The sequence below is a fragment of the Tenrec ecaudatus genome, chromosome 3 (genome assembly GCF_050624435.1).
Source record: "Tenrec ecaudatus isolate mTenEca1 chromosome 3, mTenEca1.hap1, whole genome shotgun sequence".
Classification (NCBI taxonomy): domain Eukaryota; kingdom Metazoa; phylum Chordata; class Mammalia; order Afrosoricida; family Tenrecidae; genus Tenrec; species Tenrec ecaudatus.
This window is the reverse complement of record NC_134532.1, coordinates 34,985,608-35,057,696: the sequence shown is the minus strand read 5'-3', so window position 1 is coordinate 35,057,696 and position 72,089 is coordinate 34,985,608. Positions and strand designations below refer to the sequence as shown.

At 42.1% G+C, this 72,089-nt stretch overlaps 1 protein-coding gene and 1 long non-coding RNA gene across 3 annotated transcripts; one reads left to right on the top strand and one right to left on the bottom strand.

The window, feature by feature from the left end:
* Positions 1-583: 583 nt before the first annotated feature.
* Positions 584-2,701, top strand: LOC142443217 (uncharacterized). Its single transcript, XM_075544726.1, is given in 1 exon segment — positions 584-2,701. A coding segment is annotated over 1 exon segment (2,118 nt).
* Positions 2,702-12,085: 9,384 nt separating this feature from the next.
* LOC142442567 (uncharacterized) lies at positions 12,086-51,097 on the bottom strand. Of its 2 annotated transcripts, XR_012783437.1 has the most exons (5): positions 51,035-51,097; positions 48,073-48,267; positions 44,433-44,559; positions 38,717-38,795; positions 12,086-12,302 (listed from the first exon to the last, which is right to left on the bottom strand). It is a non-coding gene; the product is annotated as an uncharacterized LOC142442567 (long non-coding RNA). The 2 variants fall into 2 exon arrangements; XR_012783436.1 differs by lacking the exon at positions 12,086-12,302 and having other exon boundaries at positions 38,355-38,795.
* Between the last annotated feature and the right edge of the window lie 20,992 nt (positions 51,098-72,089).

Below are 72,089 nucleotides of genomic sequence, written 5' to 3'. Positions count from 1 at the left end.
TTGTTGTATATTTTCATGTACTTCTTTAAGCAAATACCAAATCCGTGTTCATTCATCACTTTCATATCCTACCTGATTGCTACGATAACTTTTTATCATTTGGATTGTTTACACAATTGTATTTCTTCCAATGGACAATAAACATTAATAATACCGTTTTATTTATATTCATATAACAGGGAAGTCAGTTGTGCTCAGTGAAGATGAGATAACCTTTCTCCACATTGAACAAGAGCAGTTTTGTACTGAAATGAAATTCCCTGAGTGTGAACCACCCAGGCTCATGAAGTCACAATGCATTCAGTTTCAGGAGTCTGATGAAATTGAGAAACCACACACAGGCGATAAATGTGGAACAGCCTTCATCGAGGACTCTGTGCTCTATGAACACCAGATTATTGATGTACTAGATAAGACCTATGAATGCAGTCAGTGTGGGCAAAAATTCAAGAAAGTGTTCCAACTCAATGAACATTATCAAAAAAGTCATGAAGGACAAAAGCTAGGAAAATCCTTACAATGTGGGAAAACTTTTCACAGTGTATCATACCTCAAGGGACATCAGGAACCTCATGTGTCAGGAATGTCCTATATATTCAGTGAATGTGGGAAAGGCTTCACCAGGAGGAATGATCTCACGGTTCATCAGCAAACTCATACTGGAGAGAAACCCCATGTATGTGGTGAATGTGGAAAAGCTTTTATCAGGAAGAGTACACTTACTGTTCATCAGCGAACTCATACTGGAGAGAAACCCCATGTATGTGGTGAATGTGGAAAAGCCTTTATCACAAAGACTGCTCTCACTGTTCATCAGAAAACTCATACTGGAGAGAAACCCCATGTATGTGGTGAATGTGGAAAAGCCTTCATCACGAAGACTGTTCTCACTGTTCATCAGCGAACTCACACTGGAGAGAAACCCCATGTATGTGGTGAATGTGGCAAAGGCTTTATCACGAAGTCTTTTCTCACTGTTCACCAGCAAACTCATACTGGAGAGAAACCCCATGTATGTGGTGACTGTGGCAAAGGCTTTAGCCAGAAGAGTGCTCTCACTGTTCATCAGAAAACTCATACTGGAGATAAAGCACGTGTGTGCGGTCAATGTGGAAAAGCCTTTCTCAGAAAGGATGGTCTCACTGCTCATCAGAAAACTCATACTGGAGAGAAACCCCATGTATGTGGTGAATGTGGAAAAGCCTTTCTCAGGAAGGATGATCTCACTGTTCATCAGCGAACTCATACTGGAGAGAAACCCTATGTATGTGGTGAATGTAGAAAAGCCTTTCTCAGGAAGGATGGTCTCACTGTTCATCAGCGAACTCATACTGGAGAGAAACCCCATGTATGTGGTGAATGTGGAAAAGCCTTTCTCAGGAAGGATGATCTCACTGTTCATCAGCGAACTCATACTGGAGAGAAACCCTATGTATGTGGTGAATGTGGAAAAGCCTTTCTCAGGAAGGATGGTCTCACTGTTCATCAGCGAACTCATACTGGAGAGAAACCCCATGTATGTGGTGAATGTGGAAAAGCCTTTCTCAGGAAGGATGATCTCACTGTTCATCAGCGAACTCATACTGGAGAGAAACCCTATGTATGTGGTGAATGTGGAAAAGCCTTTCTCAGGAAGGATGGTCTCACTGTTCATCAGCGAACTCATACTGGAGAGAAACCCCATGTATGTGGTGAATGTGGAAAAGCCTTTCTCAGGAAGGATGATCTCACTGTTCATCAGTGCACTCATACTGGAGAGAAACCCCATGTATGTGGTGAATGTGGAAAAGCCTTTCTCAGAAAGGGTGCTCTCACTGTTCACCAGCGAACTCATACTGGAGAGAAACCCCATGTATGTGGTGACTGTGGCAAAAGCTTTAGCCAGAAGAGTGCTCTCACTGTTCATCAGCGAACTCATACTGGAGAGAAACCCCATGTATGTGGTGACTGTGGCAAAAGCTTTAGCCAGAAGAGTGCTCTCACTGTTCATCAGAAAATTCATACTGGAGATAAAGCACATGTGTGCGCTCAATGTGGAAAAGCCTTTCACAGAAAGGATGGTCTCACTGCTCATCAGAAAACTCATACTAGAGAGAAACCCCATGTATGTGGTGAATGTGGAAAAGCCTTTCTCAGGAAGGTTGATCTCACTGTTCATCAGCGAACTCATACTGGAGAGAAACCCCATGTATGTGGTGAATGTGGAAAAGCCTTTCTCAGGAAGGATGATCTCACTGTTCATCAGTGCACTCATACTGGAGAGAAACCCCATGTATGTGGTTAATGTGGAAAAGCCTTTCTCAGAAAGGGTGATCTCACTGTTCACCAGCGAACTCATACTGGAGAGAAACCCCATGTATGTGGTGACTGTGGCAAAGGCTTTATCACGATGTCTTTTCTCACTGATCATCAGCGAACTCATACTGGAGAGAAACCCCATGTATGTGGTGACTGTGGCAAAGGCTTTAGCCAGAAGTGTGCTCTCACTGCTTATCAGCGAACTCATAATGTAGAGAAACTCTATGTATGTCATCAATGTGGAAAAGCTTTTATGTGGATGACTTCTCTCACTGTTCATCAGCGAACTCATACTGCAGAGAAACCCCAAGTATGGAGTGAATGTGGCAAAAGCTTCATTCATAAAGGAAATCTCAAAACTCATCTACAAATTCACAGGAGAAAAACCCCATGTATGTGGTGAGTGTGTTAAAGCTTTCAGCCAGATGTGATGCCTTACACCACATCAGAGATTTCACAAAGGAAAAAAGTCCTTTGCATGAATTAAATGTGGAAAATCTTATATGTGAAAGTCAGAACTCGTTAAACGTGACGAAATTCCCAAAAAAGAAAAACTTTCACTGGAATTAGTGTGACAAAGCTTTCAAAACCGTGGAAGATGTGTTAGAGTTTGGCCTGGGCCAAGCATGGGAACAGACAATTGTGACAAATCTTATGAGGACCCATGTTCTGCATTGCTGTCCCTCTACTGACATGACCCACCAGTATAGGGAGAGGATCTTCCGCACTTCCACAGGGTACATGGGTACCTCATTGCTCTTCCAGCTTTCAGTGCCAAGAAAGCTGAACCTGGTGTTTCTGGATCACAGCTATACCAAGCAGTAGAGTGCCCACCCAGATTCCACTTGATCCTGCCTCACCTGCATGCTCCTTGATGTATGTGAAAAATTAATCCAGAAGATTAATAGACCACAACAAACCTCAGCCTCCACAACCCTGAAACCAGAACTAGATGGTGCTCAGCTTCCACTGCTTACTCTGAAAGGGATCACAAAAGAGGGTCCCTGAGTCAAGTGGGAGAAGAAAGTGGAACAAAACCAAAATCATAAAATAGATCCGGCTTACAGGTCTGAAGGAGACTTGGAATCTGCAGATTATGACCTTTAGTGGCCGTTCACTCTTGGACCTGTACTCACACCTCTGCTTCAGCTTTCAGCCAAACAATATATAGGCTTGGAGGGGAAGAATAACATCAACGAATAACATACACTCCCTGGAAGATGAACTGTACAAAATCAAAAGAACAGCAGTTGTTTATGGATTAAAACTGTGGAACAAGAAGGAACAGGAAAGAAGGATGAATAATATAAAAACTAAGGGAGGGCTGAAGTGGGAAGAAGGCCGATATATCTCGGGGAATACAGTCAATGTATGAATTGAATTGAAATCCAATTTACTCTGTAATGTTTTAAATCATTAAAAAAATGAAGAGCTCAAGCCTCATCAGTGATTTTATGTAGGACAGTTACCATATAGCTGTAATGTAACAAACTTTAACAAACTTTTACCTGTGTTTCTAAATTTTCTTGACATAAATACACAAAATTGACAAGCCTTAAATTAAGTCAAGATGGGAAACTCCACAGGAAGTCATGTGGCATCACATACCAGTGAACTCATGCAGAAGGAAAGCTCTGACAATATATTGACTTTGCAAATACCCTCTTTGGTTTCTCTCAGTGTGTCCGTAAACTACATTAGGATTTTAACCAATGTAGTTCAAGTTGGCTGGCCTTTAGCCCAAATGGAATCATGTGACAATAGAGGATTTGCACAACAGATAAATCATGAATACAGGGAATGTGGCAGTTTATAGGCATTCAGTGACTGGCACTGCCTCCAGTATCCAATTATATTTTCTTTTATGTTCCCCAAATTCCATTGGATAAACTGATGCACTAATTGGACAGAAAAGGACTGGACAAAATGTCTGTACTTTCATTGTATGACTGCAATGTATATCCTGCAGGAAATCATGAATACAGAAACTGGAAAAGCCTGATAGACTCATCATGTGTGCATATGTACATTGATATCAAGACCAATATCTGATTTTACATTTGATCTCTCTTTGACCCATGTTAACTAGGTTAACTGGAGAAATACTGTGACCATAGAGCAGGAATGTGAATAGCCTGTTCTCATGCAGAATTCTTTGGAAGGTGGATTATTGAAGATGCAGTTAAGTTAATATCTATCCCTTTATCCTTTGAGATCCTTTTTGACCATTTTAAATCTATTGTAGTTTTTAATATTCCTCTTTTGGATTGAGGTTTATCTCTGTTTAACTTTGTTGTTGCTTTTTAAAATATATTTATCTGTCTATGAATTCCATGATGCCTACTCGTGATATTACTGGATCATATGGGATTTCAAATTCTGTTTGTTTTTAAGTAGTGCCACATTGATTTCCTCAGTGGCCGTATGTGTTTAAAAGTCCACCAGCAGTATGTATGAAATCCAATCCCTCCAGATTCTCTCCAGCATTTGTTGTTTTGATTCTTTGGTTTGGGATGACATTATAGCAGTTATGTGCTAGCTCACTGTGGTTTGAATTTGCATCTTCCTGAAGGCTGGTGATCATGAGCATTTTTTATGTTTGTTAATCATTTATACTTCATTTTGGTGAACAATCTGTTCATATCTTCCCATTTTTATTGGGTCTTATTTTCTTATTGAGATGATATAGAGTTCTTTATATTCAGTGACTGTGTTTGTGGCCTAATTGTGTAATTTGAGTCAAAGAAGGACAGCAAACCAATTGTCAAAGTCATTCCCTCTGTCCTGGGATTCTGGCATTTTCTGGATATGAGTTTTCACTGTTTCTTACATAGTCACAGGTGGTAATGTCCTCAGACTGCAGTCTGATAATCTGAAGATGTCCTGTGCTGACTGAAATAAGCATGGAGAAGACCTTTCCTTCTGTAAAGTCCTCAAGGAGATGCATTGATACAGTGACTGCAATGCTAGCCTCAAACATAGCAGGTCTTGTTTTGATGATGCTGTGTAATAGCTAGGGGTCCTGTAGTCAGTTCTGATTCCCTGTAAACCCGCATACAATAGTCACAAACACTGCATGGACTTGGATTTGGTCAGTCATCCTCAAGGGGCACTAAACCTCCCAATATTCTGAAATGTGGAAATGATTGTAGAAAATATGATTCAAAGGAAAATACAATCCAATTGGCTGGAGTTGTGTTCTGTTAATTGGCAAACAAGAATAAAACTTTGTAGGTTAAAATTCCAAATACTTTGTTATTGTTTTGTTTTTCTGACTCTATGACTAAGAGATGGCATGGAGGAGGAGATCCCCTTCCAGATCTTATCTAGTGCCCGCTTGAAAAGCTCAACAGATGAATGGAGCCTTTCTTCAAAGATGGCTTTGCCTTAAGTCTGGCATGCTGTCCTGGCTGTAAGATAGGAATGCAGACAGGGTTGAGGGCCAGGGCCTTGACCTACAACATGGATCTCTCTTTTGGACTGAGATTCTGCACAACATGGTCCCTGGGAGTGTCTCCTGAAAGTCATGAGATAAAGAAAGTGAAAGCTATATAAAATTTTATTGATTTTCATTTAAATTAAAATTATGAAATAAAATTATTTAGGTTAATATGGTCTACAACAGTGGTTCTCAACTTGTGGGTCACAACCCATTTGGGGTTTGAATGACCCTTTCACAGGGTTCTCCTGATTCATAGCAGTAGCAAAATTACAGTTATGAAGTAGCAAGAAAGATGACATAAACTGTGTTAAAGGTTCACGGCATTAGGTAGGTTGAGAAACACTGCTCTAAGCGATCTATAATTACAATGCAATTCTGAACAAGATCCCTTCATCTTTCTTTAAGGACATGGAAATTTCTCATCAAATAGACCCAGGATAAACAATCAAAATAGACCCAGGATAAACAAGGTCAGAACATGCATTAAAGGACCCATGGGCCTTTGAATCTGCTGTGACCCACTGCATCTCCCTGCCACTGACCCGAAGGGAGACCCAGCACCATCAGGCGGAGGAAGAGAAAGGAGGCAGACATCTCTGTATCAAAGGCTCCCTGAGTCAGAAGGCTCTGGAATCCGAATTGCAGGGCGGTGATGGTGGTGGTCTCATTAAGTATGAAACCACAGCAGGCATTTGCCGAGGAGTGATCCTGGCTGATATAAGAGGTGGGGACTATGAACAGTGTGCTAATGCACAGGCACCACAGCTCCACAACAAAATCTCTCCAGAGCTGGTTGTTGAAACAAGTTGGATCACAGAGATGGATCACAGAGTGGATCAAGTTGGATCACAGTGACGTGACCCACAAGTATGCCTTGAATTAGTAAGCTCCACAAGAAGTGTCTCCAGAGCTGGTTGTTGAAACAAGTTGGATGACAGAGATGGGAGTGATGTGACCCACAGGCATGCCTTGAATTAGTAAGCTCCTTAGATTCCATTATTTGCAATTAGAAAATTATGAGTTCCAGTGCAGCATTATGGTTTGATTTGAACATATGCATCCACTAATTAATGCACTAATTTATTCTTTGTGGGATCTGAGAACTATGAACACACCAAACATTCTTCTGCACTGAGGGAAAACCAATAAAGCAAGCAGCCGAGCTAGGAAACGAACAAGCTCTTCCTCCAAAAACAAACCCACTGTGATTGCATCTCTTCTGAGTCATGGGAACCTTAGAAGACTAATTAGAACTGCTCATTAGTCTTTCTCTGACTGTAATTATTTACAGGAATAAACGTCATCTTACTCAGGGAACCGTTAGCTGGTATGAATCCCTGACCTTGTGGTGAGCAATCAAATCTTATCCCACAGCACCACCATAGCCCTTTATATCTCAGCACCAACAAGCCCATATTACAGGGTTTCCGAAAATGTCACTTATAGAAGCCAAGTCATACTTTTTAATATTATTATATGAATTTGAATAAGGAAAGCCATAAAATGATGAACTTTGACTTATGATTTTTAAAAATAATGATGAAAATACCGTGGGACAACCTTTCAATAAAAGAAATGTTTGAGTGAAATGCAGCCAGAGTTCCTTAGAATCAAGGATAGTGAGACTGTTTCATGCAACGTTATCATGATCCCAGTCCCTTGAGAAAGACATCCTCATGATAAAGTAGGGGATCAATGAAGAAGCTACATCATGAGATGGATTGGCACGGTGGTGTAACAATGGGCTCAGGAGGCATTATTTTGTTCTGTTGCACATTGAATCACTTAGAATTGGAATGGACTTTGGCATTAACAACATCAAAACAAATCAAAGCACACAAGATTCTTCTCAGGTTGAGTAACAATGCCAGGGGAAAGGGGAGATGTTTTATGTGGGAAACACACCTAACAAAGGGAAATTTGTAACAGAATACACTGTCTTGATCATTGACCATACGTTGGAGCTCACTGTGTCTTAACTAATTGGTGGTTGAAAATGTCTGGTCAACATTTATAGAACAACTTTAAGCGTCCAAGGTTGTTTGGGTTCAGGATGGTGGTTAGACGCTCCAAGGTTGTTTGGGTTCAGGATGGTGGTTAGACGCTCCATGAAAGAGAACTGGCTGAAAAGGATTTTCTTTTCCGTAATACTCATGGGAGAAAGTAATCATATCTTTAACAAACTGAATCAAATTGAATCAATTTTAAGAAATTGAACTGCCACCCTTTTGGCTAAAATTTGAGCATTTAATCATTGTGCCACATAATGTTGTGGTTCAGGTTCACTTAAGTATAACTTACATGCATTGACCTTTATTTCTGTCAATGAATGTTTATCTTCTTGTTGCCCCAAGTTTAGGCATTACATAGATTTCTTCCATGTCAGCACTATTGCTATTTTCTGCTCCTGAGTGTTTATTGCGTGGTGCTGCCTTACGCATTGTATGACTTTACAAGCACCCCGGACACTGTCTGTCGTGCCAGAAACAGCTGCCGCAGTTGTGAAAACTAGGAGCGACTCCCATAATGGCCCAAACCCTGTAAGAAATATCAAAGAAGAATTGATGCATCTGGGTTATGGTATTAGGGAATACCGTTAAATATATCATGGGCGGCCTGAAGGACAAGCAGGTCTGTTTTGAAATAAGCACATCTTGAATATTTTTTAAATCATTTCATTGGAGGCTCGTACACACATACATTGTCTGAAGCACATTTGTACATTTGTTGCCATCATCCTCAAAAGATTTGCTTTCTACTTGGGCCCTTGTTATAAGCTCCTCATTTTCTCCCTCCATCCCTCGCCGCCCCTCCATCATGAATCCTTGATAATTTATAAATTATTATTTTGTCATATCTTACACTGTCTGACATCTCCCTTCACCCACTTTTCCGTTGTCCAACATCTTGAATATTTCTTGGAAGCATTCGAGTAAGACTTCATTGCACTTATTTGGTCATGTCGTCATGAGGAACTAGTCCCCAGAGAATGGTCTTGTGCTTGGTAAAGTAAAATGTCAATGAAAGTGAGAGAGACTTTCAACTATCACGAAGGCTGCAATGATCAGTCCAAACAGAGGAATGATTGTTAGGATAGTGCACGTCCGGGCAGCATTTCATCCTGTTCTACATAGGATCTCTGAGTTGATGCCAACTCAAGCGTACCTAATAATATCAACACATGCAATATTATCCAGGTCACTGTAAGTTAAAATTATTATATAAATATACATGTGGAAGCATGTATGAATACATCTGATTGTCTAGAGAAAATCTGAGACAGAAATTTTTCCTGTATTAAGGTTTCTTTAAGGATCCCACTTGTGTAAAGTAGTTATGCTTTGGGCAGAGATCTGCACATAAACAGTTTAAAACAACCAGATGTCCCCTGGAAGAAAGGGCTTTTTACTCCTGTAAACAGTTATAGTCTCAGAAACTCACAATGGCATCACTGTGAGTTGGCATGGACTCTGTGGTGGTGTTTGGTGTTTTGGAATGTCTCTGGCTTTGACAACAAATAACTCTAGTTAGTACAGTCAATTGCAGACATATCTCATCAAGACATCTAAGTGTGAACTCTGTTATATACATGGTCAAAGATAGACAAAGCCCATCCCAATGAAAAGAAGACACTCACATACATGAAGATTCCCCAGAGGGTATACATGACAATCCCTAGAGATGTGCTGAAAATGTGGGGGAACCCACAGCTTCTGAGAGGAAAGCATCCCTTATTCCTCTCTCGTGCATATTCATGGCCCGTTGCAGGGAGGTTTGTGTCTGGGCTCAAACTGACTTCCCATTACTGTGTCTCTAGCACACTACATGGCTGTGTTCTCAGGATTCACAGACCTGTTTTAAATAACTTGGCTCTTGGAAATGCCCTTGGTGATGCTGACTCGTGACTGGAGAGATGGATTGTAGTATATTTTCCCATCATGTTATTACCTCAACTTACCCCAGGCCCTTTCCTGGAGCCTGGCAATCCAGTGCACGTAATAGCTAGTTAAAGAGAATCCAGAGACAGCACAGGTGAGATACAAGGTCTGTGAGGGCTTCACCACTCCTGGGCCTGACTCTTGTAGCTGCACCTGAGCCAGGACACCTGGCGAAGAAGAGAAACAGAGTCATGTGCTCAAATGCTGCATCCCCAGACTTCATGTAGGAATTCCTGAAGCACTCACCTCCCAGAGTTGCCACCAGAAAGGAAAACCCACACATGCTTCATGTTCATATGGATAAGATTTATGACACCCCAAAATGCTCTTCAGAATGATGAGGATTTTGAATTTAAATGTACATGTGCTGTAGCTTCATGTGGCTGCCAAAGAGGTATTTGCACGTTGGAGGTGCATTTGTACATCAAGGTGAACAGGATAAAGTGAGGCCCCTGAGTCTGCTCCTCCCACTCAAAGAATGCTGCTAGTAGTGCCTTTAGGGTAACCCAGATTTCTTCTGAAGTCTTCACTTTATCTGCTGCAGAGTTCTCTTAATCCACACAAGAGTGTAGTCTGTTCTGGGAGCTATATGCAGCCACAGATTGAGGACATTTTTATTCCCAGTGATAAGTAGACACAGATAACACACACACACAGAGAGAAACAAACATACAGACAGAAAGGAGGATAAAATGACTATGTAAACAGCTAATGAAAATATCCACCACACACCAGGGCCATATCTCTTCTGATTCATGACATCCTACGTTAGTCTATATTTAAACAATGAAATGTTGTGGGGTCGTCAGACAACATCCAAATCGCCAAAAATATTGTTAAATTGGGTAACCATGTCTTTACTGAAACTTACGCCATACGCCTTCATACCAAGTTTAACTCATGTGATGGTATTTTCAATTGCTTCATGTGCTTGTGAAAGTTGGGCATTGAATAAAGAAGAGTGAAGAATCATTGCATGTGAATTGTGGTGCTATTGAGGAATACTGGAATTACCATGGACTCTCAAAGGAACCAACCATGTGGATTGCAGAGTAAAGGTTAACTGATGAACCACCAGCAGCAGAAGCTCCTCTGGAGAAACACTGGACTTTCTATTCCTGTAAACCGTTACAGTCTTGGAAACCCGCAGGGCGGTTGCTATGAGTCAGCACTGACTTAATGCTAGTGGTTTGGCCAAAGGAACAAACAAATCTTTCATGATGTAGTATATCCAGAATATTCCTTAGAAACAAGGATGATGGTACTTCATCTCACATTTTTGAACATCATATCAAGAGAGCCCAGTCCTTGGAAAAGGGTATCATACTAGGCAAAGTAGAGGCAGTCAAATAGAGTAAGGCCCATGAGGAAACGGAATGACAATAGCTTCAATAATGGGCTCAGAGTTATGAACCATAATGAAGATGACTCAATATTGTACGTTGGTTTGTTCTTTTGCGTATAGGGTTGTTATGAGTTGGAAATGAATGAACTTACCTAACCCCCAAAACAAAAACAAGAAGCACATACTTAAGAGTGAAAGGGGTGGAGGTTAGCCTGTCAATCAGGTAGCAGCTTGATGACCTCTTTGGAGGCGCTAAGGAGACAAATAGCTCACTGGGGGTGGATGGTGCGACCCGCCGGGGTGGGACATTCCCCTCCCACCCCCGCTAGACATCTCTTTTGACAAGCCACATGGGGAAAGGCTGATGGAGCCAGAGCCCTGGGAATTGTAGGAGCCATGGGGAGACCCCTGCCAGCACTGAGGTGCTTCTGCCACTGGATTCACAAGACTTTCCACCCATTGGCCTGTGATCTTCCTGCATCCATCATTGTTTGCCTGTGTGAGTGTAACAAGGAATTTATGGACTAGTATTGCACATCTGGACTAATGTTGGGCGTATGGACTTGATCTGGACTGGGCTGGGATGTTTTCTTTTTATTCATTTATTTATTTTTTATTTTTTTGTGTGTTAGTGAGGAGAGAGTGAGTGAGGAGTGAGTGAGAAGAGTGAGTGAGTTAGTGAGGAGAGAGTGAGTGAGTGAGGAGAGAGTGAGTGAGTGAGTGAGGAGAGAGTGAGTGAGTTAGTGAGGAGTGAGTGAGGAGAGAGTGAGTTAGTGAGGAGAGAGAGAGTGAGTGGGGATGTTTTCTTAATACCCAATTGCTCTTGTATATAAAGTTTTTTTTCTTATACACATGAGTGTCTATGAATTTGTTTCTCTAGTCTACCCAGACTAACAAATATGCTGAAACCAACACCATTGATACTTATATCCTGGAAAACTTATGGTTACAAAAATTCATACAAAGTTCTCACACAGGATATTCATAAAAGGATTGCCTATGAATCAGACAAGTAAGAATTGAAGAGAGATTGAGAATATTGAAGCACATGATTTCCTCCCTTTCATGGTTCTGAATTTTACTAGTTTAACTGAACACAAACTCAATGTATATAATACCAGTATCATCACCTACTTGTGTTCTCCTAAAGGCAGGCTGGCAGTTATTCACAAGGCATTTGAAGGGGCTGATCTTGGAAATCATCCCAGATTTTTGGTCTCTGGATTAGTAGACTAAATAAAATGTGGTCTTCTGTGATGTCTTCAAAAGTGCCACCAAGCTGTATGTTAAGATGGATAAAAAACAACGAGCAGGTTAAGTGATATGTTCCTGAATGAAGAGATAGAAGGGAAGTTAGTGTTGTCCCTCTTAAAACAAATAATGATAATAATAATATCTTCAAAAAGACCTGTTGCAGAAGCAGGACATCCAGAATTCTCATTGGAAGTTAAGAGACAAGGCTTTTTTAAAAATCATTTTGTTGGGGGCTCGTACAATTCTTATCACAATCCCCCATACATCCATCCAGTGTGTGTCAAGCACATTTGTACATTAGTTGCCATTGTGATTCTCAAAACATTTGCTTTCTACTTGAGGCCCTGGTATCAGCTCATTTTTGCCCTCCCTCCCCACTCCCTCGTCCCTCATGAACCTTTCATAATTTATGTTACTTTGTCATATCTTACACTGTCCAACATCTCCCTTCACCAACTTTTCTGTTGTCAATTCCCCAAGGAGGAGGTTATATGTAGATTCTTGTAATTGGTTCCCCCTTTCTACCCTGCCTTCTCTCCACCCTCCAGGTATCACCACACTCACCACTGGTCCTGAAGGGTTCATCTGTTCTGGATTCCCTGTGTTCAGGTTCCTATCTGTACCTGTGGACATCTCTGGTCTAGCCAGATTTATAAGGTAGAATTGGTATCATGATAGAGGAGGGAGGAAGCATTTCAGAACTAGAAGAAAAGTTATAAGTTTCATCGTTGCTACCCTGCACCGTGACTGGCTCATCTCTCTGCAACCCTTCAATAAGGGAGTGTCCAGTTGCCTACAGATGGGCTTTGAGTCTCCACTTTGCATGCACCCTCATTTACAATTATATGATTTTTTGTTCTTTGATACCTGATCCCTTTGACGCCTCGTGGTCCCACAGGCTGATCTGCTACTTCCATGTCTAAGGTAAACTGATTTAGGGTGGCAGGTGCTCTTTCTACACTAGAATGGCTCTTGAGGAGACATAGCAGTGTAGTTGTCAAAGAAACGTTCTTCCTTTTTAGCGACTCACAAAAGCCATTCCTATTTACAGAAAACATTGGATTGGAACCACTTTTGGCTGAAATCAGTAAGATTGCTAGAGTTAGCTGATTTTCCAATTTTTGAATATCTAATAATGTTCCCATGATCTAATGCAGAAAATGTGTGTCTGACACATTTTAGATTCAGAGGGCTTAAGTGGAGAGCAAATGCTTTGAGAGTGGTTAGGTCAAAGAATGTACGGATGTGCTTTATACAATTGATGTATGTATATGTGTGGATTGTGATAAGAGTTGTATGAGCCCCTAATAAAATGTAAAAAAAGAAAATGATTAGGGAAAAGATGTACAGATGTGCTTTATACAATTGATGTATGTATAGATTGTGATAAGAGTTGTATGAGCCCCTAATTAAAAAAAAGAAAGTCATCCTCAATCCTAAGACCTGTCTACCTCCTCAACCATCTTCCACATCATTTTCTGTGGCCTGGAAAAACTGGACTTTGGTCTTGATGAATGGAGAAGTCATGGACAGGACTGTGTTCTCTGAGGAAAGTCAACATTCCCACCCCAGATGAACCCCTTTTTAACTTTATTACAAAGGTACCACTCACATGCAATCTCCACATAATCCATCAGATAGAGTCTCATAATGTATTTATTTAAATTTAGGTCTTACTCACTCTGGATAATACAACTGGGAATCATGGACCACATTCCTGAGAATATTTCACTTTCTTCCTCTTCTCGGGGGGAGCTCTCATAGGTGAATAGTTCGAAGACTGAAAGATGAAGCTTTTTTGAATGCTTTATCTCAGCACCTGCCTCACTGTCTCCAGGTGTAACTACAGGAGTTGGACCAGGATTTTTAAAACTCATAGACGTTATGCCTCACCTGTTCCGTCTGTAGATCCTTTTAATCAGCGATGAGTCCATATACTATGGAGTGGAGAGTACAGACTATGTTACTACTCTGATGTCTTGAGTACACAAGACCCCTTTAATAGTTAAATTTATTGAATGCTGAGCTCCATTGCTGCCCAGGCCATTGACATGCATCACTGTGAAAGGAGGCGGGGAGAAGGCAGTGTGACTCCAGAACTCCTGGTGAAGAAAGGGGTCTGAGCTGCACTCTGCTCCATTATATTTATGTCTGTGTATCCTTTGTTTTCCTTGAACATATTTTACATTATTGTCTAGAATTGTTCTTTATTTTGATATTATAATTGTCTCCAAAAAATAAATTCCTATTTTTTAAAATTAGGTCATCTTCTTTGTGTCCTTATCATACTATTTATAACACATGTAATGACATTTTCCTTATTTCCTTCTTATTCTACTTAGTTTGAGTTTCATATTTTACTTTATAGTGTCCATCTCTATGTCCAGTGGGAGTCTCACCTTGCTGTTTCATACATTATGACCCTTTTCTTCCTCTTTTGTGTGACTCATAACTTTTTGTGGATAGATGGACATGTTCAATATGACCATACATATCAGCATATTGTTTTATACACTGTGTTTTCCCTAGGGAATTGATAATGAGCTAACTCCTATAGACTGGTGGATTATTGTCAAGGTTTGTGAAAATATAGTCAGGCTCCCATATGCAGTTAACTATATGTAATGTCCATCACATTCCCTTGTTGTTCATTCCCTTCCTGCAAAAGGTTTTTATCAGTATTTTCAGCTACACATGTGTAAGGTCTTCCTCTTCAGATTGAAAACTTCACGCTTAAACAAAGCAAAGAGAAGTGGTTCTGGACGTGCTTTCACACTTGTTTGGCTGTTGCTAGTTAGGTGAAGAGTTTTATGAAGGTATTCCTAGCCTTTCAGTTATGTTGTTCTGTTTAGACTCAGGAGAGGGAGGTCTGGATGCTTTTGGGCAGTGCTACCATAGCCACCATCAAGGGAAGAGAAGAAAATTTATTTTGCTTATTATTTACATCTTAATGGAATGTGCTGCAATCAAACAAGTGTTATCTAAAGGTTGGGCTCATGGGAGAAACTATTCACTTTAACACAAGAAACTTCAAACTAAAAGTTTCAGGCTAACTTTTATACGGTTTAAACGTCATCCAAGACATCTGAAGATCAGACCTTGGTCGTCTTCTTTTTCTTCTTCTTTTTTTTCAACATTAGGGACTCATACAACTCTTATCACAATCCATACATATACACACATCAATTGTATAAAGCAATCTGTACATTCTTTGTCCTAATCATTTTCAAAGCATTTGCTTTCCACTTAAGCCCTTTGCTTCAAGTCTTCTTTTTTCCCCTCCCTTCCCGCTTCCCCCTCCCTCATAAGCCCTTTTCTTCTCAAGGGCAACTCTCTCTCTCTCAAACTATGATGGTTTTGTTATTTTTAATGTTACTAAGGTCACGTAATTTAGCATTCCATTTTTAATATAGTGTTGGAGAAAACCACTCAACTCTACTGAGTGCATAGGAAAACAATAGCAGACAGTAGAGGTGGGCATATCTAAATGCTAATAAAATGTTATTTACAAAGACAGGCATTGGGCCATGAGCCATAGCCTGTTAATCAAAACCCTAAACTGAAAGTCTGTGTGATAGATGACCTTCTGGTTCTTTTTAAAAAAGACGGTTTATTGTAATTTCATGCACATTAAAATACAATTCAACCATATCAAGAAAAATCATACACTATGTCATCATCACTATAGCTTCAAAAAATTTCTTCTTCCTTGTATTCATTGCTATTTATGTAATTAAAATTTTAATTTGGAAAAATATACACAATAAAAAATCCCCCAATTCAACAACCATTATATGTATAAATCAGTGTATTTGATTATATGCTTCATGTTTTAAAATCATTATTGATATCCTTTTCCAAGTTATCTCACCACCATTAATATAAATTAAATGTCCCATAAGGAACACCCCTTTAAAAAAAAAGGAACAACCCTTTCTTCTTCACCCATTGTAACCACTGGTCAACTTTGTTTCTTTTTTAAAGTAGTTTTCTTGATATAATATCTACATAGCATACACTTACTTAGTTAAATCACTTTTTAAAAGAATCGTATGTATATGAATACATACATATATATCAACATAATCAATCTATATGTTCTCTCCCATTTCCCACATTCATTGTTTGCTCCCCAAATCACTTCATCCTACCTACTACTCCATGCCCCATGCGCCTCATAAACCATTATATCAGTTACTGTCTCTATGCATCCAATCTTTCTGTGATTTACAAACTTGGAAACCCATTAGAATACTAGAAAACAAAAAAAACCCAGCAAGAATAAAATTAAAATAATATAAAATTAAAATAAAGGGTAAGAAAGAAAAGACCACCCTCCATACTTAAAAATTCGGACAAGAAATTTCTGTTGTGGAAAAAGTGAGAAATATTTGACCCTGGAGCAAATTTTGGTTGGATCAAGAGGTAAGTCAACTGGCCAAGTATCATATCATGCCGTGGTCCGATCCACCATGATCAAGTTTAGCTTTTGTCAGAAAGTAAGGCTTTTCAAGCCCCGCCTTATCTAGATAGACCTGCAGCACAGTATTTCTTAACGTCTATATTTTAGGTTCTCTGGTGCAAGATATTCTGCACCTGGGCGCTCTCAGACTTGACAAAATGGCATGAATTGTAGAAAATGAGTTTTCTTTGTTAGGTCTTCAAAAAAGTTTTTGTTTTCACTGTATTTTTTGGAGTGTAGATTAATGTAAATCATCCCTAATTTGGAAAAAGAGCCCAAGTAGAGGCTTTACATCTGCAGAATGTAGAGAACAAGTGCAGGAGACCTACAGCGAAACCATTCTCTACAGGAGACCTACAGCGAAACCAAATAGCCCACCGGTCTTTTGTGGGACCATATTTTTGTTTATATCTTTCTTCAGTGGGACAAGTGCAATTGTCCCTCCAAGTGTAATTGTCTAGGCCTTGTCCCTGATGGAGGTCTAAAGGATCGTCGGTAAATTGTTGCACTGATCAAAGGTCAGGACTTTTTGCACGTATATTTATAAAAGTTTATACAAGACTTATACAAGAATGATGTATATTGCCAAACCAATAAAATATACATCATTAGCAAAGTGGAAATTCTTTGATACTATGAGCCACTGTCAAAGCACGTGGAAGTTCTGAGCTGTCTTTGATCTCATCAATGAGCAAACTGGCTTTATGCCACTCTTCTGTCACTTCGATGGTAACTTGCAGTTTGTCTTCTGGAACAATGATTAACAGCTTGTTAAAGCTTGGTTCTTGCTTGCTTACCTGGTAACTGAAATCAGTACTTGTAGGGTTCTAGGAGACTTCTTTGGACCGTTTCTTTCTTTTTTTTTTATTTTTTTATTTTAACAATTTATTGGGGCTGATACAATTCTTTTCACAGTTCATACATATACATACATCAATTGTATAAAGCACATCTGTACAGTCTTTGCCCTAATCATTTTTTTCTCTTTTCTTCTTTTACATTTTATTAGGGACTCAAACAACTCTTACCACAATCCATACATATACATACATCAATTGTATAAAGCACATCCATACATTCCCTGCCCCAATCATTCTCAAGGCATTTGCTCTCCACTTAAGCCCCTTGCATCAGGTCCTCTTTCCCCCCCCCCTCCCTCCCCGTTTACCCCTCCCTCATATGCCCTTGGTAATTTATACATCGTTATTTTGTCATATCTTGCCCTATCTGGAGTCTCCCTTCCCCCCTTCTCTGCTGTCCCTCTCCCAGGGAAGAGGTCACATGTGGATCCTTGTAATCAGTTCCCCCTTTCCAACCCACTCACCCTCCACTCTCCCAGCATCGTCCCTCACACCCTTGGTCCTGAAGGTATCATCCACCCTGGATTCCCTGTACCTCCAACCCTCATATGTACCAGTGTACAGCCTCTGTCCTATCCAGCCCTGCAAGGTAGAATTCGGATCATGGTAGTTGGGGGGAGGAAGCATCCAGGATCTGGGGGAAAGCTGTGTTCTTCATCTATACTACCTCACACCCTAATTAACCCATCTCCTCTCCTAAACCTCTCTATGAGGGGATCTCCATTGGCCGACACTTGGGCCTTGGGTCTCCACTCTGCACTTCCCCCTTCATTTAATATGATATATATACATATGTACATATACACATATATACACATACATACACACACTTATATCTTTTTTTTTTGCATGATGCCTTATACCTGGTCCCTTGGGCACCTCGTGATCGCACTGGCCGGTGTGCTTCTTCCATGTGGGCTTATTTGCTTCTGAGCTAGATGGCCGCTTGTTCACCTTCAAGCCTTTAAGACCCCAGACACTATCTCTTTTGATAGCCGGGCACCATCAGCTTTCTTCACCACATTTGCTTATGCACCCATTTGTCTTCAGCGATCCTATCATGGAGGTGTGCAGTCAATGATATGATTTTTTGTTCTTTGATGCCTGGTAACTGATCCCTTTGGGACCACTCGATCACACAGGCTGGTGTGTTCTTCCATGTGGACTTTGTTGCTTCTGAGCTAGATGGCCGCTTGTTTATCTTCAAGCCTTTAAGACCCCAGTCACTATCTCTTTTGATAGCCGGGCACCATCAGCTTTCTTCACCACATTTACTTGTTCACCCACTTTGGCTCCAGCCGTTTTGTTGGGAGAGTGAGCACCATAGAGTTCCAATTTAATAAAAGAAGGTATTCATGCATTGAGGGAGTGTTTGAGTAGAGGCTTTGGACCATTTCTTGAGCCATCATCACTGTTTTTAAATTTCAGAGCATGGTTTAACGTGGGTATCACGATTTGCTCAGTATGAGTGTGGAACTAGCTGGGTCCAGGATTAAGTTCCCACGTGACAGTTCAGACCTCAGTTCCCTCTGACGCCTACTTGACTCCCTGCCCTACTTCATAGAATTCTCCACCCTCAGGTGCCAGCCACACCGCCTTACTCGGTGCAAGAGAATACATCATCCCGGTCACCAATGTAATTCTTCTTAATAAAATTACTTTGTTTAAAACGTATTTCTGAATGCAACTGAGGTTTACTAATAATTCATTTATTTGGAAGGAGGGGATCAAAATACTCCTACTTTGGAAACATATTAACTTTCAAAATAATCACATTTTCCACACTTTGCAACACAGAAAGCTGAGTTCCTGGATGCTGTCATTAGGAAAATATGTTTGAAATTCTTTACATTTTCAGGGGAAATGACATCTTTAATGTGACTCTTCCAGACATGTTTCTAAGTCCCACAAAATGACCTTTCCCTGCTTGGGTCTTGTAGGAATGTGGGGGAGCAATAAGGAAGGGGTTCACCTGAGTAATTTCAGAATAAGATTCCCTGGAGAAGATCCCACTGTCTATAAAATGAGCCCTATGAGAAGCAGGAGGAAGGATGGCATTACCCACAAGTCTCGGATGGATGGAATTATCCAGTTCTGTGATCCCTGCACAGCGGACCTCCCCAATCCAGATGACAGCTATCCCATCAGAGACAGGGCGTGGAACCGTGATGCACTTCCCAATCCACAGAGTAAATTAACATGACTGTTCTTGGGCAGGAGGCTTGCTGACTGGACTGTCTCTGGGGACTCCTTCAGAGAGTTGGGCTCGCTGACTGTAGAAACTGGCGCGGAGTGCCTTCTGGATGAGGTTTGCTGGAGTTGGGTGCTTCAAGGAGCTTAAGCGGAATGCCTTCAGTCTGATATTTGTAACTGAGTGGTATCAGCAGACTCGACGGAACTGTAACATGTCCTGATAAAGACCTCAGTGACATTTCTAACTGGAACTACTGTTCCTGGAGTTGCTGAAGGAGTTGCCAAGAGCAATCGGGTTATATCAAAAAAGGAAGAACTTTGTGTGGCCACCCTTGTCTCAGTGGGTGCGTATCCAGAAACAGCCTTCACAGCTGGGGTCTTACGGACTTTTACAAGAAAGGGATTACTCACAGGAGGTTGTTGGGGATTGGCAGGCCAGTGGATGACAGAAGCTAAAAAAGGCAGGTAAGCATATCTCAGTGGAGGGTGGAGGGAAGGTGTGTTAGCCATGGCAGGGGCTTTTTGCATTTCTTTGAGGCCTCTTGTCTCTGGAGCAGTGAGTTGTCCCTGCCTCATTACAACTTGTTTGTGAATTCTGTGTAGCCATTACAATGGAACTTAGAACCTAGAGATGTGCAGTAGGTAACCCTAAGTAAGATATTGTCCTATCCATAGGAAGTTAGTCTCTTCTGTATACAGGGAAAGAACATTGTCCTTAGGTCTCTGGGACACACAGAGCTATCTCTCACACTGGGGAAACTTCTCAAAGCCAGGAGTGCAGGAGAATCTGAGTGGAGAGTGGGCATTTCTCCCGCGCGTGGCTTCCTTCCTCATGTGTGACATTCAGAATGTCATTGGCTGTGCGCTACAATCTGTAGTGGTTCCAAACTGAGTGTTTGCATCTTCTACACAACCCCCAGCATCGCCTGAGGAGAAGCAATGGAAGTGCTGGGAGGTGATCATTTCCCCTGGATTTCCGCCTCTCCTTACATGTGGTCCACTTCAATTTCAGGGAAACACAGGAACAACTGTATTCAAAGGCAGCTGATGTACCGAGTTCTCTCTACAGACTATTCTTGTATCACTTCTGAATCCCCACATGCAAATCACTCAGCCATGGAGGGAGGAGGGTTTTCAGCTTGGGCAGGTCAGTGCCGCTTTCAGTGAGGACTGGAGTCTGTGAGCAAGGCAGGATCCTCCGAGAGGAGAACACGGTGTGGTTGCATCTCCTTCTCTGCCCAGTGGCTGCAGTCCCAGGTGAGATTGTCCCTGATTTCAGAGATCAGAACAAGGCACGGTAGGTCTGTCTGGAACTCACTGTGGTTTTCTTTGTTCCCAGGTGTTCTGTCCCAGGTGCAGCTGCAGGAGTCAGAGGGTGGACTGGTGAAGCCCTCACAGACCCTGTCACTCACCTGCACAGTCTGTGATTCTCCATCACCACCAGTGGTTACTGCTGGGAGTGGACCTGCCAGCGCACAGGGAAGGGGCTGCACTGGACTGGGGAGATTTGTGCTAGTGGTAACACTTACTACAGCTCTTCCTTCAAGAGTCGCAGCTCCATCTCTAGGGACACAGCCAGGAACCAATTCTCCCTGCAAGTGAATTCACTAACTGCTGAGGACACAGCTGTGCATTATTGTGCAAGAAACATGGGGAGGGGAAGTCAGTGTGAGCCCAGACACAAGCCTACGCTGCAGGCTGACGAAGGCTCAGGCTGAAGGTTGTGCCCAGAACCCAAGTGTCAGAGCTCATACCCAGGTATGTGGAGCCGGTGTTAGGAGAAAAATCACACCAGCTCTGTGCTCTGCTTGCTGTTCTTATGTTTTCCCACTGCTCTGCTCTTCTTTTTCCCTCTATGAACAAACAGTGACCCATAGCCCTCTGCCCCCATCCTGCCTTCATAACTTCTATTTCAAACAAGCTAACAAACAAAAACAAAACTTTCGAATGTTTTCTTCACATATGGAGTCTTAAAGGCTTGCTTCCAAACAAGCGTCCCTCTAAGTGAGATGTCAACTAAGCCTACATGGAAGAAGCACACCATCATCAGTCACTGCAGGATGGTAAACTATTTAATCTGAAGTTGCAGGAGGATCTGGTATCAAAGGCTAAATTGTGATGGTTGAGAATGGTAGCCCAAGATTCATTTGTGGAACTTCATAGGAAATAAGTCTTCAGAGAAGTCCCTCTATCTACAATTGAGGGATGGAGAAATGTGGTTCCCAAACAGAGAGCTTTGGAGAGATGAGTATAAAGGATCAAAAACATCAATCTTACTTGAACAGTTACAACATTGTCAGTAGATTCGCCTGCTCTACTGATGAGGCTGATCCTTATCTGGTGTCCTACATTTTCTGTATTTTTGGTTCGTGGTATTTGCTTTGGTTTGTGCTTGTCCATATTTGAATATATTTCAGAGGTGTTGTCATTGGAGGTCACCTTCTTGAATTTGTTGTATATTTTCCATTTTTTGTTATTTGCATCCTATGATTGATGAACGTATAGAGACAACAAGTAGAATGAGGGTTTTGGGAGGAGGAGGGGGGTACAATGGTGGTGTTGGGTAAAGTGGAGACAATGTCAAGGAGGCCGTGCAGAAAAAGAATGTTTGGAAACCGTCATAGCAATTGTACAACTCTGCTGAATGTTTTAACTATCGAATTATATCATACCTATCATATTATTATTATATATAATAAAATAAAACCTGGCTTCTTCAATAGTGTACTTCTTAGTTGGGGCAGCATTGAGCATTCTCATAATGGAGAACTCTGACAAATCCTTCCTCAGCCAGGTGATCAAGGTCAAATTAACACTGTTAAGTTTGTGACAGTGTATATCCTGTCACAATAACATAGACAGTTTCCAATCAGGCTATTCTCCAAAACAAACCAACAAAAAACAAAAACAAAATAAAAACTTGGCAAACACTGTCAGAGTTGTCAAGATAATTTTAAAAATAGAAAGGAATTTCTCAGAATTTGTCACATTAGAGAGCAAGCTAAAGGGGCATGATGACTAAATGGAATACGATGTCTTGTATGGGATCCCATGGCAGGGATAGTATCTTACGTAAGATTTAAGGAAATCCAAACAAATCATAGATTTTAATTCATAACAATGTATCAATATTGGTTTTTGATGATGAATATGTACCATTATAATGCAAGGGAAAATCAGGAACAGCTGGGAGGTAGTGGTTTGGGGGAGATTATATAGGTATCTCGATTATCTTTACTGGTAAAATTAAAAATAACTTAATGAGCTTACATCTCTGCCATTGTATTAAACATTATGCAGAAACTGGTCCGAAGTCCATTCCCTCCCACTGACCTGCTGCCCTGGAGTCATTTCTGTCTCACATCAGTGGATGGGAGAGCAGTGCTTCCCCGCCTCTCTGAAAGGGCATTTCCAAAAGAAGCACCGTGATGCACCGTTCACTTTAGGAGTAGCTGACGGATTTGAACCACAAACACTTATAGATAATACCAAGCCCATGTTTGACCTGTTGCACCACCAGCAATCCTTGATGTGAATTTGAGCTCATCCCTTCATCTTCCCAATAAACAGTTTGGTTCCTTGAAGGCAAATTTATAAAGTTCCCTTCAAATAACTGGAGTCACTCTGGGCAGTGTCATTCCAAGGGCACTTTCCCATGGACTCAGCGACATTATCAGCTTCCAGAACCTTTTTTGCAAGGCTTCCAAGTCCAACATTTCAAGTATCCAGTGAAGCAGAGTTAATGATCCTGATTACATGATTGTCCAGTTGATAGGAATTTATGAAGAACTGATATGAACTAAGATGATCTCCATTCAATATGTTTGTACATAAAATCTCCAGGGAAAATGTACATTTTTCAAAAGTGAATAATTGTAGTTTCAAAATGTGCTTTATTGTATTGGGTTAGACATTTCACCATTAAGTTTGAATGAACCAGGAAAATAAAGTTCTGGAATCTGTTCTTCTGGATCCTTTTGAATAAATTTCTCTCTCCATCATCAGCCCAGTAACTTACCAGGTGCTGGCAGATGTCGCTGTTGCCTCCACCTGCAACCCAGAGGTTTCTCACAGGCTGCAGCATCCAGCTCCTACAGCTGGGCTTGTGCCTTCTTCTAGAGAGAACTGTCCTCATCAAAGCTGCTCCTTAGGTTGAGATGTGTGCCCTCTGTACCATGGGCTGACTCAGTGTCCACAAGTTCATCTTCTGGCTCAAGACAGGATAAGTTTGCAGGATAAGTTTGCAGGAAGAGCCCTTGGTGTCTGTCCTGGTTGTTCATTGCCACATGACCCCCATACGCCAAAAGACAGCTTCTTGAAGAACACGAAAATTGGGCAGCCCAAGGGCATTAGGCCCTTTTACAGAGAGAGTTCTCATATGATAGGCACTCTTCCTGGGCACATAAATCGATCAGAACCTTCACCCACGAACCCATGGCAATATTGCTGTTGTTGTTAGAAGTTGTCCATCAGTTCGGACTCCTCTCCACCCTGTGTAGAGGAGAATGAAACACTGCCCGAGCCTATGGCATCCTCAGAATTGTTCTTGTTGTTGGAGCCACTGTGTCCATCATCTTCTCAAGAGTCTTCCTCCTTTTGCTGCCTCTCTACTTTACGAGGCATGAGGGCCTTCTGCAGAGACAAGTCTGTCAGATAATATGTCCAAAGTCTCACCATGCTTTCCTCTGAAAAGAATTCTGGCTGGACTTCTTTGAAGATGAGTTTATGAATATTTTTGTTAGGACATGGTACTTTAAATATTTTTAACCAACATCAAAATTCAAATGTGTCAATTCCATTCTGGTCTTCCATTTTCCATGTGCAACTTTAGCATGCATAGGAGGGCCATTAAAAATGCTTGGCGTTTGTTTTTGTTGTTTTATTGTCTGGTTGCATACTGTTGCTTTGTTTTCCTCTGTCTTGTTTTCATGCATGTTAGTGTCTCCACAGGCAGGCCCGTCTGAATAGGACAGGCTGGATGAACTATCTGGAGGAAAAACAAAGGGACAGACAGTTCCTGGGGGACAGACAGTCCCGGGTGGGGGAGGGTGGGGAGGGTAAGGAAGTGGTGTTAATAAACACAGGGACAAGGGAACAACATGGGACCCAAAATGGTAGTGAGGGGGGAGTGGCAGGCCTGATGGGGAACGACCAAGGGTAAGGTTGCGTAGAGAAGAGGTATAGCTGTAGCCCAGGTGGGGACGGAGCATGGTAGTGGGGCAGGAGGAAAGTCAAGGGAGATGGAGGAAGGAGCTGGGAGTCAAGGGGCATTTATGGAGGTCTAGACAAAGACATGTACATGCAAATATATATAGGAGGATGGGGAAATAGATCTAAGTGTCTACATTTATAGGTTTAATATTAAGGTGGCGGAAGGACCTTGGGCCTCTACGCAAGCACTCCCTCAATGCATGAATACTTTCGTTTATTAAATTGGCACTCTATGATGCTCACTCTCCCGACACAACTGCTGAAGCCAAAGTGGGTGAACAAGTAAATGTGGTGAAAGCTGATGGTGCCCGGCTATCAAAAGAGATAGTGACTGGGGTCTTAAAGTCTTGAAGATAAACAAGCGGCCATCTAGCTCAGAAGCAACAAAGCCCACATGGAAGAACACACCAGCCTGTGTGATCGAGTGGTCCCAAAGGGATCAGTTATCAAGCATCAAAGAACAAAAAATCATATCACTGGCTGCACACCTCCATGATAGGATCGCTGAAGACAAATGGGTGCATAAGCAAATGTGGCAAAGGAAGCTGATGGTGCCCGGCTATCAAAAGAGATGGTGTCTGGGGTCTTAAAGGCTTGAAGGTGAACAAATAGCCATCTAGCTCAGAAGCAAAAAAGCCCACATGGAAGAAGCACACCAGCCAGTGCGATCACGAGGTGCCCAAGAGGCCAGGTATAAGGCATCATGCAAAAAAAAAAAAAAAGAATATATGTATGTATATATGTGTATATATGTGTGTATATATATATATATATATATATATATATATATATATATATATACACACACACCATATTGAATGAAGGGGGAAGTGCAGAGTGGAGACCCAAGGCCCAAGGGTCGGCCACTGGAGATCCCCTCATAGAGGGGTTTAGGAGAGGAGATGGGTCAGTCAGGGTGTGAGGTAGTACCGATGAAGAATACAGCTTTCCCCCAGATCCTGGATGCTTCCTCCCCCCAACTACCATCATCCGAATTCTACCTTGCAGGGCTGGATAGGGCAGAGGTTGTACACTGGTACATATGAGGGCTAGAGGCACAGGGAATCCAGGGTGGATGATACCTTCAGGACCAAGGGTGTGAGAGGCGATGCTGGGAGAGTGGAGGGTGAGTGGGTTGGAAAGGGGAACATGATTACAAGGATCCACATGTGACCTCCTCCCTGGGAGAGGGACGGCAGAGAAGGGGGGGAAGGGAGACTCCGGATAGAGCAAGATTATGACAAAATAACGAGGTATAAATTACCAAGGGCACATGAGGGAGGGGGGAGCGGGGAGGGACGGAAAAAAAAGAGGATCTGATGCAAAGGGCTTAAGTGGAGAGCAAATGCTTTGAGAATGATTGGGGCAGGGAATGTATGGATGTGCTTTATACAATTGATGTATGTATATGTATGGATTGTGATAAGAGTTGTATGAGTCCCTAATAAAATGTAAAAAAAGAAAAGGAAAAGAAAAGAAAATGATTAGGGCAAAGAATGTACAGATGTGCTTTATACAATTGATGTATGTATATGTATGGACTGTGATAAGAGTTGAATGAGCCCCTAATAAAACGTTTAAAAAAAAAACTCAAAAAAAACCAGATACCAGATCCTAATTCATAACATGATTTTCAAAAACCTCAATGATTTGAATAAAGACTATATTCAGAGACTATAAACAAAATGCTTGGCTTGGGTGAAGTGCATCTTTTTGGTCACAGGACCACTTGGTCCCCAGGAGTCATGAACCAGACTGCAGTTTCCCCAAAGCAGCGTTGTGATAGCATACCTCTCCAAGACTGACTTCCCTCCCCTATCACAGTTTCTAGCACTCCACTCCTGTCCCCACCTCCCATTCATAATCCTGCTCCCTCTCTGCTCTACTCCAAGAAGAATGGATTCCTCCTCACCCCTGGATATTCACGTTCCCTTCTATCTACATTTATTCCTCCTCACAATCTTACCACATTGACTTTCAACATGAGAGGCACTGGAAGATTCCATCACAGGAACATTTTCCCTGATGGCAGGTCCTAAGGTGAATGACACAGAAAACAACAAACTGCTCATTGCTGTACCTTCCTGAATCCAGTTCTGATTCACAGCAACCTGACAAGCCCTGCCCCCTGCCTCCTGCCACACCATTATGTGCTTTTTTCCCCCTCTTGGGTCATCCTTTTCATATCTCATCCTTAAGAATTTTTCAAGTCACTCTTTGACAATATGGCATCTCCCCTATACTCTGCACTGAGCATGCTGAGTCACATTTTACCATGAAAATCTCAGCATGCAGTTCTGTGCTTCCTTTGGGAGATACACCCTGCAGTTGCTTGTCCCAACTCAGCCTTCTCTGACATGAAGGGGAGGTGACCAGAGAATGTTCCTACTCCATTTCAATGTTGCTTTGCAAAGGATCAGAAGCAAAGCCTGAGCTTCTGTCAATTAAAAAAGACAAATAAGCATATTTTGAAATGCTTCGTTATATTTTTGGTACCTTTTCTGTCATTTCTCCTAGACCATGCATTTTAAAGTGCTGGTTTTTCCTCTTATAGCTTATGAAGAAATTTCTCCCCAATTTGTCCTTAATTATCTGTCCCCAAGACAAAGGAACTTGCATATGGACGGTGCAGTATCAGACAGTGTTCTGTTGCTGTTCACAGGGTCACTGTGGGTCAGAACTGACTCAGTAGCACCTATCCACAACAACCACCACAACATGACCGTGAACTCCAATCTTGCCTTCATCCAGGACACAATGCTTTAGTGGGAAGAAGATATTTTAATTGCCCAATAATTTGGTCGACTTTCTGTTGGGATACCTATTTTATAGAGTAATCATGTAGAAATCCAAATAGGTTTCAGGGTGATGATCAGGGTTCATATGAAAAAGTTGTAAGAAGATATAAAACTGCATTTGTGAGAAAAAGAAGTTGGGTCAAGTATTTATTATTTTTAAAATCCTTCATGACTTTGTATCTATTTATTTTTCAAGGATAGCAAGGGATAGCAAGGGAACATAATTTGGAAACTTTTGTTCATCCACCCTAAAACCCTGATCATTCACCTTCCCAAATATTTTTGTTCCAAAATTTAAAAGGCTATTAAGAAGAAACACACACTGAGAGTTCCTCAAAGATATAACAAATACACTTATTACATTTCTGTTTATATTATTATTCCTATCAATCAGATATAAATTTACACACATTTTGTGTGTAAATAGAAAAATAAAATGGATTAATGTGTGATGACAATTTACTATAGAATGTCACATAATACATTATATTAATGACATTATTATTGTGCCCTTCACACCTAAAACACTCAGATCTGTTCTAGGAACAGAATCCTCAGATCTCAGAAGTCATGCAACTCCATTTATTGCAATATAGTAAGTGGGCATTGCAAATCCCCCACTGCTCTGCCGATGAAAGCCAACGCGATCCCAACCCTGCAGCTCTGGAAGTGCTCCTGGATTCTCAGGAGTCCCCACTCAGTGATCATGACTGAGCACAACACATACAACATGGAGTCTGTGCTGAAAGGGGTTTTTCCTTGTTGCTATTTTAAGAGATGATTTTTTGTCAAGAACCAGTTTGTGTGCTTGGGTGTGAGTGAGAGACACGGTGAATATGTGTGATGGTTTTCCTGCCCAGGATATCTGTGCTTGCAAACGTTGAGAGTGAGGTGCAGCTAGTGGAGTATGGAGGCACCTTGGGACAGTCTAAGGGGCCTCTGAGACTCTCCTGCACTGCCTCTAGTTTGCCCTAAAGTAGCTAAGTCATGATGTAGGTCCACCAGACTCTGAAGAGGACCTGCAGTCGGTCTCAATCATCAGTATCTGCGGGTAGTGGTGGTATATAACACAAAGACTTTGTGAAGGGCCAATTCACTATCTCCAACGACAATTCCTAGAACATGTTTCACCTGCACACGAACAGACTGAATTTCCAGGACATGCCTTTGTGTTACTGTGCTACCATCACAGCGAGGAGAATTCAGATTCAACCAGGATACAAGCTCCCCTACAGGGAGAAAACAGGTCCCCAGGTGGCGCTCAAGACCCACAGAGCACAGGTCTCAGGTCCAGGAGCAGGTGCAGATAGAGGTTCAGGGCTGCTTTCCTGTTGTGGTATTGGTGTTCTTCTCCATCTCTTCGTTTCCCTCAGAGAATCTCTCTATTTTAATACCATGCAGTGCCTATCCCTGAAATGTTCTACATTACAATAATTGTATTATAACAAGTAAACGTTCTGTACAAAAGTCATTCTGTTTGGTGTGGATGAAAATTACTCAGCCACGTGGGTCTCAGAATCAGGGTCCAGAAGATAATCAAGGAAACTCACAGCTCCAAATGTAATGTGATTTAGAGAAGTGGAGCGATTGGGTGCTGTCAAAGGTTAGACTTTGAATTGGATCAGAAAGACTGGTTATTCAAACTCTCCAAATAGTGCCTGAAGAGAAAGATGGTGATGTGCTGTTGAAAGGACAGAGAGCAGAGGCTTCCATATAATTCCCCACTTGTGACATTGAGTTCCAGGTTAGAGTTATGCAGCCGGCTAGGTAGGGAACGAACCACATTAAAGCAGAATGTGCCTCCTTTCGTCAGTGGGAAGTGTGCAGGTCAGACTCAGCACTGGTCTGAAGTCTCTTTCTGTCTTTATCTATTTTCTGTGTCTCTTGTTCATCAAGATGATATGATTCAGGAATGTTTATGCTTCCCAATGCAAGTCTGTTCACATTCACATTCTCAATATTGCCATGTTCATGGAAAAGGATACTCAACACCAAGGATATATCAAAACTACACAATACTGTCTCTAAATACCATGTAATTGTGATCCAAATGACAAATTAATCCATTAAGGAAATGGGAAATAGTTCCTCATTTTATATGGAGAATCCTAGGATAATCAAGGGACCCCAAAAGATTGAGATCAAGGTAGGGGCCCTCACACAAACTAACCTGAAAACTATTCCACAGCCACAGCAGTCAAAACAGCCTGGTACTCGTACAGTGAAAGGTAAGTTGACCAATGGAACAGAATAGAAAAATAACAAATAATCCATCCACACAACAGACAACTGATCTTCACGAAAGGCCAAAGGGACTTTATAAGGGAGAGTGACATTCTGTTCAACAATGATGCCGGCACAATTGGATCGTCACCCTCAGAAGCATGAAAGACAACTGAAACCTCAGCTCATGTAAAAATAGAAACACAAGATGATCAAAGACAGAATGTCAATCCCTGCGCTATAGAGACCATTTATAAGGAAGTAGGGACACACCTAAGTGGCTCCATTGCAGGACGTTCATACACTGTAAAACAGAGCAAAGGAAGCACACACAAAGAAGACAACATGGATGAGGGTGACCTTCTAAAATCAGACATTTATGTGCATCAAGAGAGTAAAAAGGGAACTCAAGCAATGAATAAAAAGCTCCTGTAATTTTAAGCTGCAGAGTTGTATGTCTATTTACTGTACAATAGACTACCAGGGAAAATATTATTGCATTTTCCTTGGACATATTTTCTATCATTTCCACCTTTCAGAATTTTGAGAGATACAGTGTACCTTGACTAAGTGATTGACCAAAACTAAACCAGGAGATGGGGGACCGCAAAGCAAACCCAGAAATCTGAGTCTAGAAGAGCTCAATGTGTTGCTTCTTCGGAGTGCAGGGAGCACTCAGGAGCTCATTGAGAACATGTGTACCAAACCTGTTAGGAAAGTGATGTGCACATGGATAATGTCATGAGGGTGTCACTTAAGGAGACCCCTACTAACCACTGCTATGAAATTATCTGAGACAATCATGGCAGTCAAATTCAGAGATGGAAGTGGCTTGAACTCCTTGAACTCTTGTGCAGCTATATCACGATCTCAAGCTTAAATCGGTTAGAAAACCACCAAGAGCAGATGGTGAGATGGGGGCTTGGTAAAATGAACAGGATCAAGTGATGCTCTGCCAGTGTGCATATGAAAAGGGAACTGACACAATGATCTCCAAACGAAAAATGCTAGAGTGTCCTGTGCTTGGACCCCTGGATTTTGGTGAAAATCATGTGTATTCGTTTCAAAGCATTTGCTTATTCCCTTCAGCAAATTCTGGCCCAAAGAAGTCCAGGTGACCAATACTGAATGCTTGGATTTCCCCCCATTGAAAAACATATATTAATTTGGAGATATAAAGAGATTCTAATTCAGTAAATGGGTGGTCTCAAAACATAGTCTGGGGACAATATTTTATACTTTGTTATTGAGGCAGACTAGCAAAAGAAATTCCATTTTTGTAAGCTGCTAAGTAACTTGCCCATTCCTCCCTCCTATCTCAGAAAGTTGACTGCTAATTGGTCTTCTTGTTCTCCCTCCCCTTATGGGAAATTCTCTGCTGGTGATTAATTTTAGCATGTGCTTCCATAGGTTCTGGACACTACAATTAGTTTTGACTATTCTTCAATATATCATTTGTTCTGATTCAATATTGCTCCCTGTGATGTGATAATCTGAACGGTGTAGTTAATCATGTTATGGTAACCAGGATGTTATAGTCAATTTTGGTATTGTTTCATTCTGATAAGGAATGTACCGTGTAATGCATACTTGGTCTTCTTGAAGTTACCAGAATATTATAATCAATGCTGTAACTTGTAAGGCTCCTTAACCCTAAAGAATAGTAACATTGATTTTGCTTTCTGCTTCTATTCATGCTAGCTTAAGTCTTAAACAAATGACAATGGAGTTTTTTGCATTGAAAAGATGGACTGAAACGTGGACTTAGGACTTCAACCAAGGACTCACTTTTAGATTCTAGCAGTCCAGTTATAAGTAAATAACGACTCATAAATTATGAAGACATTATAGTGGCTGCCATTTATTTGAACCTGCAACATTATGTAGAAAGAATCTGAAGGGGTTTCTGTTCTAAAACTGCATGGTTAGAGATAGTGCCACACCTTCTAGAGTCAGTAATATGAACAGTTTTCAAAAATTAGACAATCCTTGAGTTTAGGGAATAAATGTAAGGTGAGATCCATGAGCATTTGTGATGGGGCTGTGTCCAAAACACAAATGGAGAGGTTGTCCTTGGTTGGAGATGCTCACACTTCGATTGAACCAGAGCCCCCTGGGTAAGGGACATTTACAAGCGTGTCTGAGCTCATTCTCTAAATTTTGAGGATCAGTTGTATGGATGAACCTAACTTTAGTGGAAAGTGCCTACTGGGTCTCAGGAAAATGTCCTTTTGTTGAAGATCTAAAATACTGCACTTGGCTTTTCGTTTTACTCTGATTATTTTCTGAAAGGATTATATTCCATCTACTGCTCTACTGAATCTTTATACTTGAAATCAAGACTCGACTTATTGTGCATCATTTTGGATATTCCAGCAAACAAAGGTGTGTGTGTGTGGGGGGGGGTGTCTATTCAGAATCTTACATTTTTAGACACTACACAGTTAAAATATTAACTTGTCTGAAGACCAACTTTTCTTGGTGGCACATTCTTCCCTGAGACGTTATGGCACTTGAATCTCTTTACTTACATTGAGGTTGACCTCATTCATCAGGCTTTGGGATGTAGTGTGGATATTGCTTGTAGGAGTGGTGGGGTTGGTAAAGACCATGGCCCAAGGTCAGAAAAATCCTGGCTAAATAAGATTAGTAGCAGGACTACTCCTACTGGAAACATTCTTTCAGAGTCTTCAGATTATGTGTGCATAAATAAAATGCAGAGCTAGGAGTGGAGACTGTTCTTCAGGCCCAGCAACTGGTTTACCCTTTTCTGAACTGCAGAATTTTGACTGAACAGAACCCTCCACCACAATTCATTACCTCAGACTTTCATGAATTTCTGTTGGACGCTGCAGTGATTCTCAGAACCCAGAAATCTGAGGGGATCTCCTCCAGGGTGGAGTGGGTGGGAATTGGAGCTGAAAGGCTTCATTGAAGAGTTGGACCTTTGGGTCATTATCAATCCTTGGAACAAATTTGGTATTCGTGTTTCTAAAAGATGTTACTCTCACACATGGAAAACTACTAAGGACTATGAGGAGGTTAATTAAGAGGTGTCAGGATGTACAGGAAAAAATGGGTCTTGGAGAGTGTGAAGACCGAAGATGCTTTAAACAAACATCATATAGAAACCCAAGGAAGGGCAGGGGCAAAGAGGGGCTGGAAGGAGAGAACACTGGGCTCAGAAATTCTGGGCATTCTTTGACTTTTCCCACACACCTCTTGAGAAAAACCTTCTTTCATTATAGATTAACATGCATATGAGTTAAAGCAAACAGTTACCCTACAATGGGCTCATAAGGAAGAGGGGAGTCTGATCTCCATTACTTTCTGATTATAAGGACAGGGCTCCCTCATATGCAAATTATTCTTCAGACACTAAGGTCAAATTCACCATTGGTCTGGGAAAGCTATCAGTTTTCTGCAGACACGGGTGTAGGTCTCTTGGGAAAGCCCGGCTGCGGTCTGAAGATACTATTGCTGTGTGTTCTTCTGTGCCTGGTGACAGTCCCCCAAGGCAGGAGATTCAGATATCTGACCTGGGTCTATGGGGATGTTTTTGACCTCAAGTGACTGACAGGGACCATCTGTGTTTGCTTGCAGGGGTCCTGTCCCAGTGCAGCTTCAGGAGTCAGGTCCAGGATTGGTGAAGCCTTCCCAGAAGCGGTCCCTCACCTGCACTATCTCTGGTTTCTCCATCACAAGTATTGGTTACAGCTGGAACTGGATCCACAAGACCTCGGGGAAGGGGCTTCAGTGGATGAGAAACATATGGTATGATGGTGACACATATTATAAGCCGTCCTTCCAAAGCCAACTCTCCATCACCAGATACACATCGAAGAATCAGTTCTCCTTGCAGCTGAGCTCCGTGACTGCTGAGGACACAGCCATGTATTACTGTGCAGGCAGCACAGTGAGGGGGAGTCAGTGTGAGCCCAGACACAAACCACCCCTGCAGGGAAGACAGTGGGCAGGAGGGGGCATGCAGGACCCTCAAAGCACAGACACCCAGCCCTAGACAAGCCCAGATGGATGACACGGAGGATTTCCTGTTGGATTTCCTCTCTTAGCTCTCAGCATCCCCAAGGATGGCTTTTCTTTTTCTCTAAATTCTCTCCTCACTGAAGGCTTGAAATAAGGAATTAGCATTTTCTGTAGCAGTACAAATACTAAACCTGACTCTGATCCTTCATTGTCATCAACGATCTTTTTCTTTCTTGACAAGCAGGTTAACATTATCATTCTCATTCTGTCTCTTAATCTAAGTTTGTTGAAGGGTCAGGTCTCTGGAGATGTCTCTCTGCATTGCTCCCTGTGGGCTGTGGGTAGTGATTGACTAAAGATCTCTAGGTCTGAGAAAATAATTGTGGTGACTTCTGGGCCTAAACTTGTGACTTGTCTTCAGGGATGCTTGCTACCCATTGTCTCCCTTGATGCAGAAACAAAGCATATGGAGACCCTTGACAGCGGGAACAGGTGCACTGGAGTGGCCTACCTGCTTGGCGGAGTCCTTTGTGAGACTCCTCTTTGGAGTCATAAAGAGTCCACATTCTTTGGAAGGACACTTTTGATTTTAATAATAGCAAATGTGTCACGAGAGGAGGGAATTCCAGACTAATATCTAAGAATTCTCTTCAGAATTGAGAATAGTGAGACTTCTCACATATTTTGAACATGTTATTGGGGAACCAGTCCCGAGAGAAGAACATCCTGTTTAGTAGAGTGTCAGCAAAACAGAGGAAAATGCTCAGTTAGATGCACAGACAGAGTGGCTGCAAACATGGTCTCAAACTCAGGAGCAAGTGAGGATGGTTCAAGACTTGGCAGTTCATGTGTTTCTTCTCTGGTGCACAGTTATGGTGAGTAAAACTGACTCAAAAGCTCCCAGCAACATCCCTGATGAAGTGAGGTACAGAACATTTAGACTAATTCTGGTTAGCCCAGTAATTAACAAAAATAACTATATATGATAGCTTTTTATATTCGAAAGTGATAATTTAATATATAAAATTCAATACATATACCATTCTTATTAAATTTAACTATATGACTATCAAAAATTAGGAAAACAAAGTGTAATAAATAAGTAATAAAATGATAAATAAAGATGATATATAAATATACTCTCCCTGATACCATAGTGGATGCTACATTGGAATGCTAAGTACAAGAATAGTAGTTCAAAATCACATGCAATCCAAGGGAGAGCTATAAGGCTCTAAAAAGATGTCCCAGGATTGTAAATTTTATCATTAAACTCCAAAGGGGGGAAGAATATCATGGCTTAAATTGGGAGATTCTGGTGTGCAGAAAGCTGTGGGTGACAGTGAAAACTCAAAACACTTACAGGATTTACACGGTTTATAAGTCTCCAGAAACTTCCCTCTAACCATAATTGAGGAATGGGAACAACCTGGTGCTCAGACTGAGAACACTGGAGAAGGGACTAAATTAAAATGGCAAATCTGACTTGAATGATTAAAACGTTATCATTTGATCTCCCTTTTGATACCCTTTGTGCTTGATTTGGTTTTTAATATTTTCAGTGGGTTTTTTTTCCAGAGATAGGTTTATTGATACTGTATTTTGTCATTGTTGGTAATCTTTTTGACTCCTGGTTAGGTCTTTTTTTATATTTAAAAATTTTTGAACCCCAGGATGGGTGAATCTACAGAGACAATAATGAGAATAAGGGTTGTGGGGGCTATGGCAGGGGATGTGGCAGGTAAAGGGAAGTTAACATAAAAGATTTCAAAATGAACAGTGTTTTGAAACGGATTGTGGTAACGATTGTACAACACTGCTTAATATGACTGAACTATAGAATAGTATGATGTTTGAAATAAATGCTCATAAAATGTTTTTAAGACAATATTAAAGGATCTTAATAGATAAACAAATGTTTTAGAATATTTTTATTTTGAAAATATTTAAAAATTACTTTTATAAAATACAGTTGCACATTCAAAAGGGAGTTCAAAATTTATATATTTTATAATACATATTTCATAGGAAAATGTGTCAATTTCTGAATGAAAGAAAAAGATGTCTGGCAGCTTGAAACAACCCTAAGGAGCAGTCTCCTCAGTCCTAGAGGGTCACTGTGAGTGTGGGTTCACTTGCTGCCAGTGGGTTATGGAATTGTGTTTCCAATTTGTATCTTATTTTGGTTGCGTTTCTCCAGTAGTTTGTTTTCTGTGTTTTTGGTATTTTGTTTAACCATATTTAATATTATTGTCAGGAATTGTTCTATTTTTCCATTATCTTGGTCTCCACAGAATTTTCTTCATGGCATTCTTATTTTATTTATGCCCTTTCATCTGTGACATCACTTATGATATCATTTATAATATCTTCATTAAGATGTTAATGGTTCACGTTGTTTATAATTTATTTACTCAAAAATCCTGTCATGGAGAATTTTACAATCGGCCCCACATCAATTTTAGAGCATCGTCCCCTGCCCCGCCATAGGTAAATTGCCTCTAAGATGGTTTATGCAATCACAATCTGTCCTAGTGCTCCCACCCCCTCCCATCTTCATTAGTTACTCCCCAAATCCCGCTTCCCTCCCGATCTTCCCCTACCTATTCCTATAGACCCTTATAGACGTTATTATCAACATGCATCCGCTCTACCTGTACTTCACTGCTGGGAGACCCAACAAAAACAAACAAACAAAAATGCGCTAAGGTGGTAAGGGTAAAAACATAATAGTATAACGACAAACATACAAACAATGTGTAAGAAGGAAAAGACCACCAAAAATATTAAAAAAAACAGGGAAGAGGTTTCTGTCATAGAACTGGTAAGAAATGCTTGCGCCCAGAACAAATTCAAGTCTCATCTGTTTGGTGGTCCCCTGGCCGAGTGTTGAATTCAACCTTGCATAATCAGGATGACCATGGTCTCTGTCTGATAGTAAGGTTGATGGAGACTCTTGCCTGTGACTAGAGCCATCTGCCAGTGGCTCCGTCTGACCAGATGCTCTGCAGATGGGTTTGGGGCTCTCACCATCCCCATAGGCCTCCCCAAATTGGGTGTTCACAATGTGTGCTCTGATGCTCTTCTCCCCACTGTACTGATGGTTTGTAATTGCCATCTTTGGGTCACACGAGCTGCTGTGCTTTCTCAGTGTGGAGTTAGAGGACTCCTTGCTTAGATGGCTGCTTGTTTGAATACAAGCTTTTAAGTCCGCAGACACTGTTTTGATTGATAGACAGGCACCATCTGGTTTCTTCACCACTTTTCCGTAGCACCCTTATATCAAGAGATCATTTCATTAAGCGGAGGATCAAGCAGGGCCATGATGTAAGAACGGATTGTTCTTAAGCTGGGGATAGGATTTAGTGCAAGCTCCAAACCCATTCCTTGATTTATTCTTTTATTTCCTTTTATTTGATAAAATTAAAATGATTTAACTTGGGAACCACTGCACAGGTCATATTGTTCCATAGTTCAATTCTGTCAAAACCAATTGTGCAATTTCTTGCATACTCCTACATGTTTTCCAAATGATAGGGCTCCTTCCTAGACTTCTTGAAATCCTTTCCCTTTTGATCCTCCCCCCTTTGAGCACCCTAAACTCTTGTTATACTTTATTTCCCTTCGGGCTCAACATCCCTAGGTTTCATTTTCTGAAAAATAATAAAATAAATCACACTGCTTCAACACGGTGAGCTCCAATGGCGGCACACCTGTGAGACACAGTCTAATGTAGATGAGTATAAGCAGACGGCAACAGGACAGCCATCACAGGGTTGCCAAGATAATACTTGTCTTCACACAGCACACTCGCTATACCAAGACTTGTTTGTTTGACAACCAATAGTACAGAGCTCTTGGTACAGCTGTTTTCTTCAACCCCAGACATCATGTGTTTTCCAGCTTAAATCCTCAGGTTACAGAGTCTGGGGTAGTATCCAGTTCCCCCAGTGGAGTTCCCATTTGGGGATCTCACAGATGCAGCTCTGCAGCATGACTTGTACTCTGAGAGTCAGGATTCAGTTTCCCACTGTTCTGTGACATCTGGTCTGGCTTCCCAGGTAACCCCAGAGCCCTAGGTCAGCTCTGCTATCCCAGTGCAAGTCATGAAATACCCTTCCTACCTGTTGATCCCAAGAGCACCTGCAGTCCCTCCTTCCCTCACTTGGCTGTCAGCTCCCCTTTCCCATACCCCAACAGACACACACTTAAGTTCACCCAAAATTGACTGTTCCATCCCCCCTCTTCAGTGCTGCCCACCCCCTACCATCACTAAGCCTCACCCCTTTGAGAGGGCCACCACCCTTTCCAGGGGACCTCACCCCAGATCCATATTGCTCCCACTCAGCATCCTGTCCGCTTTGCCCCCACCAATGGATCCCAGCTACCAGGAGGTCAGGAAGTGCCCTCTGGCCAAATGACCTCCACTATACTTACCTTGAACAGAGGATTTGCAGTTCATGGCACTGGTCCAGCTCTTTCCCAGGCGATCTAGTTCCCACCCAGAAGACCTGATGGCCGCAAACTTGAGCTGTGCCCTTTCTGCTACTTAAAGGCTTGAAGATAAACAGACATCTAGCTGAGAAGCAAAAAAGCCCACATGGAAGAAGCACACCAGCCTGTGTAGTCATGAGGTGCCAAAGGGACCAGGTATAAGGCATCATCCCCCCCCCAAATATATATATACACACACACACATACATACCATAGTGAATGAAGGGGCAAGTCAGAGTGGAGACCCAAAGACCATTTGTCGGCCACTGGAGATCACCTTGCAGAGGGGTCTAGAGGAGGAGATGAGTCAGTCAGGGTGCGATGTAGCACCGATGAGAATTCAGCTTTCCTCTAGTTCCTAAATGCTTTCTCTCCACCCCCCATCCCCCAACTACCATGAACCGAATTCTACCTTGCAAGTCTGGATAGAGCAGAGGTTGTACACTGGTGCATAAAGTAGCTGGAGAAACAGGGAATCCAGGGTGGATGATACCTTTAGGACCAAGGGTGTGAGGGGCGATACTGGGAGAGTAGAGGGAGAGTGGGTTGGAAAAGGGGAACCGATGACAAGGATCTACATGTGACCTCCTCCCTGATAGATGGACAACAGAAAAGGGGGTGAAGGGAGATGCCGGATAGGGCATGACAAAATAATAATCTATAAATTATCAAGGGCTCCTGAGGGAGGGGGTAGCTGGGAGGGAGGGGAAAAATAAAAGACCTGAAGCAAAGGACTTAAGCGGAGAGCAAATGCTTTGAAAATGATTAGGGCAAAGAATGTACAGATGTCCTTTATACAATTGATGCATGTATATGGATGGATTGTGATAAGAATTGTATGAGCCCCTAATAAAATGTTTAAAAATAATAATAATAACCTCAGGGAAAAAGTTGACTTGCAGGGGTGCTAAGGCCCCACAGGAGCCTGGATACAGACTGCAGTTAGAGCTGCTGTGCTGACCACTATGGGAGCTCCACTGCCCGTGTTTTGAAATCTGCAGAGACAACTCCAGGTAACACTCCCGACCAATAGTCTGAATGCTTATGACCAGAGAAAATGTTACTGTGTGCCCCACAGAAGTTGGAAGACAGTGTAAGCTGAGGAAACACCTCTCCTGTATGTGATGGGTTGCTGTCAGCAGGGAGCTCAGAATACCCATCACCTACATAGGGTACTAATCCATGTGAAGAAAAACGACCTTCTTATGATTTCTGTGGTTTCCTGTAACCTCACAAATAACCTTGTTGTTAGGAAACACTTTTATTCCAGTATTAAATATAGAATATAAAAGTATCTTTTATTCTTTCCCAAATATTCTGAAATGTTATAGGGGAAAGGAGTTTTAGGGATGACATATACTTGTTTCCCTACATGGTCAAAGGAATGACAAGATTCAGGTAGGCCTGGTCTTGATTCCATTGCATGGTAAGCATAGAGACTGTCTTTAATTTCACCAGATCATCTGTGTACTTCTGATGGTAATGGATGTAAAGCTACATTAAACTTAAAATCTGCACAGCTGTCCGCATGATTGGTAGAGGGAAGACCTCAAAGAGAGGGCTGTGTTCTCCCAAGGACTCCACCAGCATCACTTTTCTAGTGTGAGTCCCAGAGGCAGGGGCCCCATTCAGTCCTTTCCACCTTTACATACCATGCACCTCCCACACGCAAATGCCTGACAAGAACCCAAATGAAAGCACAGCATGCATGGACTTAAATTCATATTCCTTCTCACCCGGAGAGCATTTTCTGGGTGTCATGAATCTTATCCACATGAACACGAAGCAAGTGTGGGTTTTCCTCTTTCTGGTAACTCAGGGTGGTGAGTGGTTCAGGGAGTCAAACATGAAGTCTGGGAGTGCAGTATCCGAGCACATGACTAACTGGGTTTCTATGCCCAGCTGTATAGGCCCAGGTGCAGCTACAAGAGTCAGGCCCTGGACTAGTGAGGCCCTCACAGACCCTGTCTCTCACTTGTGCTGTCTCTAGATTCTCTTTAACCAGATAACATGTAACCTGGAAAGGCTCCAGTAAAGGGACAGGAGTGGATTGGGGTAATATGGGATAATGGGGGCACAAAATATAATCCAGCTCTCCAGTACTGAGTCAGCATCACCAGGGACACCTCCCAGAACCACATTTATTTAAAACTGAGCTCTGTGAATCCTGAGGGCACAGCTATGTATTACTGAGCAAGTTACAGTGCTGGGAAGTCAGTGTGAACACAGACACAAACTCCGTTTCAGCCGAGGCAAGGAATGAAGGCAGTGAGGCTTTCCTCTCAGAAATTGTGGTTTCCCCACCTTGTCAGCACTTCTCCAGGGACCACCTTGCATAGACTCTAGGGAAACTTCATGCATCTGACCATGCCTTCTTTTCATTGGAATAGGTTTTGTCTATCTTTCACCAGGCAGATTTCAGAGCACTATGTATTGTTCAGACCTCAGTGTACAATTCAGATACTACCTACTGTCATTTGTTGTCAAAGTTAGAAATATTTAATGCAGTAAAAAAAGATCACATTGAGTCTCAAATTTTGTCCATACCCTCAGATATATCTTCATTTTTTTCATTCTAATGTATACTCACTACTGCACATTGTGCAATAATTTCCTCTTAGAACACCCTAGAAAATATTGTCTATGCCAATACTGTTGTTAGGAGACAAATAATTATTAAAAAATTCTCAAAAAAACGAATTCAAAAGAAAAAAGTACAAAGTAAGGTAAGGTTCTTGCTTCATTTTTCTGCAGGTACATATCTATTTTTCTGACATCATTTATTGAAGATGGCATCTGCTTCCCATTTAATATTTGGGAGGCCCTTATCAAAGATCAGTTGCCTGTATGCTGATGTTTTTATTTCTGGGTCTTCAGCTCTTTTCCATTGGTCTGATTATCTGTCATTATGCCAGTACCACTCTTGACTACAGTGGCCGTAAAGTATGTGCAAAGTTCAGGTAGAGCAGGCACTCCAAATAGCCTGATCTAAATACTTCCCCTTTCCTTTGTAAAGAATGCAACCTAAATCCTGTGAAATATCTTTATTGTCTTTCAGCCAGATTTTTTTACCAGTATTTTATTGTGGCATATATCTCAATATCAAAATCTATATAAATAGCTATGTCTGTAGATTATACTTCCTTGAGCTTGTGCCCTTTCTGCTACTTTTTCCAAGTGCAGTGGACTTAGAGGTTAAAATCCTAATGTAGTTTACTGACAGAGAGAAACCAAGGAGGTATTTGCGAAGTCACTATATTGCCAGAAATTTCCTTCTGCGTGACATCACTGGTATGTGATGTCATATGACTACCAGTGGAGAGTTTCCCATCTTGACTGAATTTAATGCTTTTACATTTTGTAGATTTACGTCAAGAAAACTTAGAAACACAGGTAAAAGTTTGTTACACACTCATTACAGCTACCTGGTAACTACCCTACAAGAAAGCATTGATGAGACATGAGCTCTTCAATTTTTTAAAAATACATAAACTGGTGAAAGAATGCAAGGCCTTTTTATTTCTGCTCTTCAATTACACAACTGTCCTTTAGGACCCAACCAGAGGGCATTTAAGAGACAAAGTGATAATTGATACCTTGAGTGACAGCAACAAAGGGAACCTGATTGCTTTTAAAGCTAGGCATCTTTCAGCTGAGTAGAAGAAGTCAGGCGCCTGTAGCAGCTGTATACTAACAACTTACTGGAGGGCAGTTGTGGGGAAAACTCTATGTGGAGATTGTGCATTAGCAGTTCTAGCTTTGGGGCTTGTGGAGGCTTTCTGCCAACACTAGTACTGGTCTTCCAAGTCCTGTATTCAGGAGTATAGAGATAAGGCTGCTTACACTTTCATCCAGGTTCTGTTTTCCACAACAATGAAATTGAGGGGAGAAGGGATAAAGGAGAGCTGATATCAAGGAATTCAAGAAGAAAATGTTTTCAAATGGTGGTAGCAATTGTACAGTACTGCGCCATGTAATTGAACTATGGGAAGTTATGATATCTATAAGAGCTCGCAATAAAATATTTTAAAAAATATATTGAAAAATTTACATGAATTTTTCAGCCTGACATTGATCAACCATACAATCATGTACACTGATGAATGTAAAATTTGGGGAAAGTATCAGTAATTGGAAAATGTGATCTTAGTCACAGAAATGACACACAAGTTTACTGATAAAATTTTGAGACTAATGATGAATTCATAGCAAATTCCTTACTAAACACCAGAAATGGAAACTATACATATGGAGCTTTCAGAATGGAACAAATGAAAATCAAATCAACCACATCTAAAAAAAAAAATTGGTGGTGACGCTTATTAGTCAAAACACGCCCATGGGTTAACTGTGGAACGGATCATAAATTGCTCAAATCCAAGTAGAAGCTATCCAAAGTAGCTAGAGCACAAAGCTTAGAGACTAAGTAAAGAATAAACTTGAGGAATAAAAGACTGACTGAAGACTAATGACAGAGAGCAGATGGGATGTGGGATGACATGAAAGCCAACTTCCATATGGAAACCAAAAGGCTACTCAAAAGACAGAAAAGAAAAGAAAGCAATATTGAATATACTATGCATTGTTTGAATAACTAATAAAATCTATTGGAATATGTTGCAAAAATGTTCTTTACAAGCAGCAACGGTCATCTTTCGTGTATTGGACCTGTTAAGAAGGGGTGGGCCTAAGAAGACACACTGTATACTAAGGAATCTACAGCAAACATGTGCTTAATGAAAAAAGCAAGAATACACGATGTTAAAAATGCCCTTTCCACTTAGAAAATTACTAGAGGAATAGACAACTTAAAATAAAAATCTTACAGGTACAAAAATATTGAAGGTACAGTGCTAAAGTATGTTCTAAGCTGATAACAATTTTCTTGTTAGGAAGATGATTTTAGATACCTAAAAATAACAGAAGTCATAAATGTGTTTTAACAAGAGGAATAAAATATGGAGAAACATGTCTGTTAAAGAATTCCAACAGAGCAGGCAATTTGACCATCTCTCTAAGAAAACAGAAAGAACAGATATCACCTGCATGAAGAAAACTTTAAAGGAACAGGACAACGAATGAGAAAATGGACACCAAAACCTTTAGAGAAACTCCAAGGGGGGAAGCTAAGGAAGCCCAAAGGAGACCGTTTATGGTGGGAGCTCAAGATGCAAGACGGTGCTGCATACTGCAAATGGCAATCCATTCTGACTCAGTAGGGGAGGAATGTGCTGTATTCAGAGGAGTTATAAATTCAGAGTTCTCTGTTTGGAGAGAGGCGTGCAAGACAGATTTTCATAGTAAAGTGGAAACATAAAAGAAGGGAAAATTTCAGAATGTTAAAGAAAATTATGGAAGCAAACATACAATAGTGGAAAACAAGAAAATGGAAATCTAATCTCATAAGAGCTACAGGTGTACTTCTCTCAACATCTAGGACAAGTGAACTCTCACATTCAAAGTAGCACACACTTTTATGCATTTTTGGACCCCTATCATAGATATGAGGCCTTCTCCCTGTTGAATCAACTACCCCAGCCAATTCCCCTTAAGGTATTTTGACCATGCCTCTGAGGAAATTCCATTATACCTTGCGTCAAATACCAAACACAGTTCTCTTGTTTCAATCGAAAGGTTCTGGGTTGACAACTCGATAACCTGTTTATGAGAAATTACTGAATCTTAAGACACCAACATTAATGTAAAGCTTGTAAAGTCTGCAGAATTTTGTATTTTTAGGAAAATAATGCTCAAAGGAACAAAGTAAATAGTGTTCTCTCAAGGGCAGAAGACCTAACCCACTAACCTAGGATGAGACAATGCAATGAGAATCTACCTCTTTGAGAATACCACAAACACCGCAAAGTTTTAACATATAAGACAGGAAAAGCCAGTGACGAGGTCAATGACTTGAGAGTTCTCCTCACCAATGGAAACCAGGTTGTGATAGTTCTCCAACATCACATCCTGATACAGGGTTTTCTGAGCAGGGTTCAGGAGCTGCCATTCCTCCCGGGTGAACTTTACAGCCACATCGTTGAATGTCAGTGGTTCCTGTAGTAAGGGGAGTTTATTTAATGGAGTATTTTACACTTGAAGATTTTAAAAATATATCTTACAATAAAGAAAGCAAAACAGTAATAAAACTGTTGCGGTAGCTCATTCCATAATGTGTCATTAACTGAGGACATGGCAGACAATATTTCACCTTGTTTCTACATTCACGACCATCGGCCCAGAAAACTAGGCCTATTTTTAGAAAGATCTCCAGTGTTCTGAGAAATGTTTTCAAATACATATTCTCCAGGTCAAATAATGTGCCCCTTACAATAGCTAGCTCGACATTAAGGAGCAGATTTAAAGAAGCTCCCATAGTAGATGAATCACTTCTGTGCCTGGCTACTTCACTATGCCAGAAAGTTACCTGGAGGTCAGAGCAATCAGGTTCTAGAGCCAGACCAACATAAATGTAGCAAACACCTGGGAGGGCACAGGGCCGGTTTCAAGTCAACTAACACTAGGTTAAGATGGTAACTCAGCATCTTGATTGTTTATAATTTTACCCACTTAAGATATGACCCATTAACTATGTACATGCTAACTGCATGACATGAATGCCTTATGGAAAGATCTGTAAGCTCCATTATATATACCCATTGGAAAATATATTCACTCCCTCAGGTCTGACATGGGAAGAGAGCCCCTGTGTCCGGCTGTCTGCTCTCTGTCTTTTAATATTTGCCACAACTGCAATGTCACTCCGAGGATAACTTTTGGAGTGTTGGGGACCCCAGTGTCCGAAAATAATGCACCCCCTCATAAAATAAGAATTTCGTGGTCCAGTAACATTATTTGAATGTTCTAGAAATAGCTCAGCTTTATAATCACTCAAAGTAGATAAACACCTGTTTGTTATTAAATGGAATTAGGGTTTCTAACGGCATCACCATTATAAGAGGCTCGGTACCTTTAGTGGCAACATGTACCGGGAACAGTGCAGATGGGGGCGGTCAAACATACCTCAACTCTCCAACATTTTCTGTCAACACTAAAAAAAGACAGTCCTTCCACACCACTCTGTCTCACTTCTGGGTTTGATAATCTGTTGCTGTGGTCACACAACACTCAATAGATCAAAGTGGTCTATTAATGAACAAGGTACAACTCGGGATCAGGAAAAAGAAGCCATAACTCAGAACCAAGATCAGAATGTTCACAGACATTATCTCCCTTCCTAAATGCAGAACAACTTTCTAAGTTCTTAATGGCCACCTTAGGACAAGCTCCTCTTGACAACCTTAGGACAAATTCTCTCAGCCACCTTTGGACCGAATTACCTTAACTTTAATTGCAAGGTCCTCTTGAACCTGCCATCTTTCACTACATGCTCCCCAAGGGGGTCCTCCTAGTTCTGTTGGGTGGATCTCTGGAGCCTTCCTAACCTTGGCTAGGCAGGGAAGGTGCTGGTTGGCCCAATAAGCCATCATATTAAGAGGCAGAGAGAGAACTGCCTGCAGGCATGGATTGAGAAAGACAGTGAGGCATTATCCTGTCATTTGAGCTGCTGATTTGGGGTTGTTAGCCGCTGCAGCCACACAGTTCAGAAGGAACCCATGGATTAGGGATTTGCAGCTTCCAGATATTCATGAGCCATTTCTTTGAATGACAACTGCGAGCCGCCTGTGTGAACTTACTTGAAAGTTTCCTCCACTCCATGAGCCAAAAGCTTGTTGGTCTGACCTTCCCATTTGGGTTCCTCAGCCCCTGCAACCTATTATCGGACCAGATTCAACAACTTCACCTTGTGAGGCAGTGTACTGTTGTCCTGGTGATCTGGTTCATCAGCCTTTGCAAACACATCAATGAGGAGAACCTTCCAGACCAGCGGTTCTCAATCTATGGCTCTCAACCCCTTTGGGGGTCTAATGACACTTTCACAGGGGTCTCCTAAGACCAGTGGAACACACATATTTCCAATGGTCTTAGGAACCAAGATACCGCTCCTCCTCTATCTTTATCCAGGCAAGTCCACTCACATGCAGATACGCCCACATATGAGTACCGGGTGTGAAGACTATTACCCATGCTACACATGCTTCAAAACAAAATTTCATTTTTTTGTCATTAGAAAGAATTATTTCACAACATAATGACATATTGTTTTGTGATTAATCACTATGCTTTAATTATGGTCAATTTGTAACAATGAAAACACATCCTGCTTACATTATAATTCATAACTGTAGCAAAATTATACTTATGAAGTAATAACGAAAATAATTTTATGATTTGTGGTCATAACGTGAGAAACTGTACTAAAAGGTTGCGGCAGTAGGAAGGTTGAGAACCACTGCTCCAGAGTGATACCTGACCTATGGATTTGGGACTCACCAGCTTCCACACCTTGAAGAGGGATTTATTTACTTGATGGCTATTTAGTTTTGTGAGATACAGCAGGGCAAATCATGGAGCATCCTGAAGCTCTACCTCATAGGGACAGGTCTACTGCTGGTCCTGCAAAATGAACTGTAATACTCATGGATCAAGAGCTATACCAATGAAGATAATGACCAGGGCACATGGGACACAGTGACAGAGCCAAAAAAGAGCTTTCCAGCCAAGATTGAGGAACAGGCAGGCAAAAACCAGAGGACAATCTCAATAACGCGCTGATATAGATGAACTGATAAAGATGGAACAAAGAAATGAGCCTATATTCAGAAGGCACAGTGTCTGAGAGGGACACAGAGAACAGGCCTGCTCTGAAGGAGCGCAAATCTGCCTACATGTTTCCTTAACATGAATCCCAATGTCTATCCTATTGATTCTGTTAGCAAGTTACATTTTGTTACTTAATAAAACTTGTGCCTGTGATTCTGGACTGTAATTTCTATGTGGCCACTGCAAAAAATTAATGATCTGCGAAGGAGAGAATTGTGTAAATATAACTGCTGTCAGAACTGGAAACCCATTGGAGGGTAGATTTACGTTTAAGTTCTGCCTCACATGAATCAGGGCTGATGCTGATGGATGGTTCTCTCTCCTACATCTCTAATTAGAGGAAGTGAGAAGCCATCAACCATTTTAAAATTAGTATTCCTACAAGGCCCATTTCAGAGGCATTAATGAGAATGCTGCAGTTTGGGATATTATTCAACACCACCTTCAGAAAGAACCATTATGGAAACTCACTCAGACAAAAAAAAAACCCGTGGAATAACGGACTCTCCTAAAGAAGTGATCTTATTTCTCCTTAAAAACTTAGCATAGTGTTAAATTTGAATGATTCTCATGGGTTGGCCATAAAATAATGAATTATCAGTTGAAAGCTAATATCATCCAAAGAATCCTTAGTGATGTATTATGTTCAATGTCAGTAGTTTAGTGTTATTCCTGTGATCAACATATTCCTAATCTTCTCCATCCCAATGTTGAAGTAAGAGTAAAAATTCATCTCTAACTTCTACTACTTCAAATTTCCACTATCCAGTGAACTGAATCAGTATTATACAGGCTTCTACACTTCTAGTAAGTAATACAGAAAAGGAAAAAATGCATCAGAATTACCTGAGTCTTGGTCATTTTCTTTGGTCCTTGTAACACTGCCAGCAACTGGGATGTTCTATGTTTTTCTTATCTGTATCAGCTCCAATGATGCTCATGAATTTCAGCCTCTCAGGAGGACATCCCAGAAATAATAATACCCAAACCAGGCACTTCTTCCTTCTTCCTCTAAGCTGCTGGTTGGTGAAAATCTGCAGGCTGATGGGAGGATACAATGTGAGTAGTTTAGGTCCAGATGCTGTAAGTGTTCCTGTCCATCTTCTTAACACAGTCCCCAATACTGTTAACGGTCTCCTTATTGAGTGACAGAAAACATCTTAATACCATGAGCAATAAAAGCTAAAACTCATAATTTTCAGACTTATGTGTAAAAGATGACTTTATAATAAATAGAGATTGGGTAATCAAATACACATGTCAAAAATAAGAAACAACCTGGACCGCTACCTCAAAACACATGAAATATCAATTCCTTACTGTGTGACTCTCAAGGAGAATGACAAATCAATGAACCTTTATGATGATTATGTTAATTAAAGAATCTGGAAAATTTGAAATGGGCTATATAAAGAACTATTTAAAACTGAATGCTGTTTTTCTAGAGCTGTAAATTCTACAATCACTTTAGAAACACTTTAAAACTCACCATCAAGTAGAGTTACACATATAAGCAACGATAGGACACAGAAGAACGGTTCTATAGTGTTTCCGAGACTAGAGAGGCACTACAGGCAGCTAATGGGTTAGCAGTCCTACACTTAACACTTGTCAAAAACCACAGCTCCATATTAAACACATATATCACCTATTAGTTTGAAATTCATATATATATATGTAGAAGTATACATTCCCCCATAGTGAGTGCACTTTTGAACTCCAAGACAAAGAACATTTTTATTGTAGCATTATTTGCAGTAACTCAATGCAGTTAGTTGCCTGTAAATCTTTCTAGTGATGGCCCCTTAACTCCTTCCAAATATTTAGGTGGGTGTGTCATCCGTCAATGTGATTGAGGAAAAGGAGATCTGGTGGCATAGTGGTTACTGTTGGGCTTCTAACAGCAAGGTCAGCAGTTGGAAACCACCAATTTCTCCTAGAAAGAAAGATGGGATTTCTTCTTTCACGAGTGACATGGCTTTCTAGTCCACTAAAGAGTGACAGTCTTGGAAACCCACATGGGGCAGTTGTACCCTGTCATACAGGCTCGCTATGAGTCAGTGTTAACTTGATGGCAGTGAGTTTGGTTTTTTTGGTTTAAGAGAATTGTGAAAATTGCCAAACAATAGATTGGTACCCTTGAGACTTGGGGCTATGCTAATAAACTGCCTGAAAACCCAACCTGGTAATGAGTCACATTGGACGTCTGTTAGGTTTAACTGAGGCATTTCTCAGACAGAAATTGGGATCTCACTACCATCAAAAAAAAAAAAAATGAGAGAGCCAGGAGAAGGGGCCTTTGGATCTCAGATTCTTGCATTGAAACTCTTCAGTGTAGAAGACAGAGAGCTGTGACACAAGAGAGCAAGTGATGGGGAGAAGCAGCAACAGAGACATGGTGGCAGCAGAACCAAGAGACTGAGACAGAGCAGTGCAATTGCCAGGCCACGGAATAAGAGAGCTGAGTGCCTCTGGGCAGGAGGTTAATACGTGAAGTGGCATACATCTGAGTATTTATCTGGGGAACCAGATCTGCCAACGTACACAGAACTAAAAGACCTTTGTAACACTTGCCCATTCAGGACAGAAGCCAAGGGGCTGCAGGGCCGCACTTTAGCTGCAGGTATGGCTGTCAAGATGCTGTCCCAAAGTAGAACTGTATCTTGAGTTATTTAGGATCCAAATTGTGTGTTAGGGAACAAAAGTTACCCCTATGGCAAATATAATTTAAGGAGAACATTTACTGAACTTTAAGAGAAAACAAAACACACACACACACACACACACAACCGGATGGATAAGGGAGACCACTAGGACGAGGTCAAAATAACACCTGAGGATTCACAGCCTGGACCCTGGATAACAGGGCATAGAACAAAAGGCATGTCACAGATCATGACTGGTGGTAGATCAATACATCACAGGTACAGGTGGGACTTCAGAAGCAGGAAAGGGACCATGACTAGGACATGTACCTTATTCAATAGAAGAACTTACAAGACTGCTCCAGGACCTTTATACAAAGCCAGTCAAGCAAGACTCGACAATGTCCCTTGTTCTGTCCTCAGTAAGGTGACCTCCATCAGGCATACACCGAGGCAGGCCCGCGGAGAGGGCTGGCTGCAGAGGAGTGCGGGCAATCTACTTTCTCACGCATTCTTCCGGAGGGGGAGATGATCTATATCCTTGGTTAATGATCAGAGAGAATTTAATGGCGGCTTAATCAAAGTGGGGACGCAGCAAATGGACACTGAGTTATCACTGTCATCAGCAACCCAAACCTAAAACCCCACTGACTACCATCGAGTGGATTCCGATTACAGCGACCCTTTAGGAGCAGTTGGACCTGCCCCGGGTGGGTTCCCGAGACTGTAACTCTTGACAAGAGTAGAAACCCTGCTTTTCTGTCCAGATGTGGCTTGTATTTCTGAACTGCTGACCTTGCAGTTAGCAGCCCAATCTGTAACCACTGAGGCCACCACTTTTTGCAAATTGGAGCGCTCAGAATTTAAGAAGCTCTAATACAATTATAAGCGGTTGTCCATCCAGTGAATTCTGTCGTTCAGGGAGAGGTGCAAAGCCCTCTGGCCCTGACGCGCAGGACAGCCCGACGATTGTGGTGGGCGCTCTCCCTGTCGGACCCCAGAAAGCATGGCTCCCGCCTGCTGCCCACCGAGCTCCTCTGCTCCGCCTCGCCCTCAGGAGCCCGGGTCCTGACGCCGCACGTCGGCGCGTCGCTCGCCCTGTTTCAGAGACAGAAACACACTTGTTCTCCTCTCTCACCGTCGTCCCGACAACTTACACTTACTTCCCAAAGGCACCACCGCCCCGCCGGTGCACAGGACCCTCCTCAAACTCCCGCCACAGCTCCTGGACAACCGGAACGCAGAGCGTGACTATGGCGGCCGCCGAGGGCCGAAAAAGACGCACTTTCGGCCCCGCCCTTCACAGACTTGATGGAAGCCGCCATGCTTAGATACTATCCGTACAAAAGGAAAGCATGTGTGCGTTACTTTCCGTAAAAGAGGAAAGGGTGGGTGGGTGTATGTGTATGTGTGTCTCCCACTTGTTCTAATTTCATACACCTTATTTGCATGGCCTTACCCATTCTTTTATTGAGAAGGACAAAGCAGTGGACAGAAAGGCCATATAAAAGCAATCCATCACTCCACATTGGTTCATGAGGTTAGTCACTCACTTTCAAATATAGATGCAATCTTTCCGCTGTGAAATATCAACTAGTTTTGAAATTTTATTGCCTGGGATCCTTTAAATTTTGATTTCACGGATTTTCATATATTTTTTCAACATATATATGTATATATACGCACATACACAATTCCCATTATACTTTACATTTTCATTATATAGTCATAGCTATAAAACAGGAAGTCTTGGTCTGAGGATGTTCAATTTGGTAGGGTGGTAACACATGTCTAGGTAACACATGAAATGTGATCAATATAAATAAAAAACAGGATTGTAAATTTTAAGGTTTGTATTTTTAAATCGTCACAAAGTAGTGCCATTAAGTTATTGCTAATTTATTTAGGAATGAAAACTGAAAAAAATTTAAGGAATTTGTAATAACCTGTGGGGAGATACGCATTTATGATGTAGCTTAATTATTTGAGTAATTCACAGTGGAATAGATTTTCAGTCAGCATAAAGGTGATTATTATAAGCTGGAGGTCAGATATACCACTACTGTTCTCCAACTCCTTCACTATTTCTAAACCCAACAGTTCCCTGTACTTTACTCCCTGCTCAGCTGGGTTTGACAACTCCATCCACTAGCTGTACAGACTCACACCACACTCACAGGTATGTAGTTAATTGGAGGCTGGAAACGGGTTATACATTGGGATAAAAATTAATTTGAAATCAGGGGCTCAAGTGGTAAGAGAATCCTTTGAAAATGATGATGGTGGCTTTTGTGTAAATGTGCTTGACACATTAGAGGAACATATGGATTGTGATAAGAGATGTAAGAGCCCCCAAAAAAGGTATTTGTTGAAAGAAAAATAATAATTTGAAAGTAACAAGATACAAATTGTATGTAGTTGGCTAACCAGGGGAGCTTTCGAAGCAGATAAACCTTGGAACAGAAATATTCCCTGTTGATACAATTCTTGATCAGAGCATTGGACAGTTTTCTGCCAGTGGGGTCTCTCTGCTGCTCACTGGTCTAACTCCAGGTCAGTACAGCATTTCTGCATTTGGTCTCTGCACTAGCAACCTCTCTACTGCTATGTGACCTAGCTCACAGGCAGTGGATAGCAGATTTCTCAGCCCTTACCTGCTATCTACATTGGGTAGCTCAGGTGCCAGAATCCCTGCCATCAGATTCTCTGCTACTAACTGGCCTGGAAGATCTTCTAGTCAGACCTCTCCACTGTACTGCCTCTTGACTCATTACCTTTCTGCAATCACGGGATCAGATCCTAAACAATTATGTTTACAGACACGGTATCACATTGGTGACCATTCTGCTTACACACGACTCTGTGTTATGGTCAACCTACTTCCCAGCCAGCATGCTTTCTGTCATTCAAATGACTCAATCACAACCATCACACATTTGTTGTTGTTACCTGCCATCCAGTTAGTTACAACCCTATAGCGAACGGTACGCAACAGAACAAAACACAGCACGCTCCTGCGCTTTCTTTACAATCGTTCCCATGCTTCAGCCCATCGTTGTAGACACTGTCAGTCCAGTTCCTTGAAGGCCTTCTTCTTTCCATACCCCTTCACTTCACTCCAAGTTAGACAGTTTGTCCTTTGAGCAGTCGCCAGTACTTTCAACTTTCTTCTTCAGGACCACAATTCAAATGGATAGATTTTTTGGGGTCTTCCTTATTCAATGCCAAACTTTTAAAACTCACACATGTAAATCATCCTTCAGGCACTAGGTTAAAATTTCACTCTCGAGCACTGAAGGTTGTCAGTTATCTTCAGCAGAACTCTAGGTCTCTTGGCAAAGCAGAGCTGTGTTCTATTGCTCTGTGTGCTATTGCTCTGTTCTCCTGTGCCAGGTGACAGTTCCCTAAGGTGGGAGATTCAGATATCTGACCTGGGTCTATAGGAATGGTTGTAACTGCAAGTAATTGACAGAGACCAATTCTCTTTATTTACATGAGTGCAGCCTCAGCAGTCGAGACCAGGATGGGTGAAGCCCTCCCAAAAGCAGTCCCTCACCTGCACTGTCTCAGTTTTCTCCATCACCAGTATTTCCTGCTGGAACTGGATCTGCCAGACCTCAGAAAAGGGACTGCAGTGGATGTGAGTAATATGCTATGAGGGTAGTACAAGTTATAACCCATCCTTCCAAAGCCAACTCTCCATCACCAGAGACACACTAAGGAATCAGTTCTTCCTGCAGCTGAACTCCATCAACGCTCAGGACACAGCCATGGATTACTGTGCAAGGAGCACAGTGAGGGGATGTCAGTGTAAGTTCAGACACAAAACTCCACTGAAGGGGAGACACGGGCAGTAGGGGGCGCACAGGACCCACTGAGCACATACACAAAGCCATAGACAGGCACAGAAAATGACAGGGAGGATTACGTGTTAGAATTAAGGCTTCCCCTCTTAGCTCTCAGTATCCCCTGGACAGTTTTTCTCTAAATTTCTCCTCACTGCAAGCTTGATAGGAGAAACTAGCATTCTCTGTTTGCAGTCCAAATATTAAAAGTGACCCTGACCCTTCATTGGTATCCCATATGATCAATTTTCCTTCTTAGCATACAGATTGTCATGGTTATTATCATTCTGTCTGTTAATCAGAACTTGAAGGGTCAGGTGTCTGACTGCTTTGCTCCCTCTGCAATGTGAGTAGTGACTGATTGATTTTCTATGTCTGAGATAATTAATGTGGTGACACCTGGGGCTGTACTTGTGACATGTCATTAGTGATGCTTGTTACTCATGGTCTCAGTTTATGCAGACACAAGTGTTTCAGGCAGAGAGAGATCTCTAACATAGGGAACAGGGGAACTGGAATGACCTTTGTGGTTGAGATTACTCTTTGGAGTCATAAAAAAGCAAACATTCAACGGAAGGAAACTTTGATAAAAAAAATAGCAAATTTGTCACAAGAGGGAGAAATTGCAGACTAATATCTCAGAATGCTCTTTAGAATTGAGAATAGTGGGACTTTTCACATATTTTGAACCCTTGATCAGGGAATCCAGTTCCTAGAGAAGGACATCCTGTTTGACAGAGTGTCAGCAAAATAGAGGAAAATAGTTAATTAGATACACAGAGAGTGGCTACAAAATTGTTCTCTAGGAACAAGTGGGGACGGTCCAAGATGTGGCAGTTTATGTATTTTTTCTGATGGACACAGAACCATGATGATTAAAGTTGACACAAAAGCACTCAACAACATTTCTGATGAAGTGAGGTGCAGAAAGTTTAGATTAATGCTGTTTAGTCAAGTAATTACCTAAAATAGTAATATAGATTTTTACATTCACAAAGTGTTAAATTATTTAATGCTTAACATTCAATACATATACCATTCCTTATTCAGTTTAGCTGTATGGCTATCAAACAATCAGGAAAATAATGTGCAATAAATACAAAATAAATACTATATACCAATGAATATAATTGGGATTCCACTGTCATCCACAGTTTCCTGCAAAACAGAATCTCACCATTTAGACAAATGCAGTCCCTTCTCTTACTTTCCAGGCATCTTTGTGAAGTGATTCACTAGACCTTACTCTGAGGCACCTCTGGGTGAGTGTGAATCACCTGTCATTTGGTGAGCAGAATCGAGTGTAATCCTTCACAGAGGAACTCCATATAGACCAATGGAGTAACTTTTAAAGTAAAAATTATATGCTTATACAACTGAGGTAAACTTATTTAATATAAGAGTATTAAATCCTCTTACATGAAGTAACCATTAAATAAATGATTCTGTAAGAATTAGATTTCCGGGACTTCCGGGAAGATGGCGACGGAGTGACACATACCAGGGGGACTCCACAGAATCCAGCCGAGGAGAGTTGCTTAGAGGGAAATTCAAGACTGTGGGATCACAGGAGGTGCATCATAAAGATAAGTCTGTCCAGATGGGATGGGATGGATGAACTGTCTGGAGGGGGGACGGCGGGACCAGCAGTTCTGGAGGGACTTGGGATGGGGGGAGGTGGGGGGGTGGGGAGGTGGTGTTGACTGGTCCACGGATAGGGGAACAACATGAGATCCAAATTGATGGTGAGGGGGGAGTGGCAGGCCTGTTAGGGAATGACCAAGGGTGAGGTAACGTGAAGAAGAGGTGTAGCGGTGGCCCTGGTGGGGACGGAGCATGTTAGTGTGGCAGGAGGAAAGTCAAGGGAGGTGGAGAAGGGAGCTGCGAGGCAAGGGCATTTATAGAGGTCTAGACAAAGATGTGTACATGCAAATATATATATGAGGATGGTGAAATAGATCTATGTGTCTATGTTTATAGGTTTAGTATTGGGGTGGCAGAGGGACCTTGGGCCTCTACTCAAGCACTCCCTCAATGCATGTATGTTTTCTTTTATTGGATTGGCGCTATGTGATGCTCGCCCTCCCGATACAATTGCTGAAGCCAAAGCGTGTGAACAGGTAGGTGTGATGAGGAGGGCTGATGGTGCCCGGCTGTGGAGGGGATTTGGCGTCTGGAATCTTGAAGGCTTGGGGATGGACAGGCGGCCATCTGGCTCGGGGGCAGTGGAGCCCACATGGAAGAACACACCAGCTTGTGTGATCACGTGGTTCCTAAGGGACCAGTTATCAGGCATCACAGAAAAGAAAATCTTATCATTGGCAGCACACCTCCATGATACGATCGCCGAGGACAAATGGGTGCATAAGTAGGTGTGGTGAGGAGGGCTGATGGTGCCCGGCTATCAGGGGGAATGGTGTCTGGGCTCTTGGAGGCTGGGGGTGGGGGGACAGGTGGCCATCTGGCTCGGAAGCAACAAAGCCCACATGGAAGAAGTACACCAGCCTATTGCGACCATGGGATGTCAAAAGGATCAGGTATAAGGCATCATCAAAAAAAACCTTACCATAGTGAATGAAGGGGGAGGTGCAGAGTGGAAATCCAAGGCGATTTGTCAGTCACTGGAGATCCCCTCACAGAGGGGTCTAGGTGAGAAGATGAGTCAGTCAGGGTGCAACGTAGCACCGATGAAGAATATAGCTTTCCTCCAGTTCCTAAATGCTTACTCCTTCCCCCGACCCCCCACTACCATGATCCAAATTCTACCTTGCAAGACTGGATAGAGCAGAGGTTGTACACTGGTGCATATAGGAGCTGGAGGCACAGGGTGGATGATACCTTCAGGACCAAGGGTGTGAGGGGTGATACTAGGAGAGTAGAGGGTGAGTGGGTTGGAAAGGGGGAACCGATTACAAGGATCTACATGTGACCTCCTCCCTGGGGGACGGACAACAGAAAAGGGGGTGAAGGGAGACGCCAGATAGGGCAAGAATATGACAAAATAATAATTTGTAGATTCTCAAGGGCTCATGAGGAAGGGGGGAGCAGAGAGGGAGGGGAAAAGCGAGGACCTGATGCAGGGGGCTTAGGTGGAGAGCAAATGCATCGAAAAGGATGAGGGCAATGAATGTACAGATGTGCTTTATACAATTGATGTATGTATATGTATGGATTGTGTTGGGAGTTGTATGAGCCCCTAATAATAAAAAAAAAAGAATTAAGATTTCCATGTGCTGAAAAATGAATCCGTGTATCAGATCATGTCCCCCACCCGCCACACACAGACATACAACTAAAAATATCCAAAGATCTAAGCATGAAAAATGAAGTCATTTTTAAGTAAGTATAAGACTATTATTTAAAAGTTTTATTTAATGAGAAATAAACATATGACAGCAGAAGCAAGAAGCATAAATGACAAAGTAGGTTAAAGTCTGTCTTATCACAAACCTGGCTTGTGGCCCAAGACCAGAGGCACAAGTGTGGGGAAAAACACCAATAATTAAGACTAACGGGGGCTGTATAATCTATCTATTGGGTCAGTTAAAGACATAAAAGTTAACTCAGAAGCTTATGATGAGTAAATTTTGTTATAAATCATTAATCTTCAAAGATTTTTTTTAAACTGAGGAAATAGAACATGGAACATATTATGAATTTTTAAGAAAATGGAAACATGCAATGATGGGCACATGTGTGGATAGAAGAATTGAGGATTTATTCCCCATTGGGACATTGTGCTCACCTATTCTTTTAGGTATGAAGAGTTGTCCTCTGATAGTTTCCTATGAAAATCTTACAAATTTCACCCTATAGCACTGAAGTAGCTTACCTCAAAATCTTAGTTTTTTCCCCTAAAAGCTCAAAGAACATGGACAAAGAGCATGAGGTGAGTCTCTGGGGGATACACAGCTGAAATTTTAAGAAATTCATTTGTAGTTTTACACCTATAAAGTTGAGATGGTAACAGTGCCTCTACCCATATTTTGTCTATTTATTAAAAGATGCAATAAAGTGATCTGTTCTCTCCGTTTAGTAAAATTATACATACCTTCTTTTACCCAGAATGCAGTGTCCTTCCAAAAGCACATCCAAAAACCATCACTGTCGTTGAGTCATTTCCTCTCAAAAGACACAAGGAGACAGAGTAGCACTGCCCCTGTAGGTGTGTTAGGGTGCAAATCTCAGTGGAAGTGGAAAGCCTCATCTTCCTCCCAATGAACCACTGGTGGTTCATACTGCTGACTTTGTAATTAGCAGCCTAACTCATCATAAACAACACCCCCGAGACTCCCCATGATACTTAGGACATTCATCTGCTCTTGTGATGACCTTCTCAGAAGTCATGCACTTCACTTACTGGTGTCGACCCTTCCTTCTGCTGATAAAACCACACCAGCCCTGGGAGAAGTGCCTCAACTCTGGAATTCCCAGGTGTCCAAATTCAATTATCAGGACTGAACACAAGTCACCTTTGAGTGATGATCCAGGTTTTCCTTGTTACTATGTTAAGAAGTGGTTTTACAGAGAACAAGCATGTGTGAATGTGCATGGTGGAGAGACACAGTGGATGACACAGAGGGTTTTGCTGACCAGAATGTCCCTGTTTGCAGGTGTGCAGTGTGAGATGCAACTGGTGGAGGTTGGGAGAAGCTGGAGGCAAATTCTTGGGGGGCAAAACTGTCTACTTCTTGGACTAGTAGGGCAGGATCATCACTTCCTTTGGCGGAGACAGGGCCGTGTCCTTCACCTAAGAGACAGTTGACAGTTCCCCTCTTGTTCCCTGTAAAACCGCTGAAGCACGATGATCTGCCCATCAACTATGCTTCCTCTTCCCAGCTTCCCACACTCCTCGACTAGCCATGAAATTCCTTATGCCGTGCCTGTATAAATTAATGTGCTGCAGTTGCCAGGAAGTCTCCTTCCTCATCAGGGAAAAGGCTCCACCTGCCTCAGCTTCTTGTATCAGGTCTCCTGTCTTTCTTCCATCCCCCACCATCCTCCTCCCTGTGTTCCAGGAGCTGGGCAGGTGGCTGCAGCCCTTATGGGTTTGCAAATGTAAACTTTGAACGATGAGTTGGCCCCAATTTGATGCAACCTGTTGTTGGCAGTAGCCTGGTTTCTCTCTAATAAAGTCACTATTATGAATACATCTGAAACCAAACATCACAAAGAGGTGAACTCATTTCAAACCCAGACACCATCCCAAATGGACACTTTCCTATCTCTTTTTCAAAAAGCGGTGGTTGGGACAGGGGCTCGAACTTACACTCAGATGTATGACAATTACCCCCCGAAACCATTTTATTGGGAGCTCTTACAAAAATCATACCAATTCACGTTGGTCTTTTCTTTCTTACCAACTATTGGTATTTTTATCTCTGTCATGTTATTGTATTATCCTTGCAACGTATTTTTTTCTCTTTATACTGCTTCTGTTTGTTTTACAGGTTGCTAAGCACAGAAGGAGTAGAAGCATAGACATAAGAACTAATGCAAGGGTCTATAAGGGATGTAGGGGTTAGGGTGGGAGTTAGGGAGAGTAGGTATTGAGGGAGCAAACGATGCATGTGGGATGGGGAAGGGAGTACTCTTTAGAAATGATAATGATTATGCAACTTATTTTAAAAGTGCTTTAACCATGGAGTCGGGAGTACATGTTCAAAAATAATTTTATTGAGTAATGAGTGTACAAATCTTCTTGTTATGATTGAACTAATGAACTGTGTGATATGTGGATTACATGCCTATAACACTATTAAAATAGTTTTAAATGAACAAAACCATAAAAAAATCCAGACATGATCATGTACTATAGTAAGGAGACAAGAATGTCATATATCAATAATGTGTTGTGTTGAATAAAATAGAGGGAAGTTCTGGGGGCGGGGAAGAAGGAGGGGTGATTTGTCCTTCAGGAGAAAGGACCAAAATATTTCGTAGGATTAATATGGGGAGATTGCAGTAGATGAAATGCCACACTTCTCATTTACAGAGTTAAGGCACATATTCAAGAGATAAGTGGGAGTGCTGATAACAAAATTTTGGGCCAAGTTGAGACCCAACAAAATAAAACTAGGATCTTGTAGGTCAAGGCTTCTGAGTACGCACTGTTGTATCTGAAAACTTTGACCCTGATTATCCACTATTGGTAAGTGCCAATGCTACATGGCCACATATAGACTTACCCTGGTGCCTAGAGAGTAAAACTACTCCACACATATTAGGAAACTGAGAGCCACAGGGCTAAGTACTATGAGACCCACTGGATCAGATATAAATGCCCTCAGGAATTGCAGTTTCAAGGAGTAATAGCCACATCCTTTACATGGAAAACCTTATGTGTCCTTGTTTCAGCACAGGCTGGTAGTGGTGCCATTGACGAGTCACAGCACACAGAACATAGTTCTAGTTAAGATTTCTATAGACAATATAATCACCTCAATATGTACGGGGTTCCTTGTACAGTTATCAGCTACCAAATGCCCTGTCTCACTATCACTTACAACACACATAGTTAGTGTTCCTCCTGAAAGGAGTCGCTGCTCTTCCCTCAGAATCTACATTGAAATCCTACTCATGGGGTCACAAAATGCCACAGGTCCTTAAAAACAAGTTGACAAATTCTTTTTAAAAAATCATTTGATTAGGGGCTCATACAACTCTTATCACAATCCATTAATACATCAATTGTGTAAAGCACATTTGTACATTCATTGTCCTCATCATTCTCAAAACATTTGCTCTCCACTTAAGGGCCTGGCATCAGGTCCTCATTCTTTCCCCTCCCTCCCCACTCCCTCATGAACCTTTGATAATTTATAAATTATTACTTTGTCATGTATTTCCCTATCCGACTTCTCCCTTCATTCACTTTTCTGTTGTCCATCCCCTGGGGAGGAGGTCGCATGTAGATCCTTGTAATCAGTTCCCCCTTTCCAATCCACTCTCCCTCTACACTCCCAATATCACCATTCACCACTGGTCTTGATGGGATCGTCCACCCTAGATTCCCTGTCTTTCTGGTTCCTATCTGTACCACGGTACATTCTCTGGTCTAGCCAGACTTGCAAGGTAGCATTGGGATCATGATAGTGGGGTGAGGATGAAGCATTTAGGAACTAGACAAAAGTTGTATTTTTCATCGTTGCTACATCGCACCCTGAGTCTCCTCCCCGAAACCCTTCTGTAAGGGGATCTCCAGTGGCCTAAAAATGGGCTTTGGGTCTCCCCGCCCCCTCAGTCACTATGGCAAGATTTTTTGTTCTGATGATGCCTGATACCTGATCCCTTCGACACCTCATGATCGAATAGGCTGGTGTACTTCTTCCATGTGGTCTTTGTTGATTCTGAGCTAGATGGCCGCTTGTTCACCTTCAAGCCTTTAAGACCCCAGCCGCTATTTCTTTTGATAGCCGGACACCATCAGCTTTCTTCGCCACATTTGCTTATGCACCTATTTGTCTTCAGCAATCGTATCATGGAGGTGAGCACACAATGATATGACTTTTTGTTCATTGATGCCTGATAACTGATCCCTTTGGCACCTTGTGATCATACAGTCTGCTGTGCTTCTTCCGTGTGAACTTTTTTTGCTTCTGCACTAGACGGCCGCTTGTTTACCTTCAAGCCTTTAAGACCCCAGATGCTGTATCTTTTGATTGTCAGGCACCATTAGCTTTCTTCACCATATTTGTTTGTTTCACCGGCTTTGTCTTCAGAGGTTGTGTCGGGAAGGTGAGCATCATAGAATGCCAATGCAATAGAAGAAAGTATTCTTGCATTAAGGGAGTACTTGAGTGGAGGCCCAATGTCCTTCTGCTGCCTTAATACTAAACCTATAAATATATGCACATAGATCTATTTCTGCATCCTCATATATATATTTGCATATGTACATGTTTTCATCTAGACCTCTATAAATGCCCTTTGCCTCCCAGCTCTTTCCTCTATTTCCTTTGACTTTCCCCATCCCACCACCCTACTCAGTCCCCACCAGGGTTTCAGCAATTCCTCTTGGTTACATTACCCTTGATCATGCCCTACCTGGCCTCCCCCACCTTCCTCACTACTGATTTGGATCACTTGTTGTTCCCTTGTCCCTGACTTTGTTAGCACCACTACCTCCCCCTCTCCCATGTCCCCTGGAACTGTCGGTCCCATTGTTTTCTCCTCGAGATTGTTCATCCAGCCTATCTTATTTAGACAGACCTGAGACATAATAACATGCCACAAAAACAATACAGAGTAAAACCAAGCAACAATATACAACAGATGACAAAAAAAAAAAACCAACAACCAACAAAATACAACAAGAAAGAAAAGCTTGTAGTTAGTTCAACGATCGTTTGGTGGCCTTTAGGAGTGTTTTCAAGTCCAGTCTGCTGGGACACCATGCCCTGGCCCCAAAGTCCACCTTCAACATACCCTGGGGACCTCGTTGCTCCATTCCCTTGCTGTTCTGTTGCATCCCCTTAGAGTTTTGCCTAGGTGTGGTGGGATCAGAACGGTGCAATTTCCACACTGTGTCTCCGGTGTTGTCCCCTGTAGGGCTATGAGTCAGTGAGGGGCTTCATGTCTCATAGTGGGGCTGGCCATGTGGTCCTCTCTGTGGACTGGCTGTTCTAATTGGGAACAGTATCCTCACGCCCTGGTCGGCCAGATGTGCTCCACTCTCTCCTCCTCCCCTTTCATCTGTCCCATGTGAGCTGATTAGATATGTCCTTTTCTGAAAGCTGCAGATTCAATGCCGTCCTTTGAAGTAAAAATTTCTGGTCAGAGGGTCAGGTGTCCACTTAATAGTTGAAATTGGGGCTGGACTCCCAGACTTCTCCACTGGTTCCTTACTCCAATGCCGACATGTTGCATTCACATCTTGAAATCTGGTTCCCGTTGGGTGGGTTAGTGCCCTGTGCCCCTGCTACACACTTCTTTTTTTATTACTTATTTCCTTTTGCCCAGCTATTTTTTAGTTGTCTACCATGTGTACCCCTGTATTTGGTCTGGTCCCTGCCATATTACCTGGTCCTCACCCCAGGAATGTTTGTATATACTAGCTTTTTCCCTATGCCCCTTTTGATTTTTTTTTTAAAGCTTACCTCAGCAGACTCATGTGGTACTTGTCCTTTTGTCCTTGACTTACTTTGTTTAGCATGATTTCCTCCAGTATTTCCCATGCAGTGTTGTGCTTATACATTCATCACTGCTTTTTAGCGATGCATAGTACTCCATTGTATGTATATACTACAGCTTTTTAATCCAATCGTCACTTGTTGGAAATTTGGGTTGTTTCCAACTCAGCATTTGTGAACTGTGCCACAATGAACACTGAAGCACAGATGTCTGGCCTTGGTTTGTTTCTTGCCTCTTCTGGGTATATGCCCAGTAGGGGGATTGCTGGGTCATATGGTCGCTTGATTTCCATCTACTTAGATATCGCCAAATCGATTTCCATAGTGGCTGTACAACCTTACAGGTCCACCAACAGTGGATGAGAGTTTCTTTCTCCCCACAGCCCCTCCAACACTTGTTGCTTTCTGATTTTTTTAATTGGGCTACCTTTCAGGGTTTTAGGTGGTACCTCATTGTTGTTTTAATTTGCATTTCTCTTATGACTAAAGATCCGGAACATTTTCTCATATGTTTGTTGGCCATTCAGATTTCTGCCCCTGTGAAACTTCTGTTCAGGTCCTTTGCCCACCTCACAAGTGGGCAATCAGGTTTTTTTTGTTTTTGGTGGGGAGGCTAGTAGAGTATTGTAGATTTTAGTAATAAGGCCTTTGTCTGATATGTCATTGCTAAAGATGTTTCCCAGTTCGTGGACTCTCTTATTACTCTCTTGGTGAATTCTTTCTTTGACACAGGTGTTTTATCTTCAGTCTATCCCATTTGTCAATTTGTGCCTCCTGTTTGTTTGTGTCCTTCCCTATTTCTAATAGCCTATGTATTCCCTGTGCCAAAGTTCTCAAGTTGGTCCCAAATCCCTAATTGATGGCCCTAATAGTTTGGGGTTTAACTTCAAGGTCTGTGATCCCTCTTGAGTTTATTCTTGTGCATGGAGTGAGATAAGGGTCAAACTTCATTTTTCTGCAGGTAAATATCCATTTTTTCCAGCACCACTTGTTAAAGAGGGCATCTCTTTCCCATTTGATATTTTGGGGGCTCTTATCAAAGATCAGTTGTCTGTATGCTGATGCCTTTATTTCTGGGTTTTCAGTTCTTTTCCATTGGTCTGAGTATCTGTCATTGTCCCAGTACCATGTGGTTTTGACAACAGTGGCTGTATAGAATGTGCTAAAGTCAGGTAAAGCAAGTCCTCCCACTGTGTCCTTTTTGAGGAGTTCTCTGGTAATTCTTGGCTTCTTCCTTCTCCATATGAAGTTGGTAATCATTTTTTCGATTTCTTTGAAGAAAAATGAGGGTAATTGTATCAGGATTGCATTAAACTATATGGTGCCTTTGACAGAACTGACATAAAAATAACTCAATAAGAGAATTAATACTTATCTCCTGGACTGGAAAACCATCATGACCAATGACATAGGGGCAATTACATACCTCTAAAATATATAAAATGATGCAAAACTTTAATAAGAAAAAACTCCAAATAAATCAACAATAAAGGCAGTAAAACATTATACCTAGACAGTTAACCAAAACAGGCATCCAAATGTCAAACAGACACATTAAGAATGTTCCTGATCAAGTGAGTGCTCGGCTTGCAGCAACCATAGAAAATGTTCCTGATCATGAGCCATACAGAAGATGCAGATACGAAAAAAAGTAGAAATATCATTTTACACTGAAAATGGTAGCTCATGAAAAGAAAGAAAAACAAAGAATATGTACCAGAGAAGAAGCAGAGAAATTGGAACTCTCAGACACTGCTGCTGGTAGTTCTGTCCAACTACTCTGCAAAGTGATATGGTGATACCACAAATAAATGGGACAATAAATTGCATGCACTCCAGCAATGCTTTTAGTGGGTATACTAAGATCACAAATTAAAGATAGAAATATGAACACCCATGTTAATCAAAGTACTCTTCAAAATATCAAGAAATTGGCAATAACCAAAAGCCAATGAATAGAAGATTGGATAAAGCAACTTTGGTACCTACACACAATGGGATACTATATATGTGTAGGAAATACTGGAACACAGACAAAACTCATCACTACACACATAGACCTAGACAACATTATGCTGAGTTAAAGCAGTCGATCTCAAAAGGGCAAATATTGCATGAGACCACTATCAGCATAAACAACAACAGAGTCTCAGACCTGCTCTCAGATTAGGTAATCATTTCATATGATGCCCCAGGCAATGTTGTTACATGACTCTAATGTTTATTACTCTATGACATTTCTATCTCAAAAATATAAAATGAAAATAGTGCTTCAATGGAAGCTCCACCTTGGACGGGGACATTTTGGCATTTAGCAGGAAAAGATCAAATAACTCTTGCAATGCAGCAGCAGCATAGGGTTAGCTCAGCTCAATTTAATAGTATAACTTACTTTGCTGTTATTAAAGGAATGGAAATATTCCATTGGACTTAAAGCTGGGATATCCTGGTATGGGAGGCGCAGATTACTGCTAACCCAAAGCCATGGGCTTCAGAGTATGACCCAAGGATTTCACATGGTAAAGCCAAATTCAGAGGAGGGAATGTTATTAGAGGTTCAATCCGTGGGTATTAGAGTTGAAGTTCTTTCTTTGCTTCTTTTGCTTGGCTTTGCACTCTCCAGAAACAAACATCAAAAATCCCCCAAACCTCACTTGCCTTTCCAGCACTCTCAGGTGCATTCAGGGTTATTATATTTAATGATGGTTAGTTTTGTGATGGGGCTTTGCTAAAGGGAGTGGTGATTAATCTAATCTTCTGACTTTGCATTATTTTTAAGGGAGCATCATGAACCAAAGTCTGGGTTGGGACCTTGAAAGTATCCATGTTTCTCCCTCAGGGGAATTATGGGCCCAGGAGAAATTTCTGACCCTTTCTCATCCTCGCTCCGACACCCATCTTTTCCACCAGTTAGTTTTCCACATGTGACGATGACATCCTTATTTTGGTGTCAATCGCTTGTACACTTGGGCAATTATCTTATGGATGACAGGAGTTGTGTTATGGGGGAAATTTTGTTCCCTATGTTCCTCTTGGTGTCTGTGTAGATTAATCAGTGCCGTAAACTCATATAATCAGATATCATGTTTTTCCAAACACTATAATTCGCAGCTATTTGCCCCAGGACAACCTTCCCCTCAGCTATCTTTATAATGAAAGCATCTCCCAAGGAGCGCATTAGTCTGCTGATGAAGAGCAGCCTAGCCTAACCCTTAAATTCGAGGAACGAGAGTGCACAGCCATGGACTGCCCAGGTCTCCCCATTCACTGAGCAGGTGTGATTATGCACAAGTCCCAGTGGAGTTTGCTGACCTAAGGTTCCCTGGTGGCAATTATAAAAAAGGAAGAAAAGATGATGAACAAGATAAACAGTGGATATGTGTGATAGTTTCCTGGACAGGATGTCTTTGTGTTTCCAGATGTCTAGGGTAAAGAGCAGCTTGTAGAGTCTGGGGTAGACCCAAGGCCGACTAAACAATGTCTGAGACTCTCCTGTCTCTTTTGTCCTGTCTCTGCATTTACCAGCAGCAGTTATGACATGGATTGCATCAGCCAGCTCCAGGGAAGGGCCTGCAGTGGGTCTCAATTACTAGTACTAATGTTGGTACACATCCTACATAAGCTCAGTGGGTGGCTGACTGGCAGTTCCCAGAGACAATGACAAGAACATTCCCCATATTCAAATAGTCAGGCTCAAAGTTAAGGACATAACCTGTATCACCAAAACAGACACAGTAAAGGGAATCATTAAACGTTTATACATAAATCTCCCTACAGTGGGATACTGGACTAGAATGATTGCTGAGGACCCTAAGACCCAGGGCTCAGTTCCAGCAGACCAAACAGAGAGGAGTTAAAAGCTGGCTTGCTGTCTGTGTGTGGGGCTTCCTCTCTAGCTCACCATTTCCCTTGAGGATCTCTCTAGATGTGTGGGTTTGTATCAAAAACCAAAAGCCACACATGGAGGCACATCATCCAGAGGGAACGAGGCAAAGCTGACGGACCTGTCGGCTCTGATGCAACCCTGTCCCCAGTAACTGATACCAGGAGGAGAGGATATAGGATGGTCAAGACTTCCCTAAATTTTGCTCAGTCCAGGGTAGACCAGCAAGAGCATAATGGTATCCTCAAGCCATAATTGCTCATCAGAGTTGGCAGGTGGGTCTAAAAAACTGGTGGCCTAAATCCTGCTACCATCCTAAGCCACTGACTGGGAATCAGGACAGAAGAAGTGATTGGTTTCAGAGGACACATTTGGAGCCCTTGGAATAGTGTGCTCCTGTGCTTGAAGCAAGGAGAGGTGCTTATTCCTGAGTAAAACGCTACATGTTCCCTTGTGAGGCTGAGTGAATATAATTACCGAACGTATTCATAATGTGTCAGCTCTTAGAGACCATGTTAATTTAAATAATTTCATTTCATAACTTTAATTTAAATATAAGTGAAAATCAATAAATTTTCATGTAACTTTCATTTTATTTAACTCATGAATTACAGGAGACACCTAAGCACCATGTTGGGGGGAAGCTCAGTCCAAAGGAGAGATCCAGGTGCTAGAACAAGGTCCTGGCCCTCAGCCCTGTATGCATTCCTAGCTTACAACCAGGCCAGCATGCCAGACTTAAGACAAAGCCATCTTGGAAGAAAAGGCTCCATTAATCTGCTGAGCTTTTCAATTGGGCACTAGATAAGATCTGGAATGGAACAATCTCCTCCATGCCATTTCTTAGATATAGAGTCAGAAAAACAGAAACAAAATCAGAATTTTTAGCTGCAAAGCTTTATTCTTATTTACCATTTAACTGAACACAGCCAGTGTAAATTTGATTGTATATTCCTTTGATCATATTTTAGATCATTTTGACATTCCAGAATATTGAGGTACTTAGTGCATCTGAGTAAATGACTGACCAAATCCAACCCCATATTTGGTGCACTGGAAAACAAGCCCAGTACATCTGAGTTCAGAGGCCCAAAATGTTCCTGGATAGTTCAGGGAGTACTCCTGAGCTCATTAAGGACATGTTTAGTAGACCTGACAGGAAAGTTATGTGCAGGCAGATAATGTCATCAGGTGACACTGAAGCACTCCCATACTAACCACTGTCATGAAATGAACTGAGATGAGCATGGCAGTAACAGTCTGACAGGAAGGTGACTTGGACTAATGTGCAGCTACGTCACAGGATGGAACTTAAAACTGGTCAACCAACAAGAAGTACAGATGCTATGAGATGGGAGTTTGCTGAAATGACAAAGTGATGTCATATTAGTCTGCATTTGAAAAGTAAACTAACTCAATGGCCTCCAAATGATCAATGTTAGTGTCCTGTGCTTGAATTCTTGGATTTTGGTGAAATTTATGATTCTTTTTTTGCAAAGCAATAGCTGATTCCCATCTGCAAATTCTGGGCCAGAGAATTCCAGGTGACCACAAGCTTGTGCTCATATCCTCACACCATTGATATATGCATCTATACAGATATCTAAAAATATTATAACTGGCCAGAAAATGAGTGTGGCCAACTCTAATCTGGGGAAAATAATATTTGTTATGAGGGAGCAAAATGAGGAAGGAATCTGAATGGGGAATGGCTTTGTAAACTGCATGTTTAGAGACAGTCTCACTGATTCCATAGTCAGTAAGATGAGCTATTTTCCTTGAGTCTAGGGAATAAGCTCAAAGATCACATCCCCGAACAGTTATCAGGGAGCTGTGTACAGTGAATAAATGGAGAGGCTGAATGCCCCGACCCGCGGGACTCAGTTATTTGAGGAGTTCCGAGGGGGACCCAGCCTGAAAGAGAAACGGGCGAGAGAGAGGAGCGAGACCAAGCAGATTCTTGTCAAGGTCTCAGTTTATTGCTACACAAGCTTCTTTTTAAAGGGTGAGGCAAACAAAGGAATTCCAAGGGAAGATTAAAAAAAAGGGAGGACTGGGGTGTAGAGCACACAGGGCGGACAGACACAAATCTACGGCTGGAATGTCTGGTGCTGGAATAAACAAAGGTGGGCCATCTGGTATTTGTCAGGGTAAGATAAGGTTGAGGCTGCCGGGCAGGCAATATGGAGTTGGTTTTGTCAGGCTGATTATGTCCGGTTCCCAACATCTCCCCCTTCCTTACATTATTAAAAAAAAAAGGGGGGTACGGCGTGCAGTGACCATCCTTCAGGGAATTCCGCCTGTCTTAGGTGGCTAGGGCGCAACTCAGTCCTTACCCGTCATCGGCTAGGAGGCCCTCTTGGCGGCCAACGCCTGTCCTAGGTTGGTAAAGAGTGCCCCCAGTCCTTATCCGTCATTGGCTGCAAACTCAGCACTGAAGGCGGGGGGGGGGTGTCTTACAATTGACAAATATGCCGCTTTTGGTCTTACAATTTGGTCAAATATGCCACCCCGATGAGGGCAACCATGGCCCGGTCACGCGCCGCAGGGGAGGGAACAAAACGGATGTTTGTATGCACTGACAATGTTATCAATGGCTTTTAGCCCAAGTCCAGGCCCTGAGCGGCCAGAATTGAGGCAGAGTGACCTCAGATACAAGGGTGGAGAGTCGTAATCCCGGGGACTCTGTTTCCCGGGACAGGTCCTCGTGAGATGTCACGTCATCAAGCTCTTGGGTGTCGATTCGATGGTAATGAACGGAGACCGGCTTTGAGCGTAAGGTGGCGTCAATCTGTGACTTAACAAAACTGGTTAACTTGCTAAAGGCCCAAGGGCCAAAAGTTAAAAGTAGAATAGGACCTACAAGAGGTCCCAACAAGCTGGGGAGTAAAGTGGAGAGCCAAGGGGAAGTAGAAAACCAATTTTTATACCAAGATTCCTGCTGTTCGCTTTCCTTTTTTCCAAGCTGTCTCTGACCTTTTGCAAACTGTTTTCCACCAATCCTAACTTATCCACATAAAAACAACATTCTTCCTTAAGCACGGCACATAGGCCACCTTGCAAGAAAAGCAAATCTAGCCCTCTTCTATTTTGCAAGACTACTTCGGCGAGGGAGCTCACTGAATTTTTGAGATTGGCAAGCCCCGCCTGTAGGTCTTGAAGATCTTTGTCGATAGCTGCACTTAACTGGGTGTACTGTTGATTGGTGGTAATCAATGAAGCAATTCCAGTACCTGCCCCAGCGGCTCCGAGGCCGAGGACCACAGCTAAGGTGAGTGCAGTGAGGGACTCACGTTTGACTCTTGAGGGGGGAGGCGTTTTTTGTTCCCCAAACTGCAAAAAATCTGCGGGGCTGTGGACAGTTAAATGGGGCAAAAGTAAAACTTGAACACAATATTTCTTATTTTTTAAAAAGGTGGCGGTGATTATGAAGGTGGTTAATCCTGAGGAGCAAGCAAAATAGGAATGATTTGTAGAAGAAACGTACGTAAAAGAAGCATTCACTACAAGGGTTTGGTTACAAATATCAACTAATTCTTTGGGTGGTAGCATATGTGGTCCTAGAAGGCAGAGTCCCGCCCCTGAGATCTGAGAGTGAGGCCCTGCTGCTCCTCGGGGTTCCATCGAAGCTCAGTAGTTGAGTTCGTGAATCCTGGGTTGCCAAAATGAGCTACTCCTTCATAAAAAGGGGGAAGGGAGGAATAACACACCCAACAGTTATCTGAAAAAGTAAGGTTAGATTTTTGAAGGGCATGCACTGAGGCGTTAACTACTGCCAACAAAAGATCCGCGGTTGAGGGGGGCCCTACGGGGAGGGTAGGTTGAAACAATGCTGAGGAATGGGTGACAGAGGGGCTTTTTGTAGGAGCAGCCGGATTATGCCTTAGTACAGGGGCTTGGCCATGGCCCCGACCATTGTGGAGCTCCAGATTAGGCCCAACAGCGGCTGGACGTTGGGCGTTGGGAAGTGATTTAGTTAATTTTATTTTAAAGGTAAGTCCTATGTCTGGCCCAGCTTTATATATGCGAAGGCCCCACTTAAACCCTACACTTGTGCCTGCTGACTTCCAGGCCTGTAGAGACACACAAAAAAGAGGAGCATCTCTCAGGGGGTTGTTTTCTCCCTGGAGGGCATTATTTCCGGCTGTTGGTCCATTAATTTGACCAGCCTGTCTGGTAGCCATCTGGCATTTTGTGCTTTGGAGTCATAGACACACGTGTGTCATTTTCCCCAAATGAGGACCGGGTCTGGTCCCTGCCATTTATTGAGCAGGGGGTCCTTCCATAATGCCTGTGCGTAGCCTCCGGCTATGGCTGGGTGCCAAAGGCGACCAGCAGCCGTTTTGCCACTGGCATCGTAAGTGAGGAAATTTAAAACAAACAGTGCGTGGTTTAAAAGAGTTTTGGAGTTGCCAGAGCGGGGATATAAAGACTCCCCCCCTGACTGTAGTTTGAAAAGCATGTCTTTTAAAGTTTGGTGCGTTCTCTCCACAATGCCCTGACCTTGAGGGTTGTAAGGGATGCCAGTAACATGGTGGATGCCCATTTGTGCGCAAAATTGTTTAAAAGTGGAGCTGGTATATCCAGGGCCATTGTCCGTCTTAAGTACCTTGGGTTGAGGGGTGGCAGCCAAGCAAGAGAGATGTGATAAATGACGTGCTTGGTGGCCTCCCCAGTTTGAAGGGAGGCACAAATGAAGCCGTTAAACGTGTCGACCGAAACATGGATATATTTAAGTTTGCCAAAGGGTGGGTGGTGGGTAACATCCATTTGCCACAACTCTCCAGGCACGAGCCCACGGGGGTTGACCCCGTTGTGAGGCTCGGGTAAAAGGGTCAAGCAGCCTTTGCATTGTCGTACAATTTGTCTGGCCTGCTCCCGTGTAATGGAATATTTGAGCCTGAGGGTATGGGCATTAAGGTGGTGTAAATCATGTGCCTTTTGGGCTGCTTCAAGGGGAGTTATAGAGAGGTTGGCTGCAATTAATTGCGTGGCTTGGTCAACCAGATTGTTTCCTTCAGACAACGGTCCTGGCAATCCAGTATGGGCACGGATGTGGCCTATAAAGAACGGGGCTGTACGGGCAAAAATTAATTTTTGTAATTGGGAAAACAAGGGGGAGGCATTAGTTGTAGGGTGGATATAAGGGACCGTTTCTAAAAGCGGAACAGAAGCGGCGACATAAGCACTGTCAGTATACAAATTAAAAGGATTATCTGGCAAGGTCTTAAAAATTTTTATGATGGCGCTTAATTCCACTGACTGAGCTGAGGAGAACTTGGTCCGAAATTGAGAGACCTGCCCATTTATGCTTAAGGCGGCCATTCCAGAAGACGATCCGTCAGAGAAAACCAACAGG